The sequence below is a fragment of the Salmo trutta genome, chromosome 4 (genome assembly GCF_901001165.1).
Source record: "Salmo trutta chromosome 4, fSalTru1.1, whole genome shotgun sequence".
Lineage (NCBI taxonomy): Eukaryota > Metazoa > Chordata > Actinopteri > Salmoniformes > Salmonidae > Salmo > Salmo trutta.
This window is the reverse complement of record NC_042960.1, coordinates 42438016-42510104: the sequence shown is the minus strand read 5'-3', so window position 1 is coordinate 42510104 and position 72089 is coordinate 42438016. Positions and strand designations below refer to the sequence as shown.

At 43.3% G+C, this 72089-nt stretch overlaps 2 protein-coding genes and 1 pseudogene across 2 annotated transcripts; all 3 read left to right on the top strand.

Moving 5' to 3' along the window:
* The first annotated feature begins 26750 nt into the window (after positions 1-26750).
* Positions 26751-28272, top strand: LOC115191536 (GS homeobox 2-like). Its single transcript, XM_029749337.1, has 2 exons — positions 26751-27223; positions 27463-28272. Exons 1-2 carry the CDS (start codon positions 26830-26832, stop codon positions 27801-27803), a joined length of 735 nt encoding a protein of 244 aa, XP_029605197.1. The 5' UTR covers positions 26751-26829; the 3' UTR covers positions 27804-28272.
* A 5588-nt stretch (positions 28273-33860) lies between these two features.
* Positions 33861-35452, top strand: LOC115192387 (pancreas/duodenum homeobox protein 1-like; annotated as a pseudogene).
* Positions 35453-47965: 12513 nt separating this feature from the next.
* pdgfra (platelet-derived growth factor receptor, alpha polypeptide) lies at positions 47966-70056 on the top strand. Its single transcript, XM_029750816.1, has 28 exons — positions 47966-48224; positions 51847-51925; positions 52295-52579; positions 52700-52963; positions 53586-53716; positions 54964-55126; positions 55648-55840; positions 55955-56070; positions 56240-56539; positions 56634-57034; positions 57150-57318; positions 57463-57652; positions 58002-58117; positions 58284-58404; positions 58640-58836; positions 59503-59597; positions 59849-59981; positions 60427-60531; positions 60997-61107; positions 61368-61521; positions 63190-63347; positions 63717-63832; positions 64556-64678; positions 64854-64965; positions 65119-65218; positions 65484-65589; positions 67645-67880; positions 68107-70056. Exons 2-28 carry the CDS (start codon positions 51868-51870, stop codon positions 68246-68248), a joined length of 4395 nt encoding a protein of 1464 aa, XP_029606676.1. The 5' UTR covers positions 47966-48224; positions 51847-51867; the 3' UTR covers positions 68249-70056.
* Positions 70057-72089: the final 2033 nt, after the last annotated feature.

Below are 72089 nucleotides of genomic sequence, written 5' to 3'. Positions count from 1 at the left end.
TGCCCAGAAATTAGAATATGCATACTATTAGTAGATTTGGATAGAGAACACTCTGAAGTTTCTAAAACTGTTTGAATGGTGTCTGTGAGTATAACAGAACTCATATGGCAGGCAAAAACCTGAGAATATTCCAAGCAGGAAGTGGCCTGTCTGAGAATTTGTAGTTATTCTTTTGATTCTCTATCGAAACTACAGTATCTGTGGGGTTACGTAGCACTTTCTAAGGCTTCCATTGGCTCTCTAAAGCCTTCAGAAAGCGGATTGAGGCGTCTCCTGTCTCTGGGCAGAGTATAGTAGCTCAGTTTCTCAGTGGTCTGCCTGGTGACAAAGAGATTGGATATGCGCATTCACGCGACCACGCTGTTTTTTCTTTTCCTCTTTGAATGAATACACTATTGTCCGGTTGGAATATTATCGCTATTTTACGAGAAAAATACAATTTAAAATTGATTTTAAACAGCGTTTGACATGCTTCTAAGTAGGGTAATGGAACATTTTTTATTTTTTGGTCTCGAAATGTACTCGCGCGTTACCCTTTGGATAGTGACCTGAACGCATGAACAAAACGGAGGTATGTGGACATAACAATGGATTATTTGGAACAAAAACAACATTTCTTGTGGAAGTAGCAGTCCTGGGAGTGCATTCTGACAAAGATCAGCAAAGGTAATACCATTTTTCTAATACTAATTCTGAGTTTAGTGTGCCCTGAACTTGGCGGGTGTCAAAATAGCTAGCCGTGATGGCTGAGCTATGTACTCAGAATATTGCAAAATGTGCTTTTGCCGAAAAGCTATTTTAAAATCTGACAAAGTGATTGCATAAAGGAGTTCTGTATCTATAGTTCTTAAAATAATATATGTATTTTGTAAATGTTTATGATGAGTAATTTAGTAAATTCACCGGAAGTTTTCGGTGGGAATACATTTTCTGAACATCACAAGCCAATGTAAAAAGCAGTTTTTTGATATAAATATGAACTTGATTGAACAAAACATGCATGTATTGTATAACATAATGTCCTAGGAGTGTCATCTGATTGTCACGTCCTGACCAGTATAAGGGTTATTTGTTATTGTAGTTTGGTCAGGACGTGGCAGAGGGTATTTGTTTTATGTGGTTCGCGGTGGTGGTTTATTTAGTAGGGCATTTGATTTATTATTTCCGGGTTTTGGTTTATGTTCTATGTTTTGTACTTCTATGTTCTTTCTGGGTTGGTGTATTTCTATGTGTAGGTTAATGGGGGGTTGGACTCTCAATTGGAGGCAGGTGCTTTCTCGTTGCCTCTGATTGAGAGTCCTATATATGGGTAATTGTTTGGTTTAGTGTTTGTGGGAGATTGTTTCTTGTTTTGCATGTGTGAGCCTGACAAGACTGTTTTGTTGTTCGTGAGTTCTTCGTTTTTGTTATTTTGGTGTTCACTTTATTTAAAATAAATATCAAGATGAGCATCCACATTCCTGCTGCATTTTGGTCCTCCATTCCCGACGGCAACCGTTACACTGATGAAGATCATCAAAGGTTAGTGCTTCATTTAGCTGTGTTTTGGGTTTTTGTGACATATATGCTTGCTTGGAAAATGGCTGATTATTTTTCGCTATGTACTCTCCTAACATAATCTAATGTTTTGATTTTGCTGTAAAGCCTTTTTGAAATCGGACAATGTGGTTAGATTAATGAGAGTCTTATCTTTAAAATGGTGTAAAATAGTCATATGTTTGAAAAAGTGAAATTATTGCATTTTTGAGGTTTTTGTATTTCGCGCCACGCTGTTCCACTGGCTGTTGAATAGAGTGGGACGGTCACGTTCCACCTAACCCAGAGAGGTTATTAAGAAACGCTGCTCTATAGGCTATATTTCTGTTGAATTTGTGACACTATTGTGGAAGGACCACCAGAGGGCAGGCTGCTCCTGTAGCCCAGCCCGGCATGTGAGTCAAGGTGATCAGAGGCAATTAAGCACAGCTGATGTTACTGATCAGCTATTCTATTTCCCCTAGAAGAGACAGGAGGGAACCGGCAGAGAGGGAAGAAAGAAGAGTGTTTGCTTCTGCAGAGGAGAGGACGTACCTTTCGGAAGGGAGAAGAAGGGGACACACCACCTTTTGGGAATGGTCAACACGGATCCGGATGACCACCCGACGGGAGCTCTCCACAGAAGGATCGTGAAGGCGGTGACACACCCGTGATTTGTTATAGTTTAAAGATACTCACCTTGTGTTCCTTGTTCTTGTGAAGATTTGTGTTTTCCTTGGGATATCATCCTTGATTGTGTTTGAGAAGGAAAAATGACCTCAATAGAGAACTTTGTTCAATTAAGAAAACCTGTTCCTGACTCGCTTATTCCACCTTTCTGCTTTAGAGCAATCTCCAAGTACTTGGACCACTCACATTGGTGGAGAATGCGGGCACTAGGTGGAAATGAAAATCTACCTGAATACACAGAGGAACCATTCAAGAAGCCTGGATAACACTCTACTACAACAGTTCATCAAGGCCCAGCAGACAACCATAGAACTCATGCAACAACAGCTGAGCCGACGAGAAGAACCGAGAGTGAAGCCGAGAGCGGCTGCTCACGCCATCTTACCTCGCCTCTCAAAGGAGGATGATATTGAGGCTTTCATCATGACATTTAAAAGGAGCCATAAAGTTCCATCAAAGGACCTATATGGCCAACCAACCCGTCCGTGCCCAGATCTTCGCACTCCTATGACTAACGAAACAGTGGCTGGAGCCTGGGAAGGGAGTAGGACATGTCGTAGAGATGCTCGTAGTGGACAAGATTTTGAGGGAATTACCCTTAAAGGGTCATGGGGCAAGCAAACCCATCGTCAGCCGACAACATAGCCCAGGCTGTGGAAACGTACTGATTTACATGGGAGTTGGGGAAAGGAGGACCGGAAGGACTCTGCCAAGCCCGTTCCCCGACTAGCCCCGGCACGTCTGCCACTGAAACGACCTAACCCGCTCCGGACGTGGGAGAAGTCATCACCCACACAACAGGGTCAGTACTATGAATGCCAGTCTCCGGACCATTACGCCCCACAATGTCCCAGAAAGGACGAATCCATGCCAACGAGTCAACGCTGCCCGTCCCCACACATCCCGGTCTGAGAGGGCAGGATCACCTCTATTGGTTAGCAGAAAGAGCCCCAGCCCCAGAGATTCCAGTTCAAATAGAAGGACGAGACGTGGTAGCCATTCTCGACTCGGGAAGTATGGTTACGTTAGTGGAGGATCAGATGGTGACCACAGCAACACTGCTACCAGACAAAGTAGCCGTGTCCATGGAGACACCCACTATTACCCCACCGTCAGTCTGTCCATTCTCACCCCGAAAGGAAGGTGTACAGTCAGAGCGGGGGAAAGTACTCCAGCTGAAGGTGCCATTATTGATCGGGAGAGACTGTCCCCTTTATAAAGAGCTTCGGCAGATGATGTTACGCACCGGACAAAGTGGATCAGGTCTCTCTATCACACGCCAAGAGCCGGGCCACCGTAGGGGGGGGGGCAGGAAAGCAGAGGAAGAAAAAGACCAAGCCCAAGGTAGTAGCCCTACAAGGAAACGTAGCCTTGGCCTCATCCTCTGGAGCAGAGGAAGAAATACAGACCCAACGCCTCCGACAGCTATTCCAGGAACCCTCCGATGAAGACACCTGCGACGGGTTATACACGACGGAGGAAGGAAGGAGACACCAGAGGCTAAGGGCTATATTTGAAGCCCCATCAGAGGAGGGAACATGGAAGGTATTCTCCTCGGGCACCCCCGACGGGGATGGGGAAACAACCTCCACACCCCTCTACCGAGGTCAACCTGCCCCAAGAATTAAAGGGACAGTTCGGTACCTCTGAGCATAGAGACCCAGACTTACGGGAAGCCATGCGGAAGGTGAAGGTGATTGACGGGAGGAAGGCCGACGAATCAGGTGAGCCCTCTCTTCCCTACCATGCAATCAGGCGGGTCCTTTTGTATTGGGTCGTGCAACGAAGCGGTGAAAACAGGAATTACTAATGGTGCCTAGACCATACAGGGATACTGTCCTACAGCTATCCCATTCCTATGTCCTAGGACACCTAGCAAGGGACAAAATTATCGACAGAATCATGCAGAAGTTCTATTGGCCCCATGTCACCCGAGATGTGGCCAGGTATTGTAGGACGTGTGATCAATGTCAGCATACAGCCCCATGGCCCCATCTGCGTAATCCTTTGATTTCCTCTTCCCATTATAGAGACTCACTTCGAACGCATAGCTATGGACCTCATGGGACCCTCCTGAAATCCAACAGAGGACACGAGTACATCCTGGTTGTCGTAGATTACGCAACACAATTCCCAGAGGCCATACTCCTTCGCAACATGTGGTCAAAGGGAATCACCAAGGAATTGTTCATGCTGTCCTCCCGGGTGGGCCTTCCCAAGACGATCCTAGCTGACCAGGGAACCCCGTTCATGTCCCGGTTGATGAAGGACTTGTGTGGGTTATATCAGGTTCAACAGATGCACACACACACACACACACACACACACGCATATTCCACCCGCAGACAGACGGTTTGTGCAAACGACTGAACAAAATGATTAAAAGCATGTTGAGAAGAGTGGTGTCCAGAGATGGGAAAAACTGGGACATGCTTCTGCCCCACTTTAATGTTTGCCCTGCGAGAAGTACCCCAGGTGTCCACTGGGTTCTCCCCTTCAAATTGCTCTACGGCAGGCCATGTTGAGGGATCCTCAACTTAGCCAAGGAGACCTGGGAGGCCCAACCATGCCCATTCTGGTTGACGATAGAACATGTTACCCTGATGCGGGACTGCTTGCCGGCAGTCTGGCCCATAGTAAAGGAGCAAATGGTGAAGGCGCAACGGACTCCCAGGGAGTTCACCATGGGAGAGAAAGTGATGGTACTCGTGCTCACGGCTGAACACCGACTGCTGGTGCAGTGGAGGGGGGTCCTATGAGGTAACAGAAAGGGTCTCACCGGTCAATTGCCTCATCAAGCAACCGGACAGGAGGAAGAATGTCCAACTCTATCATATCAACCTGCTGAAGAAAATCCCCAAAAATGCTGCCTGGGTCTGTCCGATGTGGAATACCTAGGATACACTGTGGGGAAAGGAAAAATACACCTACAGGCAGAAAAGTCCAGGACCATTCGGGACAGGCCCCGGCCCTAGACGAAGTGGGACGTCTGAGCCTTCTGGGGATAACGGGATATTATCGCTGTTTCATCCCTGGGTATGCAAACATTGCCAACCCCCTCACAATCCTCAAGAAAAACCTGCCAAACCGTGTAGCGTGGAAGGACGAGATGGAAGACGCCTTCCAGTTGCTAAAAGAGAGCCTGTGCTCTGATCCGGTCCTGCAGGCTCCTGACTTCTCCCAAGAGTTCATTGTGTAGGTAGACGCCTTAGATACAGGGCTTGGAGCCATCCTAGCTCAGGGTGAAGGTGAAGCAGAGAGGCCTATTCTCTTTATGTAGGAAGCTCAGTGATGGAGAACAGAGATGCTACCGTAGAGAAAGAGGCCATTAAGTGGGCCTTCGATTATCTCAGGTACTACCTACTCAATGTAGCTTTTCCCTCGTTACGGACCATGCTCCCTTCATGTGGATGGCCGGTAAGAGAAACAATAACAACAGAATAGCCTGGTGGTTTCTTGCTTTACAACCGTTTTCTTTCCATGTCATCCACAGGGCTGGATCGAGGAACGGGAATGCGGACGCGCTATCCCGATGTGACCAAGACGGCGCGTCTGGCGCCCGGCCATCCGGTCCTGAGGGGGGAGGTATGTGGAAGGACCACCAGAGGGCAGGCTGCTCCCACGGACAGTAGCCCAGCCCGGCATGTGAGTCAAGGTGATCAGAGGCAATTAAGCACAGCTGATGGTACTAATGAGCTATTCTCTTTCCCCTACAAGAGACAGGAGGGAACCGGCAGAGAGGGAAGAAAGAAAAGTGTTTGCTTCTACAGAGGTGAAGACGTAGCTTTCGGAAAGGAGAAGAAGGGGACACACCAGCTTTTCGGAATGGTCACCACGGATCCGGACGACCACTCGACTGGAGCTCTCCACAGAAGGATCGTGAAGGCGGTGACACACCTGTGATTTATGTTATAGTTTATATTTCAAAGATACTCACCTTGTGTTCCTTGTTCTTGTGAAGATTTGTGTTTTCCTTGGGATATCATCCTTGATTGTGTTTGAGAAGGAAAAAGTACTTCAATAGAAAACATTGTTCAATTATGAACCTGATCCTGACTCGTTTATTCCACCTTTCTGCTTTAGAGCAACCTCCAAGTACTTGGACCGCTCACACTATGCAATGAGTAACATACCGTAGGCCAAACTGCCACTTCTCCAGATGCACAATATTTTTTGTCGGAGTTTGTGAAAAGCAAAGTAAATTAAGTGCATATTCTCTATTTTATAGCTGTGAAATTTCCTACATTGCAGTAGCCAATGCGCATTCCGAGCACAACGCACACACATGCTATAGCAAGTTAGTAGCAGGGAAGGGTAAAAAAAGTAGGCTGTTTGTCATTTACATAGTATTGCCATCACTTTACAGTAGCGCACAACCACTGTGTAGACACTAAAGAGGGTCATTGTAGGGTCTGACCTGCAATGACCCCTCGCCCAGTTCCCTGGTCTCAGCCCTTTCTGACTGCGTCTTGATTCTTCACACTTTCCGACGTGTGCACTTGCATGGATTTAGTTAACAAAGATGTAAACTCCAGTCAGCCAATGGCCACCCCAATCCAATACTTTTAAGTCTACGATGGGAAGTGTGAACTTGTACACTTGAAAGGGTGGAGAACCGGGACCTCGGGTACCTTACAGCCAGTTTGTTATTGATCCAAGGGGATGAGGACATGATTGGGACATATTAGTCTCCCTAGCCAGACAGGTTGCCTCCCACAATGTTACCGATGTTCCAGCTGTTGCTGTAGGTCTACGATTTCCTAGACTAATAGGGACATATGAAAACTGGAGGGTGCAGTAATGTTGAGATGATAATAGGGAGAGCTCTGGTTTAGATCACTGGAAACAAAGATACTCCCCTTTCCTCTGTGCTGGAACCTTCAGTAGCACTCGGATGCAGCTGATAAGGAGATGGGTGTGTAAATGGAATGGGTTCTAACTGAATGACATCATGGAACTTTGACCAGTTATATACAGATCTCTCTTTATGTTCTAAATAGTGTAGTCAACACATTGTTTACATTGTTCTGTATGTAGTAGACTGTCAATCACATTGGAAATGGGGCACATTTGGGACACAGGCCTACTCCTCAATTGAAGAAAGGCAAATAGATATGCAGTGTTGCACAATTTCTATTGTAATACAGTAACATCTCTTTTCTGCGTGTTAATGTATTAAATTAAAGAGGAAGGAAAGGTCAGTTCTGCATCAGCTACTTGTGTTCTGACTACTTTTAAAATGTGTCGAGTGCAAAGCTGTCATGGCAAAGGGTGGCTACTTTGAAGAATCTAAAATATATATTTTGATTTGTTTAACACTTTTTTTTTTGGTTACTACATGATTCAATTTGTGTTATTTCATAGTTTAGATGTCTTCACTATTATTCTACAATGTAGAAAATAGTACAAATTAAGACAAACCCTTGAATGAGTAGGTGTGTCCATACTTTTGACTGGTACTGTACAGTGAGGGGAAAAAAGTATTTGATCCCCTGCTGATTTTGTACGTTTGCCCACTGACAAAGAAATGATCAGTCTATAATTTGAACGGTAGGTTTATTTGAACAGTGAGAGACAGAATAACCACAAAAAATCCAGAAAAACGCATGTCAAAAATGTTATAATTTGCATTTTAACATTTACATGTACATTTATGTCATTTAGCAGACGCTCTTATCCAGAGCGACTTACAAATTGGTGCATTCACCTTATGATATCCAGTGGAACAACCACTTTACAATAGTACATCTATCTCTTTTTTGGGGGGGGGTTAGAAGGATTACTTTATCCTATCCCAGGTATTCCTTAAAGAGGTGGGGTTTCAGGTGTCTCCGGAAGGTGGTGATTGACTCCGCTGTCGTGAGGGAGCTTGTTCCACCATTGGGGTGCCAGAGCAGCGAACAGTTTTGACTGGGCTGAGCGGGAACTGTGCTTCCGCAGAGGTAGGGAGGCGAGCAGGCCAGAGGTGGATGAACGCAGTGCCCTTCTTTGGGTGTAGGGACTGATCAGAGCCTGAAGGTATGGAGGTGCCGTTCCCCTCACAGTTCCGTAGGCAAGCACCATGGTCTTGTAGCAGATGCGAGCTTCAACTGGAAGCCAGTGGAGTGTGCGGAGGAGCGGGGTGACGTGAGAGAACTTGGGAAGGTTGAACACCAGACGGGCTGCGGCGTTCTGGATGAGTTGTAGGGGTTTAATGGCACAGGCAGGGAGCCCCGCCAGCAGCGAGTTGCAGTAATCCAGACGGGAGATGACAAGTGCCTGGATTAGGACCTGCGCCGCTTCCTGTGTAAGGCAGGGTCGTATGAACCTACAGGATCGGGTCACCGCCTTGATGTTAGCGGAGAACGACAGGGTGTCGTCCAGGGTCATGCCAAGGCTCTTAGCACTCTGGGAGGAGGACACAATGGAGTTGTCAACCGTGATGGCGAGATCATGGAACGGACAGTCCTTCCCCGGGAGGAAGAGCAGCTCCGTCTTGCCGAGGTTCAGCTTGAGGTGGTGATCCGTCATCCACACTGATATGTCTGCCAGACATGCAGAGAAATAAGTATTTGACCCCCTCTCAATCACAAAGATTTCTAGCTCCCAGGTGTCTTTTATACAGGTAACGAGCTGAGATTAGGAGCACACTCTTAAAGGGAATGCTCCTAATCTCAGCTTGTTACCTGTATAAAAGACACCTGGCCACAGAAGCAATCAATCAATCAGATTCCAAACTCTCCACCATGGCCAAGACCAAAGAGCTCTCCAAGGATGTCAGGGACAAGATTGTAGACCTACACAAGGCTGGAATGGGCTACAAGACCATCGCCAAGCAGCTTGGTGAGAAGGTGACAACAGTTGGTGCGATTATTCGCAAATGGAAGAAACACAAAAGAACTGTCAATATCCCTCGGCCTGTGGCTCCATGCAAGATTTCACCTCGCGGAGTTGTAATGATCATGAGAACGTTGAGGAATCAGCCAATAACTACACGGGAGGATCTTGTCAATGCTCTCAAGGCAGCTGGGACCATAGTCACCAAGAAAACAGTAACACACTACGTCGTGAAGAACTGAAATCCTGCAGCGCCCGCAAGGTCCCCCTGCTCAAGAAATCACATATGCATGCCCGTCTGAAGTTTGCCAATGAACATCTGAATGATTCAGAGGACAACTGGTGAAAGTGTTGTGGTCAGATGAGACCAAAATGGAGCTCTTTGGCATCAACTCAACTCGCCGTGTTTGGAGGAGGAGGAATGCTGCCTATGACCCCAAGAACACCATCCCCACCGTCAAACATGGAGGTGGAAACATTATGCTTTGGGGGTGTTTTTCTGCTAAGGGGACAGGACAACTTCACCGCATCAAAGGGACAATGGACGGGGCCATGTACCGTCAAATCTTGGGTGAGAACCTCCTTCCCTCAGCCAGGGCATTGAAAATGGGTCGTGGATGGGTATTCCAGCATGACAATGACCCAAAACACACGGCCAAGGCAACAAAGGAGTGGCTCAAGAAGAAGCACATTAAGGTCCTGGAGTGGCCTAGCCAGTCTCCAGAACTTAATCCCATAGAAAATCTGTGGAGGGAGCTGAAGGTTCGAGTTGCCAAACGTCAGCCTCGAAACCTTAATGACTTGGAGAAGATCTGCAAAGAGGAGTGGGACAAAATCCCTCCTGAGATGTGTGCAAACCTGGTGGCCAACTACAAGAAACGTCTGACCTCTGTGATTGCCAACAAGGGTTTTGCCACCAAGTACTAAGTCATGTTTTGCAAAGGGGTCAAATGCTTATTTCCCTCATTAAAATGCAAATCATTTTATAACATTTTTGACGTGCGTTTTTCTGGATTTTTTTTAATTCTGTCTCTCACTGTTCAAATAAACCTACCATTTAAAATTATAGACTGATCATTTCTTTGTCAGTGGGCAAACGTACATGTCACGTCCTGACCAGTAAAGGGGTTATTTGTTATTGTAGTTTGGTCAGGACGTGGCAGGGGGTGTTTGTTTTATGTGGTTTGGGGTTTGTTGGGCTATGGTATTATGTAAGAGGGGTGTTTGTTTAGAGTGTTCCGGGAATTTTGGTCTATGTTCTAGGTTAGTGTTTTTCTATGTTCAGTCTCGTTTTCTACTTCTATGTTTAGGGTTTGTTGATTGACCTTCAATTGGAGGCAGCTGTTCCTTGTTGCCTCTGTTTGAAGGTCCTATGTATAGGGGTGTTTTTGTAATGGGATTGGTGGGTAGTTGTCTCCTGTTTTTGTATCTGTGCACCTGACAGGACTGTTTAGTGTCGTTTGTTGTTTTTGTATACGTATTTTGTTTTTCCTTCTTTTAATAAAAATAAAGATGAGTATACACGTTCCCTCTGCACCTTGGTCTAATCCTTACAACGCCCGTTACAGTACAAAATCAGCAGGGGATCAAATACTTTTTACCCTCACTGTATGTTATGCAGAAAAAGGTCAGCTCTAAAGTCCTTTATCTTCGTTAAAAACAGGTTGTCATCCAGTAGGCTTTGTTTACATTTCCAATATCCTCGTCTACCTGGACATTCTGTAAGAGTATTGTGGATGCCAATTATTTGATGGTCCGATTGCATTCTGCCCCCTATTTAAAACATGTTTTACTTTCGGTGGCAGGGCATAGGATACAAGAAAGTAATCAAGACAACTAGCTTGATTTAAGCCTCCTCCATGTATATCTCACTAAGTCTGGATGTTTAAGCCTCCTCCATGTATATCTCACTAAGTCTGGATGTTTAAGCCTCCACATATCAACTAGTTCTAAAGTGTCCATGATATTCGAAATTTCCCTAAATGCATGAGGGTGGTAATATGTAGTGTGATTTCCTTTAACATCCATTGGGGTACTGAAAACTGTATTTTAATCTCCCACCATAATAATAGAGTAATTTGTTGCTTGTGAGTTTGATAGATTAGTGTATATATAATTTCGTTTTGTGGATCATCATTATTTGGATCACATAGATTAATTAGCCAAAATGATCCACCTTCCTTTTGGAGGCATGTTCTTGCTGCGTTCTCATGAAACATGTACAGAACATTAATATATTACATTGTGAGAACATGGCAATCATGTTCTGTGCATGTTTGGTGGGACGTTTATGGAGTATTCCCCTAACCTTCAGAAAACTGGATCTAGGAATGTTTTTGCAACATTCTCATGAAACGTGTCTAGAACATTAATATTTTTATATTCTGAGAACATTGTAACCATGTTCTAGATAAGTTCTGCTTGAAATTAATTATTAAGGGAATGTTCTAACACCAAAACAAGCTAAAAAGGCTCTCAGAAGGTTTTTGCTAACATAGGTTTCCCTAATTAAAGGAGAACTGGACACTCAAACATTAGGTGAACATTATGGGTAACATCACCAAAACATTCTCTCTCCTTAGAATTGTTAACTGGGTGCCTCTGTCTACTGACACTCCAGAATAGGAGCACTACTGGCACCAACTGGATACAGCTAGTGGTGAAGACCATAATATGAGAGGATTGTTACTGGTAAACTGGAGAAAACCTTATCATACAAATATTTAAAAAAGCAATTATATCCAGTCAACGTATGCTACAATATTTCAACATGCATTTATTGTATTAGGCTACTAAAATTGTATCAGCGTGTGAGGGAATTTCAGGGTGCCTGCCTTGCATGTACAGATTCCCCTTATTACAATGACAGGTGATGGATTAAAACACTGAAGAGTAACTGTCCTTGCTCTCAGATGAGTGTAGGCTAGAGGTCGTCAGAGATCCGACCCAGGACCCAAGTTTTGCCATTGGTCTCGGGTATGTGCACTTAAAATTGATTTACCGACTGGATCAGCTTGGACCCGTCCACTGTTAATTTAATGTGTGAGGTGATGAGAACTGCGAGAGTTTGTTATCTGTGTCAGCCAATTGCAACTCAGTAAAATGTAGGCTTATAGCTTAGGCCGGCCAGGTCCAGCTGAAACTGGTTCAGGGCGCTCTCCTTTGTGCCCGTGCTGCTGAGAGCGAGGCAAACTGACAGCTGCAACCAACCGTAGAAATATTGTAGTGAATTCGGGGGGGGGGGTAGCCAGTCGAGAAACAAACCCAGGTCAAGTGACTGTCAAGCCAACACCTTAACCGTTACACCAAGAGGTCTGAACCTCTTGATGAGGTAGTTGGGTTAAGGTCACTACAATATAATCCATAGATGGCAGTTCCCATTCAAGTCAGGACGGACAGCCATTGCTTTCATACCCATGAGTTTAACAGTCAATTTGCTTCCAAAACCCTTCCAAATTGCTGTTTTATATTTGGCATGTGTGCTGCCAAAGTTGTGGCCTTCCCGACTGTAGGCCTATGCGCTTGTGATAAAACTGAATCCACAGCAATTTTTTAGAAGCTGCCTGAGTGGCGCAGCGGTCTAAGGCATTGCATCTCAGTGCTAGAGGTGTCACTACAGACCCTGGGCCGTCCAGTCTTAATCAGTGGGTTCACTGATGGAGAGCAGGAGTGGGGGGGGGGCATCAGGACCTTACAATTTGTGAGGTTACAATATCATCTGGGTGGCATTATGCCTTGTATCATTGTACATAATATGTACTGTATGTATTAAGCATATCCTTATAAAACACTCTAATCCACTAACTTTTCCTTGAGATCACACTTTAATCTATACCACTCTGTTCATTCAAAGACTACTTATAGGGCAATTCCACCACTTTTCAACCTCTTTTTCATTATCTCCAGCACAATACCAGTATCTATGTGAAAACGGTGCACTTCTACATTTTGTAGAAAACAATATAAAGTTAATTTCTACCCGACGACGTCATCAAAAGTTAAAACATTTAAAAATCTGAGATTTTCAAACACTATGAGATTCACGGTGAGCAAGAAAAGCAAGAAAATACCTTCCCTCCGGCTAGAACCTTTTTACAGGGTTTGAAAATCAGTGTTTTTCTTACTTTTAATCCTACCCTGTGATGTCACAGAGAAGTGTTTTTTAGGACCTTTCTTCTTATCTTTGTAACCACAGATCATATATAGAAACGTGCTGTTTTCACATATGTAGACACTGGTATGGTGCTGAAGACAATGAATATGAGGTTGAAAAGTGGCAGAATTGCTCTTTTTAACGAAACTCAAGATATTTTTCAAAGGGGAGCATGGGAACACACAAGGAGCATACAATGGCTGAAATGTATGTAAATATATAAAACCTCAGATGACTTGAGGAACAATAAGACCTGATTATGTACCTCTAGGTCTGGGAACACACCCTCAGCTACTGTAACCTACCAACTCAGGAATTAACTTTACTGTAAATTGTGTAAGTTGAGGGTTCGATTAGAGGCGGATGAATTACTTTCTGTAACAACAATGACTAGATGGAGACGGATAACTATTTAGCAGCTTTAACGGTCAAATAACATTGATCACCATCAGCCACAACTCTAGAACTCTGTCATTTCCTGTATCACTAAAGCTTGTCCAACACAATTTAAGCACTGGCCAATTTTTAAAAAAACGGATCATTAGTTACCATGGAAAGAATTAAGTAAACACAGTTATTTCCTTGAACACAGATTCACCATGTATTAGCAATGTGTATAAATGCAATATAAAACAGGTTCAGTTCACAGAAAATAAATGCTCATGAAATAGTATTACAGTTGTAACAAAACTATATTATTCACAGGTAGTGATGATAAACAAAACACATGTCCTGTATTTTAAAGACTGTACTTTCTTTTTTACAGAACACTCTAACAAAAATCACATGGCAGTTTGATTCTTATAACTGCTTGATTTATTCTCATAAGTAAAGTATTATTATATAGGAATGGTCCTATCAAATGTTCTTTGGCATTTATAAGCTGTTAAATCTCACTTAAAAGCAGAAAGTACTGTAATGAACTTTCAGACCTCAAATTGGCCCATAAAATGACTTGATTTTAAAATATGGCAACGGATGTAAATTAATCATTGGAGATGAGCTTGGCTGATGATAGTCATCTCTTACAGACAGGGAGAGAATCATTTCTCTCTGAGTTCTACATGGCAGAAAACCCCTTTCTAGATGTAACAGAAGAACTGTGCTTCGTTTTATATAAAACACAGACGATTTCAATTATGCCTGCTTGAAAAAAGCAGCTCTGAAAAATGAATACACACAAGCAGTGAAATGCCAACAGCTTAAAGGAAGATGGAAACAAAAAACAAATTGATGCACTCATCATTGTCAAAATGAGCACAGTATGGCGTAGGCCCAGTGTGGGGCTGAATCTTGACAGCTAACCCCCCTCCTCCTCCCAAACAACACTGTTCTCCTCAGCACATCTTGCTTAGCGTCACATTAGAAGAACACAGTGGAAAATGGGTGTAAAAATGCAGACATAGTCTCAGTTAAGAGATGTGTGACTTTTCTCATCCAGAGGGGTGAAGGGTCGTTAGGAGACTAAGGATGTAGGGCCTCTCCTTTCCACAGATATAGTAGTGTTGCCTGCCTGTGTGAAGGCCTGGGATGAAGGAACATGGCAGGGGACACTAACTGGCAATGATGAACATCAACATAATGACAAACACTTCTTTGGATGAGGGGCTGACATGTTATCCAATCAATAGTTTGCCTGAGGACGCACTGAGAGAGAAATAAATCATAAAGATTCATTATTTATTTAGAAAGAAATAAATAAAACGTCCTCCTCATATAAAGTCTGCTGTGTCAATTTGCTAACTGTCACAAGATCCTCACTTACCAGATCATTCACCTGCCCTTGAAAACATCCTCTAAATCCCAGTAATGGGCGTTTTATTCCCTACGATAAACTATAGGGGATGAAAATCTGTTTTTAGGTGGCAGTACATGAGCTACAATCTTTAATAAACGGAAGATATGATATTCCCATCAATGATTTTGTACTTTTATTTGTAAAATACCCCTGCCTAATAATAATAATAATAACTGACTGATGATCAAGGAAACCTTTTGTATATGACCGGACTAAATTCTTCACCTCAGGTCTGGTGACAAAAGACATGGCCTGGCCACACATTCCAGGCTGCTTGCGCTCCAGCACACATGCTCAATCCTGGGATTTCCCCTTTCAGAAGGAGAAAACGGTTACAATATCACCTCTTTTATGTCCTGGGAGAGATGAGTGGGGTAACTAGTTGGATAGAAGGAGAGCTAGCACTCACTCGGGTCGTCACTAGTTTCCACAGCCACAAAGTCAGAATTATGTGTAAACCCCGCCTATTTCTTCAATTGATCTTCTTAAAATCTATTTTTAAACATAACCCTAACCTTAACCACAATGCTAACCTTATGCCTATCCCTCAATTAAGACCAAAAAGCAAATGTTAGTTTTCATACATTTTTTCTACCAGTATCATCCTCTTTTTGTGGGGGTTTCACTAAATGGCATACAGTTTATGTCAGAATTTACCAGTATTTACTTTTCATAGCAGGTTAGGAGATCTTACGCGGCATGTTAGAAAGATTAACATAGCAGGTTAAGAGAATTAGGTTAAGGTTAGGAAAAAAGTTAGCATTAGGGTTAGCTAAAATGCAAAACAATTCAACTTCGGGATGAGAAACTTTAAGGGTGAAATTCATACATCAGAGGAGGCTGGTGGGAGGAGCTATAGGAGGATGGGCTCATTGTAATGGCTGGAATGGAATAGATAGAATGGTGTCAAACGTGGTTTGATACAGTTCCATATATTCCATTCCAGCCATTACAATGAGCCCATCCTCCTATAGCTCCTCCCACCAGCCTCCTCTGTCAGACCCACTGTATAATATTATGATGGCACAATAATACTAGCCCGCTAGGCATAGCCGATGGAAGAACGGGTGCTGCAGCCCCCCTAAAAAAAATGTGACTGACCGCCTCGATTCGGTCTTATGTAGCAAAATTTGAAATTCTGTTTTTTACATTGAATAAAAGTAGACTCAGAGCTAGAAAATGATATATCACCCACTACAGTTGAGGAACAATGGGAAAGTAATTCTGCTTTGAAAGCTGATCAACTTGTGACCTCACTGTTGAGAAAATGTCCCTTGAATGTTTTGGTACCTAATGGAGAGCTCTTCTTTGTTTACACCCATTCAACATCATTCACATCCTCTTAAGCTTTAGCCCCACCCATATCTTTAAGGATTCACATGCGAGGCTATGTACTGAACAATCAAAGATTTCAAGACTAAAGGCTGGTTTATACTATGGGTGTGTTCGTAAATTTAATCTGGAGTGCCAGAGCGCACTGGGCGTTCGTAAACTCAGAGCGTTGTCAGATTGGCCGTTCATAAATGCAGAGCGTTTCGCTCTCGGAGCGTTCAGAGCGCACACTGGATGCTCTGCTGAAAAGTAGGGTTGATCCGAGCGTTCTTAACTAACATCAGTCAATCACCCAAGCTAACTGGCTAACATTGGCTAGTTTGCTAGCTACTTCAAGACACAAATGAGAGAACAGTTCACTCTGACCATTTTACTCACCCAAGCAGAGCTGGTTAGGCTGTTTTTATGTTATCCAGAGTGTTGGTGACTGCAACTGTGCTGCTGGCAACAATTGAATTTTTATTTTTTGCAAACAGTTACTGACACCAGCCAAATTCAACGAGTGTTGAGTGTTTGTACATTTGTCAGTTCTTTTGCGCTCTGGAACACTCAGACGAGAGTGCTCTGGAATCGGAGTAGATAGCCAGAGCAGATTTACCAGCTACGTCTATGTACAGTTGTCACAGTGACATCATAAAGGTTCTATTGAAATAGTTACTTGCATAGTGGAGTCTTTTGTTTATCTAGCTAAACAATGAACCATAATCCCAACTCATAACGTTACTACACTGCATGAATCTGCAGGTAGCTAATCAAACAGGTTCAACGTTAGCTAGCTAACATTATGCTATAACTAGCAATGCAAATGAATCTGAGATAAGAATAATATTACTACACAGATCATACACATAATGTTAGCTAGCTAGCCAGCCAGCTAACATTAGCTAGCTAGCTAACAGTAAACTCTCACTTGATATGAAAACAAATTTCTGACAAAATTAGAAATGTGTAATATCTGAAAATGTAGCTAGCTAGACTCTCTTACCCGTATACATGGATGGGCGCTTCTACCTCTCTGTCACGGATGCCATGGTTACCCTTAGTTTGAAGAAGTTATCCGGAGACAGGTGTTTTATACAACAGGCTTCTGTGTTCTCTTTTCGACAGAGTCAAAAAGAGACAATTATCTCAGCCAATCATGGCTAGCTGGGAAGGTTGCTCCTTTTTCTGTGGCTAAACAAATTTTGTTCATATTTACCGATGGCATACACGTTTGTTAATAAGACACATGAAAGTTCACATGTTCCAGAAGGCATTTCTGCCAAAACAACGCATTTTGATAATAGAAAATGGCGCTCCTGTGAAGTAGTGATGTGCGACATATGCCTAGTTTCCTGAAACGAGTCACAAATATGAATAAAAAAAATGTTTTATTAAGAAATACAACATTTGGGGGGGAAATAACAATTTTTCACAAAGATCGTGCACTGGGCCTTTACTAGTCCTGTATTAGTGGACCGATATAGCCGTCTGTAGCGAGGGGAGACCAGGACCTAAAATGAAATGTTTGGTGTATGGTGAACAATAATGCAATTATTATGGTAATATACCACCCATTAAAAAACAGGGTATTGATGTCCAGAGTGACTAGAAAGAGAGTGCATGACCCCAATATTGTCCCTAACAACAATAACCATTAATACACTGAGGACAGAACAGAGATGCGTCACAGGGCATCTTCTGAAATATCTTCTTATTACAGTGAGGACGGATATTTTCTTTGGCAACTCAAGCAAGAGGAGATTGCTATAAGGGTTATTTTATTTTCTGTAGCTCATTTTGGCTCAGTAATGACTATTTGCTTAGTCTTTTGGAAGGAAGAAAAGAGGCAGAAAGGGGAGACCAGGGCCCGTCCAGACACTTCTTGCTGGACGGACACACTTCAGTCTCGAGTGCCTTGGCTGAGCAGCTCGCTGAGGTCCAGAAACGTCACTCTAATTAGTGGGAGCTGAGCGCATCTCTCCCAACAATGGAGGCCTGTAAGTGGCTTTGTTCACCAGACTCCACCAGTGTTGTGGGTGTCACTGTCCTGAGGATTGTCTGGAATGGTGTTTTCTATTCAAATTTAGGGCAAAATAATATTATTTTATTTAATTATATTGAATAAAGCCTTATAGGGCCTATCAAAAATGGTTTGCCAGAGTATCAAGTTCCAAGTTTGACAATTCCAAACGAAGAGCGAAACCCTTACTTTGAAATCTTGATTTTGCTTAATGACTGTATATAAATGCACAAAGCCATTGATCATGTGACACCATTCATTCATAGGTGAAGACTCAATAGCACACTGAAGCCAATTGAAGTCAGTTAAGATGTTGTCTCATGGAGACATACGATGTACAATTTGAGCTACTTCAGGAAGTGATGTTGTAGACTAGCTTAGTGCCTGAGTAACTCAAGTTGACAGCCATTAGCAGCTAAATGATCCTTATAACTTCTTCTGTGTGCGATTTAAAAACAAATAATAGGTTCAAGGACATAAAGTTGAAGTCGGAAGTTTACATGCGCTTAGGTTGGAATCATTAAAACTCATTTTCAACCACTCCACAAATGTATTGTTAACAAACTATAGTTTTGGCAAGTCGGTTAGGATATCTACTTGTGCATGACACAAGTAATTTTCCAACAATTGTTTACAGACAGATTGTTTCACTTATAATTCACTGTATCACAATTCCAGTGGGTTAGAAGTTTCCATACACTAAGTTGACTGTGCCTTTAAACAGCTTGGAAAATTCCAGAAAATGATGTCATGGCTTTAGAAGCTTCTGATAGGCTAATTGACATCATTTGAGTCAATTGGAGGTGTACCTGTGGATGTATTTCAAGGCCTACCTTCAAACACAGTGCCTCTTTGCTTGACATCATGGGAAAATCATAAGAAATCAGCCAAGACCTCAGAAAAAAATGGTAGACCTCCACAAGTCTGGTTCATCCTTGGGAGCAATTTCCAAACGCCTGAAGGTCCCACGTTCATCTGTACAAACAACAGTACGCAAGTATAAACACCATCGGACCCCACAGCTGTCACACCGCTCAAGAAGGAGATGTGTTCTGTCTCCTAGAGATGAACGTACTTTGGTGCGAAATGTGCAAATCAATCCCAAAACAACAGCAAAGGACCTTGTGAAGATGCTGGAAGAAACAGGTACAAAAGTATCTATATCCACAGCAAAACAAGTCCTACATCGACATAGCCTGAAAGGCCGCTCAGCAAGGAAGAAGCCACTGCTCCAAAAACACCATAAAAAAGCCAGACTACGGTTTGCAACTGCACATGGGGACAAAGATCATACTTTTTGGAGGATGTCCTCTGGTCTGATGAAACAAAAAGAGAACTGTTTGGCCATAATGACCATCGTTATGTTTGGAGGAAAAAGGGGGAGGCTTGCAAGCCGAAGAACACCATCCCAACCATGAAGCACAGAGGTGGCAGCATCACATTGTGAGTGTGCTTTGCTGCAGGAGGGACTGGTGCACTTCACAAAATAGATGGCATCATGACGAGGGACAATTTTGTGGATATATTGAAGCAACATCTCAAGACATCAGTCAGGAAGTTAAAGCTTGGTCGCAAACAGGTCTTCCAAATGGACAATGACCCCAAGCATACTTCCAAAGTTGTGGCAAAATGGCTTAAGGACAACAAAGTCAAGGTATTAGAGTGGCCATCACAAAGCCCTGACCTCAATCCTATAGAACATTTCTGGGCAGAACTGAAAAAGCTTGTGCGAGCAAGGAGGCCTGCAAATCTGACTCAGTTACACCAGCTCTGTCAGGAGGAATGGGCCAAAATTCACCCAACTTATTGTGGGAAGCTTGTGGAAGGCTACCCAAAACGTTTGACCCAAGTTAAACAATTTAAAGGCAATGCTACCAAATACTAATTGAGTGTATGTAAACTTCTAACCCACTGGGAATGTGATGAATGAAATAAAAGCTGAAATAAATTATTCTCTCTACTATTACTCTGACATTTCACATTCTTAAAATAAAGTGGTGATCCTAACTGACCCATAACAGGGAATTTTTACTAGGATTAAATGTCAGGAATTGCGAAAAACTGAGTTTAAATGTATTTGGCTAAGGTGTATGTAAACTTCTGACTTCAGCTGTACATCTGAGGGGTATACTACATACCTGGTTTGAGGAGTTAGCAGGTAACTTTGGTCAACTTTGAGTTCAGAAAGTGGCTCACCCTTTAGCCAGGTACATTTCTATGGCAAGGAATACTTGAGAACTAACCTGCTCTGGGGCAGGCTAACTCAGGGCTAACTCCATTTATCCTGAATGAAGTGTCTGAGTTGTGAGCTGAAGACCAGTTAGATCAGATTCCCTACCTCTAGCAAACATTGCGTCATCATCCCCTTCATTTGAGGAAGACAACTAACATTATTAATCAAATGTTTTTTTTAAAATAGTCATTAAAATACCTAACACCTTACATATTTAGTAATAACAGGATGCATTTGAAAGTTCACCCACAGTAAAACTGTTGTAGGCTATGACATCAAAGCACATCATGGATGGAATTAACAATATGTATTGATATAAAGAAGACACATCTAATAGCCTATTTCACATCATAACCTGCTGAATTTGCAATATAACTTTTCTTTCATGTTGATTTATCCAAAAATGAAAATGTGGCACTGACTCGCCAATGGATTGATATTTCAGTATTGTCTCAATTAAGATTTTGCTGTTTGACTAGCCATGTCCGACATGCATTAGCGGCAGGCGGACCCGCAATATCCACCATTATAGTAGGCAACTGATGAAGCCTGAGCTGGAATGTGAAGCTCGTTAATTGAATTATGAAAAGCCTGCCCACTGGGCACATAGTCAGTTCAACATCTAGTTTTGATTAACATTTAAATAAGTTGTCATCTAATGTGAATTGAACTTGAAATTAACAAAACATGCCACCATGTCATTGGATATACAGTTGAAGTCAGAAGTTTGCATACACTTTGGCCAAATACATTTAAATTCCGTTTTTCACCATTCCTGACATTTAATCCTATCTTAGGTCTTTGTGATGGCCACTCTAATACCTTGACTTTGTTGTCCTTAAGCCATTTTGCCACAATTTGGAAGTATGCTTGGGGTCATTATCCATTTGGAAGACCCGTTTGCGACCAAGCTTTAACTTCCTGATTGATGTCTTGAGATGTTGCTTCAATATATCCACATAATATTCCTTCCTCATGAAGCCATCTATTTTGTGAAGTGCACCAGTCCCTCCTGCAGCAAAGCACCCCCACAACGTGATGCTGCCACCCCTGTGCTTCACGGTTGGGATGGTGTTCTTCGGCTTGCAAGCCTCCCCCTTTTCCTCCAAAAATAATGGCCAAACAGTTCTATTTTTGTTTCATCAAACGAGAGGGCATTTCTCCAAAAAGTACGATCTTTGTCCACATGTGCAGTTGCAAACCGTAGTCTGGCTTTTTTATGGTGGTTTTGGAGCAGTGGCTTCTTCCTTGCTGAGCAGCCTTTCAGGTTATGTCGATATAGGACTCGTTTTACTGTGGATATAGATACTTTTGTACCTGTTTCCTCCAGCATCTTCACAAGGTCCTTTGCTGTTGTTCTGGGATTGATTTGCAATTTTTGCACCAAAGTACGTTCATCTCTAGGAGACAGAACACATCTCCTTCCTGAGCGGTATGACGGCTGCGTGGTCCCATGGTGTTTATACTTGCGTACTATTGTTTGTACAGATGAACGTGGTACCTTCAGGTGTTTGGAAATTGCTCCCAAGGATGAACCAGACTTGTGGAGGTCTACCGTTTTCTTTCTGAGGTCTTCGCTGATTTCTTTTGATTTTCCCATGATGTCAAGCAAAGAGGCACTGTGTTTGAAGGTAGGCTTTGAAATACATCCACAGGTACACCTCCAATTGACTCAAATGATGTCAATTAGTCTATCAGAAGCTTCTAAAGCCATGACATCATTTTCTGGAATTTTCCAAGCTGTTTAAAGTCACAGTCAATTTAGTGTATGTAAACTTCTGACCCACTGGAATTGTGATACAGTGAATTATAAGTGAAATAATCTGTCTGCAAACAATTGTTGGAAAAATTACTTGTGTCATGCACAAAGTAGATGTCCTAACCGACTTGCCAAAACTATAGTTTGTAACAAGACATTTGTGGAGTGGTTGAAAAACGAGTTTTAATGACTCCAACCTAAATGTATGTAAACTTCCGACTTCAACTGTATGTTATTAACAGTTGGGTGAAAAAAATACCAAATTCCCTTCATGACTTTTAAAAATCCAATCAGTTTTCCAAGTTGATTCAACGTCATCGCATTTAATTTGTTTGATAAAATTACATGGAAAAAACATTGATTCCACCCGTTTTTGCCCAGTACATCTAGCTACTTGAAAAGTGTAGGCTACCCCTCTGGTGTATTGTGTAACGTCTGCTTCCAACTCACTCTCAAACACGTAGATCCCCTGAACGCAGCTCACTCTCCAGATCCCAATCACCTGAATTCTGATCACCTGTTCACACACTTGTATGTCTTTATCACACACTATTTAGTTCAGTTCTTTGCACCCCATCATTGGGTGGTGGTGGTTTTGTTTGTGTCACACTTCTATTCGGAGCTCTGGTTTTCTCGTAATTTAAACCTCCCGTGTATGATAGTTTAAGCCTGCCTCACTAACGACGCCTTTTGCCTATTCCCTTCCTGTACTTTAGCCTATCGTTATCAACCTATTGCCTGATCTCCCGGACGACGTTACTAGCATTTTCCCTGCCTGTACTGTTGCCTTTTTGGACCCCCTGTGTATGACCTTCTACCTGCCCCTGGACCCAGCTACATGCCGCCTCCTGTGGTCCTTTACAAACACCTGCTGCGCCCTGCGCTTGAAATCAGCTCTCTGTCTCCCATCATGCTCATTACATATTGGAAGCAATTATTGTTAGGCTACCATGATTGTCCTCGAAACACTTTTTTATTCACATGAAGATTGACCACGAAGATTGCACTTTTTCTATTCACTATAATGGGGGATCCTGTTTTCTGCTAACAATGCCTTAAGTTACCCACTAAAAAATATATTTAATAATAAAATATTGCCTGCAATACCGCGGTCGGCCTTGACCGCCCATCGCTTACATGCGAGGGGGCAGTTGTTCTCCCTGGTTTTGCTCCACATTTAGGCCTAATAACGTTTATCCAATGTTCTGTGCACAAAAAATATCCCAAATTCTCTCTCGTGGCATAAACTGATGGATGGTCTGATGCGCTCAAAGAAAAGTTTTTATTTAATCTTGGTTGTCACGCTATTTGTGTAATTATGTATAACTCATTTTTGCATAGAAATCGAATTATTAATTGAGATATAAATTAGATTCCACATTCAGTGCGACCGGACTCCTGCAGAATCCTATTGAATTTCCTGCTACTGGCTCTTTCGCTCACTCTCTCTTTTCTCGGAAACCCATGAGATCGAGAGTAGCCACTGCAGCTGCTATTCACATTTACGAGGTAATTGTTAATGAAAAGTCACTGCGCGCCATTATGTTGTCCGCAGGATCATTGTTCATTTTCCCATCGCCATTGAAAACTATATTGAGGACCCGAGTGTTGCTATTCAGGATCTGTTGCCTGGTTACTAATAAAGGGGGAAATCACCCACTGTATTGGCCAAGATGGGCCGCAAGCCGGCCCTGTGTAACAATGCAACTTTTGTAAAAAGGCGTTAATACAAGTTAATGACGCTTGTTCAACAAAACATTAATGGACTTCTTCACGGTGTAAGACTGCGAATGAGAGGGGACTGCCTCAGCACTGCACTTTAACGTGTGTGTTTTTGTCCCTGAGAAACTCAAAAGCGCCGTGTCCACTCCACAGACACACGCAAATACGTGGTCCATCTTCCCACTGAGAGGAAAATATCAACAGCTAATCTGTGTAGGACTAAGCAGTGTAAATTAATTCCTGAAGTGTGATTTATTAATACTCATTTGATATTCATTATAATGAATGGGTACATGATTAATTGCCACATCAACATGACTTGAATGGGGCTGTCTGCAATAACTGCTGCTGGATTATGTATATAGTTTCCTCACAACATGGGAGAGGGAACTCATTGCAGTGGGGCTCTTGGAGCTTTGTGGATTTATGACATTCTTTTCACTCTGACGTTTTTAAGCGGGCAATTTGGTAACGGTCCCATTTGTTGCACACGTTTTTTAACTGAAGCGGACAAAGCTGTAGGTAGTCCTGTCACCCCGAGCAGAATAAAAAGAATCAAAGGATTTTTCCCTTAAATGGACTAATTTTCTCCTTGAATTATGAAAGTAATGGCAAGGTAACAGCCTGTGCTCTGTACCTAACGGCTTAATGCCTGCTAAACCCTTCCACGTGGCTCGACGAGTCGTGGCAATTAGAGGTCATTATAGACTCATGAAGGGTCTCATTTGTGGGATTACTTAACAGACAATGACATTTTATCTTGCAGAATTCTGGGAAAATAATATTGGAGCTAAAATGGTGTGATGAGGGCGCGCGCCACACATCATTCCGGCTGGTTTGTTCTCTCTCTCTCTTTCTTTCTTATCTTTCTTTCATCTCTTTCTGTCTGTCTATCTTTCTTTCTTTATTCTCTCTCTATATATATCTCTCACTCTCACTCTCTCATTTGAAACCGTTCTCCGTACCATAACAACCCAGAGCGCCTCTCGTGTCATACGCTGTGTTCACTTTATTATAGCAATTACAGTCTGCGTGACAGACGTGTTTGTTTTCTGTCATTTATTCCATCTTAAAGTCATATTCTAATTCGTTTAAAGACGCCAATTCAATTCGTATCAGCACTGGTCACCCACTGGTTGCTCCCCCAAATTAGCAGAAAAACACAGACAACGAATTTACCATGTTCCCTTCCCCTATAAAGCTAATTTACACATAGAACAAAACTGTTATAAACCCCACAAAAATATAAGTGTATGATCTTGGAGATATAGTTCCATTGGAAAATGTGTAGCCAACGTGGTGCTGTTTATAGTCAGTCCAGTTTGACCTCAATATTGCAATCCTTAAACTGAACTCTTGTAGCTTGTAGGCCTACTTATCCTTTGTTTGATCAAAAGGCTTAATGGATGTTTGCGCCTGTAATGTTTGCGCCATGAAAACTCGCAAAGGGCGCGCGGCTCGCCTTCCTGCGCTCTGTCTGGAGGTTCGAGGCGTTTGTCCGCAGATGAAAGTAGAAGTTAAATCCACTGGTGACTCACCCGCCTGGAGATCAAACTCGATAATTATTGTCACAAGATAAGGGATTAACATATTTCTGAAATAGCTGCCTGTTTACCCGGCAGAAACCCACCATAACAAACACTTTCTAATTGAATCCTAATAACTTTCATATAGGCACCACCCAGACGGCAGGCATCCATAATTCTTAAACGTTGGACCCGAAATCTTTACCAAAAGGACGCATGCAGTGTATGATTATACTGCAATTATTAGTCCGCGTAGTCACGAGATTTACAACCTTAAATAGCATTTCCACAAATAAACTTTCACATATAAAGTAGACGTACGCTTATTGTCACCATATACAAGGCTTGGGCAATACAATTATGTTAATTATACAGTAAATATCTAAGCATAATTTGCTCAATAATGGGAATTTTGTAACAAAACGAATAACCGATACTAGAGGCGTTAAGATGGTTTGGATCCCTGCTAAAAGAGAGCTCATTGTTATGGACGATCAAGTCTGTGGTTATACAGTACCAGAATTATAATTCGTTTGGAAATTTCACCCATAGCCACCAAGGCAACTGCTCACATCCTAGAAGATAATGCGGTTTTTTTTTGTATCTCAGTTTGCTGAGAGCTATATTTAGAGGCTGTCGATTGATATGATGATAAAGGTTGATATGGTGGTTGTGGCTTTTCAACTCTAATAGGCTACTGCAGATGTTTGTAAATCAGTTTTATCTATAGACCTACTCGTATATGAATAGATGTAGCCTATCGGTCAAGTTCACATTTGAATCGAGCATGAACAGGTGTAGGCCCTACAGCCATTTTTTTGGGGGGGAAACATTGCAGAAGATGTGCGCACTATTCAAATCAAATCAACATGTATTTTATCACATACACATGATTAGCAGATGTTATTGGGAGTGTAGCGAAATGGGTCACCCACGCGTCACCAAGGCAGCTGATGATACTAGAGAAATATTACTTTGCTAAGTAACTTTGCTCAATCACGTTATGTTTTTGTGTGACTTGTTATTAACATGGCTTTTCATTTGTGGTAAAATTAGCGAATGTGGAGATTTTGATTGGAAGTTCTCTGAGGCATCACGTGGTTTTGCAGGAGAGCATACTGAGCCGGGTGCGCACGTGGGTGACGCTAGGGCCAGCCCTCTCCGGGGTCCCTTTTGTTTAACTATCAAACATAAGCACCTTCCGAGATCCCGAGGGCTTCAGATGACAAAACGGCCAACATCTTGTGCAAGGATCAATACTGACCGCGTATCGTTCTGCAGCCATGTCTAGATCATTTTATGTCGACTCTTTGATTATCAAGGACACGGTGCGACCCATACCTCTTAACGAGCATCCCCGACAAGACTTCCTCTTCCCCATCAGCATGCACTCACCCACCATGATGACGGTCACCGCGCCAGTGTGCCCCTCCAGGAAAAGCGGCACTTTCTGCGTCTGCACGCTTTGCGTCACGTCCCACCACCACTCTCCCCGCAGCGGCATTTCGATGCTGAAGAGTCAGTTCCCGAGAGCGGAGCCCCAGTATTGTCAGAGGATATCACACCACCAACAGTCTCTGCCAGTTGCGCACCCGTCTGCACGCCCTGTCTGCACGCCTGTCTACAAGCCCATGTACAGCGTCACAGACCCCACGAGTTACCACTGTCTCTCCATAGGTAAGACTATGTGCCCTCTGACCACCTGTATCTGCAATACAACAACCTGTCAATTCAACCTTTGAAGTTAGAGCGACATATTTTAATTGAACCACTACATAATGTTTGTTAGTTCGTTAGTCTATCCAATTACGCACAGTAAAACCAATGCAATGTATTCCATAAAACATGTACTGCGGTGTTAGAAATTTGGAATAGAACTATAATGGTTGGCTAAATTGTTGTCCTGTCTCCATCAGGCGCCTCTGAGAGCAGTCACATCCAGAATGGCAAGAGAATGCGCACGGCTTTCACCAGCACACAACTTCTGGAACTGGAGAGGGAGTTCTCCTCCAACATGTATCTTTCCAGGCTCAGAAGAATTGAAATAGCAACTTATCTAAACCTCTCGGAGAAACAGGTGAAAATCTGGTTCCAGAACCGGAGGGTGAAACACAAGAAGGAGGGCAAGGGCACACAGAGGAGCGCGCACAACGGTTGTAAGTGCGCAAGCGGTCACATGGATTACCCAAGGTCTGAGGACGAGGAATCTCTATCCCCTGCATCAGCGTCAGAGGAGAAACATATCTCCCCGATCTGAGGGTATCTCAGACTGCCACTGCACAGACTTCCATTACACTACTGGCACTTAGTCTACCATGGTTCTTCACGAATTCTGCAACACCAGACGACTTCCGGGCCATGAGATACTACTTTCAGTCTGAGAAGAAGTATTGGAAATATCCTTGGTTTCCCCTGGTTAAATGATGTAGGCCTATTTGTACGTTCATTTTATGCTAACTGTGAATACATGTTTTATTTGTTGAAACATAAAAAAATTAAATAAGTGACGTTAAATCCTTCAGGGTTCAAACCAACGTCAAAGTTGTACATCCTCAGTGGTTGTCATACAATGCTTGATATCATTCTTATCAGTGTAAATATGATGGCCGTTGATCCACTCTGTTTCATTTCTTATTTTTCCACGTGAAATTGTATGTACATAGTAGACTATTATGTGTATATAATATGTATATTTGTATTTATTCTAATAAAACATTGGTGAGTTGTATCTCAGACAAAACATTTTTATTTTAAGGGTTGGCATGGTGGATCTTTGATGCAGTCCTTACAGGCCATCGTCATAGCATATTTGTTGAGCTTTTGTGTTTGATATATTTGTCAAGAAATCGATGTTTAGTCTGTATATTGACTAAAATGTTAATTGAATATAATAATTACACACATTTTATCATGAGACTATTTCAAAGAGCATATTGGACGTCATCACACGCAGGTGACCAGAGACGCTATGAAGAACAGTATCAGATTCCCATTCACGTTAACCTTAATTTACTCCATGAGGAAGATAGTCTAGTACAGGGATCATCAACTATTCAGTCGCGGGCTGATTACCTTTCTTCAGTGGATGGTCGTGGGAACATAATTACAAATGTGTAGATTGCGAATTGACCGCAAGAAACGCAAACAGAATGTTTGATTAAAACATAACCATTGTTTACATTTGTATGTGATCACGTCTCTCTATTAAGCGTGGGAATACTTGGGAACAGATTTCCAAAATTAAAATCGATTGGAGCTGATTTCCTGTTATTTTTAGTCTTTATATTCTATTTCGTTGCTCAGAAAACTTGGGGTGACAAATAAAACTACCCGCGGGCTGCCAGTTGGGAAACCCTTCTACTATGTACACTGAGTTTACAAAACATTATGAACACCTGCTCTTTCCATCTCATAGACTGACCAGGTGAATCCAGGTGAAAGCTATGATCCCTTAATGATGTCACTTGTTAAATCCACTTCAATCAGTGTAGATGAAGGGGAGGAGCCAGGTTAAAGAAGGATTTTTAACCCTTGAGACAATTGAGGCATGTATGTGTACCATTCAGAGGGTGAATGGGAAAGACAAAACATTTCGGGTATGGTAGTAGGTGCCAGGTGCACCGGTTTGTGTCAAGAACTGTTTTGTACACTCGGTGTAATCTATACTCATTTTAAGAAGATCAAGAATAGATGGTTTAAAATTCTTAAAAATGTCAGTATGTTCCTTCGACTAGGGTATGCAGTGTCCATCCCACAGAGGGGTGCTCCTACTCGGGTTAACCATGTTATTGTGTCCCTCTCTGAGGAGGTAGATAAAGAGTTCATTCACTGTTAATGAACTATACTGGCACTTAATGAGAGTTCACTTGTTGTCTATACTTAACAACTCTCTCTCACTCACTCACTCACTCACTCACACACACAGATTCTCATCAACCCCCTCCCATTATAAAAACATAAGACACATTTTAAAAATGTCAAATTATGATATAAAGCATTAGAGAAAACTAACATGTAACCTAAACTGACCTATTTCAACTCAGACTCAAATGCATAGGCAGGCTTAAGCCTAATATAATTTAAAATTGGTCATCTGAAATTGAACAAAAGCCTAAATAAATATGTTTGTTATATTTCCATTTAAGTAGACCTACATTCGTTATTAATTATTTTGTATTATTATTATTATTTTTAACACCACCATTATTATTACGTTATTATTGATATCTGGCCTTTATTTGAACAGTAGCTATATAAAGTACTAGGCCTATAATTGGTCCTGCCCACAACGCCCTTTCCGGTTAAGCCCCGGGATAATAGACATTTCATTTACATTTTTGTCATTTAAGAGACAGTCTTATCCAGAGCGACGTAGAGTTAGTGCATTCATCTTAAACTAGCTAGGCCTCTATCGTCCATGTTATGTTGCTTGTCCAAACGGAGTTTAATTGCTGTTTCAGTCCCACGTTGGCTGATTATGCTGCAATTCCTTCGAAACCACAGAACAAGGATACATAGAACTGGGCAAAGGCTTTGACAGGTTAGATTGTCCTGGGACTCGCATTTAGCAGTGGACCCCCGACGGCTGCAGACTCTGAGGGCTTTGAAGAGACAGCTACAGGGTTCCTCGGAGGGCGAGTGAACGATTTGGTCACTGTTTCATTAAGCACTATTTGAACCTTTCAGTTTATGGTAAATTGAGGGGGCACGCTGTAAATGGAAGGATTACGTAGGAAAGGCGATAGGAAATTATCTAACGGTTAATTTAACTCGTTTGAGTCGACGTTTGGGATACATTCCTAATTGAGAAGGGAAGCAGGTGAAGTTTTGGTCCCACGCAGGTCCATTCAGACCAGGAATAAATGGTCTCTTTTCACATCCCGCCGGTGATCATATATTATTGAGGGAAAGCCACCTAATGAATATATATTGAAGTTCCTATTAATCGAATTAGAGTTCACCCCTTGCAGGTGTGAGAGTGAAAGACCACCGGCCCATTAAAACGGATTAACAAAGGAACTGCAGTTTTGGGAAAGTCTCCCCCTTTTCAGACCGACGGCCCTGACCTCGAACTGTCAGTCCACTATAATAGCCTAAAGCTCATGTTTATTCTACCTTCAGGCCATGGCAAGACTATCTGGGGAGACAAACGAAACTCTCAAAAACACCATCACAGTCGTGTAGGCCAGTCAAGTTATTGGCTACAGTCAAAGAAAAGGAATAGCATGAAACAGTTGTGTAAATTCCTGTGGCATGACTTGAAAAAAATTGCATATTGGCCTAAATCATAAACCGTGATAAACCGTTTTCTCTTTGCCCGTGGAAACCTCTGCTTTGGTCATGAATCTGCAAGTAAACTTCGAATTGATTTGGATTTTTGATTTGAAGTACAATTCTGGCACTCGATAAATGTGACAACCCTCTCTTCTGTGTCCAAGGCCTTCGAGTGACCACGAATCATCCTGCCCTGCGTAGCCTATAGGGGCCAGGGGCGAGGAGCTTGATTGTTTTAAATGGTGATGAAACTGTGCATTCTGGACACGTGTCCCATCAATGCTGTCATTGGTGACTTAGTCTAGTGGTATCCCTGTCACCACACAATATGTGCCAGTAACTTTTACCATGCTCTTCATAATATGCCTTTTCTAAAGTGTCCATTCATTTGTAGGATTAGAGTTGCCTCATCATTTAGTGGCTGAATTAATTGATATAGCTCTCCAAAACAGAGGACAATGAACTGAATATGATGATATCGATTAAATACATTTCAGAAAGCCCAAATTGCAGACCACTGCAACATAATAATGATAACACCTTATTTTGATGCAGAGTGATGTACTTTAGCTCAAGTGACTTATGAATAACTATACCAGCAGAATAGAGATGTTATAGGCCAATTGTTATATTCAGTTGTATTATGATCATAATGGCACATTTCTTTGTGTGTGTGTGTGTGTGTGTGTGTGTGTGTGTGTGTGTGTGTGTGTGTGTGTGTGTGTGTGTGTGTGTGTGTGTGTGTGTGTGTGTGTGTGTGTGTGTGTGTGTGTGTGTGTGACATAATTACTAATCACTGCCCTACACTGAAAAAAGTAAAAGTTCTTCAATGGTTTTTCCTTGACTGATAAAGAACCTTTGAGTTAAGTGTGGGGTTCTTGACATGGCATATAAGGTTCTTATGAATTCTAAAAGGTTCTTGAAATATATGTAAGCCTGCAGATGTGTCCCTTTCATAGCACACAGCAAATTGGCCAGTGTTAACTTAATTAAATTAACACATAGTGGTGTAAAATAACCCCAGTTATTAACCAGAGTTGAACCAAAATCGCACCCATCATTACCATACAGGTAACTGCCAAAATAATGCAATCACTTGAGTAAATAACGGATACAAAGTGTAATGAAAGCAGGTGCTTCTACATAGGTGTGGATCCTAAGTTAATTAAACAATTAATATTCCATCATGCTTAGGGTCATGTATAAAAATGCTGAGCAGGCCATTATTTTGGCTACCATGGCTATGCCCTATAAGATGACAATGCCCCCATCCACAGGGCATGAGTAGTCACTGAATGGTTTGATGAGAATGAAAACGATGTAAATCATATGCCATGGCTGTCTCAGTCATCAGCTCTCAACCCAATTGAACACTTATAGGAGATTTTGGAGCGTGCCTGAAGCAGATTTTTCCACCATCATCAACAAAACCTACCAGCTCTCACAGTCTCACGTCAGAATTAGACGTTCATCCATGTTTCTCAAACATCAATATTCAAAGTGTTTAAGGTTAAGGTTAGGCATTAACTCTGAATGGTTAAGGTAAGGGTTAAGGTTTGGGATAGACTTTAAACTTTTTTAAATAAAAAACACATTTCTATCTCTGGACTCAAACTTTGGAACGCTTATGGCTATCGCCATCGCTGTCAACTCCCTAGCAAAACCAAAACGTACTTGAAGATAACAGCGCTCACTGTTGCCCCTAGTGGCCAGTTTCCACGCCCTCTCCCGACATTCTCAGACATGGATGGACGTGACCTGGCTGAACAAAACACCAAATTATGGAATTCCTCATGGAAGAATGATGTCGCATCCCTCCGATAGAGTTCCAGACACTTGTAGAATCTATGCCAAGGTGCAGTGAAGCTGTTCTGGCTCGTGGTGGCCCAACGCCCTATTAAGACGCTTTATGTTGGTGTTTCCTTTATTTTGGCAGTTACCTGTATTTCCCAGCATGCTCTATTGCAGGTTGATTTTTAGAATTCTTTGTTTCAATATCTTTGTTTTTGCATGCACATTGATTGATTACTTAATCTTATGCTACTGAAATATAAATAACATTATTATTTTTTAAACTATTCCAATCTGTTACATGGATTTATTGCACCCGCTACTGAAATGGTTGCTCCAGTTTATATGTTTAAGGTAGTCTCATGACTCATTATTGTCAACCCTAGCAATTATTAAGAAAACAGGTTGCGGGTGAATAAACATTCCAAACGCTGTTTGTCCCCACTCTGGCTGGATCCAAATAGGAATTACAGACATCGCATTACAAGAGAGCATAATGCGACTTGCAGAACTGATATGTCCTGTGAACTGAGATTCAGCCCACTGTGTTTAGGTAAAACTAGTTCCATCAAAATAAAGCCTTACGAAATATGTATTCTAATGAAGAACTTAATTTTCATGGCAACATGATCACCTCGGAGCTTAACTTTTTTTTTTCACCTTAATTTAACAAGGCAACATCTCACTTACTGAAAGTCCTGAATGAATTCAACACTCATGTGTCTGTCACACTGTACTTGTAACTCAAATATTCTCTTGTAAGGCACCCAGGGAAATATGCAAACAAGGCCTAAAACCCTAAAGCAGGGCTATTAAATAACGGTGTTTGGAGGTCCAAAACATTCCTGGGGTGGGATTGTTGTAGTGCTTGAAAGAGACATCCCATTTATGGTTCTTCAGAGATCCTAAAATGGTTCCCCTATCACTCTCAATAACCTTATTTGGTTCCAACTTGCAACTTTATTTTTAAGAGTGTACTTACAAATGTTCCCAGTTGTTCCATAAATGTCGCTGGTGTTATTTTATCAGCTAAACCAGTCATGGTGAATGACAGCTTTACATACAGTATTTACAAAGGAAATAAATTAAACACCCCTTTGATTACGAAAGGTGGATGAATTAGCCCTACATTTCATGCAACAAGTCATAGTGAATGTATGCAATTGAATACGGTTCTGTAAGACTACATATTGGCCTCCAAGAATCTGTCCTTGTCGAAGTAATTTTTATGATGTGAATATATTATTCCATTTAGTAAATATCAAGCATGTCGGATTTAGGTATAACATTTTGTAGTTGTTAAAAATGTGCACCTTTTACCAAACAAATAGGCTAAAAGGTAGAGAAAAGGTTTCGTGTTTCAGGTCAAAAAAAATAAAAAAAAACGTAAGTTAACATGGCTGTAAGTTTCATGTTGGGACTTATGGTTTGTGATTCATTCCCCTCTGGAAATAACAGGTTACATTTTGCATCAGCGTAAACCTTGGTAAATCTGGCCGATAGCCCAGTTATTCGTTTAGTGTCAGTCACGTGACTTGGGTCAGGTATGCACTCATAAACGCACTCCAGGTTGTGGCCTCACTTGAAGGATATATTGCAGGGACGTACATAAACGTCCTAAACATTATCGCTGGGGAAATTAGCTCAATAATGGATACCTTGGGTATTTATGATGGTGGGCGCTTCCAACTGCCGTCACCGGAGGAGTATGACTACAACCCACCCTCCTGCCGCTACAGCTGTGACACCGAGCAGGTACGGATCCCCATTCCCGCTTGTGCCTCTGCCGAACACCAGAGTAAGGGGACTTTACTGCCCTACGATCTATCTCCCTATCAGTACTCGAGCCCTGTTCAGACACAGACCCAGGACCAGGAATACCTGACAGGCCAGGGTCGTGTACCGGACGACTACCATCCAGGAGACAGCCCAGTAGTGGAGGGAGGGTCCCTGGGACACTTACCTTTCTCCTGGATGAGGAGCTCCAGAGTTCACTCGTATCAATCAGGTGAGCAGGCTACTTTGGGGCTACTGCATTATTACAATATTTTTTCATTTGCATGTCATAATTGTGAAATTGATCTCTATCGATTTTTTAATATGCCTACACTTATGTTTTGAATCGATTTAGTGTCTGACAGGTGAAATTAAATGAGAGACGAGGGAGTAGAGCAAAGGTTTCACAAGGCATCAAAACTAGGCCTAACCTAGAATAAATAGGGTTATAGTATAAGAGTAAAAATGCATAAAAATCGAGATAAATTAACAGAGAAAAATAGCTACACTCCTTGTAACCTTGTATAGTCTTTTTTGAAGGTGGTCATTCTGAGAACCCAGACCAACACAAGCGGAGCCGCACCGCGTACAGCCGGGCTCAGTTATTGGAGCTGGAGAAGGAGTTCCTCTTTAACAAGTATATCTCCAGGCCTCGCAGATATGAACTGGCCACCACACTCAACCTGACGGAGAGACATATTAAAATCTGGTTCCAGAACCGGCGGATGAAGTGGAAAAAAGAAGAAACGAAAAAAAATCATCTGAACACCACGAACCGGAGAGTTCCAATAACAATTGCTAAAACGTTTGGAGCAACATGTGACCCTGGGTTTGAAAACCATGCCGGATAATATTTTGCCCTTGCCTATTTAATCATATACAGTATGTCCTTAAACTTTATAGCCTACGTTAGGCCTATTCCGAGGTTCAATGAACATTTACAATTTGAAGTTGCGAGCTATTAAGTTATTTATACAGTTAATGTGCATATCTAAGTAATATGTTAAGTAGTTGCCACATTGATTTAAAATATCTAACATTTTAATTAAAATGGATAAAATCACCCATTTGTTTCACTCGGAATTTCTTGTCTAATTTATTTTAGACAAACAACAGTTTACATAAATTAATCACTTGTTTACTGGGTTCTAAACTTGCATGTTATGATAAAAGCATGATAGGCCTACATTAATTAATTATCCATGTATGAATCAATGAATGATTGTGTTGAATAGATTGAAGTCGAAATTGGAAGAATATCCATATTCTGAGGCAACCTGGTCTCAAAGCATTTCGTATTATTCTGTACATAAATCAGACACCCCATTTGGTATATGTTACATTTTATATGGTATGTTTTAATTTGTGGATGTCCATCACCCATTTCTTATGATATGTTACGAATTGCAATTCCTATTATATGTTACGAATTTTCAAAACATACTATATGTTATGCATTTGCAAAATCTATGATATGTTAAGCATTCTAGGTAGGTGGCTAACATTAGCTCACTGGCTAATGTTAGCTAGGCTAGGGGTTAGGGTTAAAGTTAAGGTTGTTTAGGAGTTAGATTAAAGGGTTAAGTTTAGGGTTAGGTGAAGGGTTAGCTAAAAGGGTTAAGGTTAGGGGTAGGGGTAGCTAATAGACTAAGTAGTTGCAAAGTAGATAAAAAGTAGTAAGTAGTTGAAAAGTTGCTAATTAGCGAAAATGTTAAAGTTGTCCGTGATGAGATTCGAACTGGCAACCTTTGGGTTGCTAGATGTTTGCGTTATACGTTGGGAAATGCCTTCAAAACTAGCCACTAGGGGTAGCAATGAGTACCATTACCGTCAAGTGGGCAGGGGTGGTAGAAGGGTGCTATCCCAGGACTCTGGTTCAGAAGGTTGTGTGATCTATCCCCAGGCAGGTTACCCATGATACAATTCAGTATTCGATGTCCATCCATGTTTAAAGGACATTGTGAGATGAAATGCAAACCAGACACTTGGGTCAACAGTGAGTGCTGTTACCTTCAAGTAGGCATGGTGGATGGGTGCAAGCATCTGCCTCTGATTGCATATTTGAATCCAGCAATAGACAGTTATTTTTGTTTAAAGCCTATCCCAAACCCTTACCGTAGTCATTCAGAGTTAATGCCTAACCTTAAGAATTCAGAGTTAATGCCTAAACTTAACCCTTGAACGATTCAGAGAAGAAGCCAAACACTTCGACATTTGACATTTGGAATTTGATGTTTGAGAAACATGGATGAATGTCAAAATCTGACATGAGACTGTGATAGCTCGTTGCACTCCTAGTCGTGGACACTGGTTTGTTATTTTTGGTTTTAACCCAAACCTTAACCCTTACATGCTGACCAGACTGCCCAAGTTGTGTGTGCGAGCGTTGCAAAACAAATGTACACATACATGTTATTCAATCATTTAATCCAAACTGCTTGTGCGTGTCAACGGGTGTCTTCGTAGTCAGGTGCTAAAATCGAACTTGGAATAGAACTTAGTGTTATTTTAGACACTTGACACGCTCCAAGTCCCCCCTCTCACATCTACTCATTGGTTTTTACGAGCATATACCCAAGTGGGTGATTGAAAGGGGCGGCAGGTAGCCTAGTGGTTAGAGCATTGGACTAGTAACTGAAAGGTTGCAAGCTCAAATCCCCGAGGTAAAAATATGTTGTTCTGCCCCTGAACAAGGCAGTTAACCCACTGTTCCTAGGCTGTCATTGAAAATAAGAATTTGTTCTTAACTGACTTGCCTAGTTAAAAAAAGATGAATGAGGTCCACACTCCGGTCCAGTTGGTGGCCAAAATGTATCTTTAAGTTGGTTGCCAAGGTAAAATAACCCAATGTTTATCTCCCATGACAAATTAGCTAAAAACAGCAAGCTTGCTAAATGTCCATGAATGTTTCATATGTGTTTTGACCTCTCCCCATATTAATATAGTTGTTTCACATTTGGTTTTGTTATTTTAACCTATGTGTTATGAACGCGTCTGCAGGGGATAGACAAAATCAACCTGAGCAAGATGGCACACTCATGTCACCTTAATCATTCGGAATGAGTGACTAAACATAACCTTAACCTCGAAATTTGACATTTGGAGAAATGGAACAATACAGAGCATCAGGAGGAACAAAAACACTTCGGGAATTTGACGTTTAGAGTAACATCGGAATTTGCCGTTTGGAGAACGTGGATGAACGTCTAATTCTGCACTGATACTGAGAGCTTCTTGTTCCACATAGCTTTAGCCAGCAGAATGGTTGGTCTCATAAGTCTAAAAGGCATCTGCAAAGGGTTTACCTTAAGGGTGTCAAGACCTGTAATTTGTGGACAAATTATTTTATGAGCGGTTTAAGATATGATTTCCGTTTTCGATTGTAGGCCAATTTTTATAAACCTGCGGCTAAAGATAACAAAGTACCTTTTCAAAGTGAAGAACAATGCATATCGCAACATTTTCTCTTTCAGGGCCCTGTCATAGCCTAACTCAGAGAAATTGAAAAGAAGAAAAAGGGACCAGCAGGACGATGGCAAATACCCAGAACAAGTATGACTCCCCCCCGAGTTTGAACAAACAATTAAGTCACTGTGTCACCTCCACTGTTTGTGCAAATGCAGGTTGCTCAGCAACACTCATCAACACAAATCAACACAACCGAGCGACTTACTTTCAGCCTATAGGGGTTGGATTAAAAACATGGTGTTTTTGTCAAATCCTGGGCTATTTGTAGAACATCAATGTTGGCTGATATGAAAATGTAATTCTTTGACGTTTTGAGGTCGATTTTGCATCAGGACTATATTCGTTTTTAGCAGGTTCCCTTGTAAATTGAAGTTCAGTTATTCAAATCTCTATTTGACTCATTCATTGTGTACTCTGAGGTCATCTGGACCAACCTTTTAGGCTAAATATGACGTATGCACAAGTCATTTTCATGTTGTTAAAATACTAAGATAAGGATATTTGTGTTTGAATGGGAGTGGAGTGGAATGGGCTGCACCTTTTGGGTGCGTACCACTGTGTGAAACGATGAGAAAGCCCCTACAGCGGCAAGGGCGCGTTTCAGCAAGCTAGACAGCGCTCGAGGGGACAGATAACCCTGTACCATGCAATGACCACTGAATATGCTCTAGAGAGTAAACTATGCCTAATCTTACGTAAAAGCCATGTGTTTGAATGTCTGAAAGTGAATGTTACATTGCTGATTGAAACAGCCTAAGATTAGACGAGTTTTGTTAGTCTATCTACGAATTACCTTACAAAAAACTTAACAGAGAGAGGTCCCCGCCCCTGTATCGGTAAAAATCTGAGGGACGGGGTCGAAGAAATGTTACAACTCTCAAATTCATAGACAGAGCTATGGATGCAAGGACTGACCAACCATGATATCAAAATGATAGTTTAAACCATGTTTTTAAGTTATGTAGTATCTGTTTAAATGGAGTAAAACTAACGTATATGTTCGTTTCTGTTGGAGTGCGACAGTTGAACTAAGCTAATGAGGAATTTCTAAGTTATATTCTTCAATAATCAATGGGTAGGCAACTACATATCATTCATTTCCAAGAATGGATGTAGCAACTGCAGATTGCTCCTCTGACATGACATTTTACGACGGCAATATCGATTTCAACAGGGTGTGTATCTTCACATTTCTGTGGTGATTGAGATGGCCTATCCTAATTCAAAATGTGCAGATTTATGCCTTCGTTGATGTCAAAGGGAGATTTGCGCGTTGATTCAAATGGACAGATTGACATATTCTGCCCAGAGGCAACACAAATATCCATATGACCTTATATATCACTGACCTTTCGTATAGCTCTATATAACAATGTGTTTGTCTTCATATAGCCTAAGTAGTGCAATCTCTTTGGAACTTAGAGGGCTCTCCTAAGCTGCTGTTTAGAAGTCTCACATGGCACATCCATAGATAGCTTATTCCAATTCATTTCTATGGGTTTACAGTATTATAGGCTATTGAAGCTGTCATTTTGACTGATGCTGGGTTCAGACACTAAAACGGGTCTGGAAAAACAGTTTGGGGTCAATTATTGACCAAAAAGCCTCCAGTTGAAACCAAAAACATTTGAATGCCCCCTTGTGGATGCTTGCTTCTCAGTGGAAGTAGGCTACAGGTAACTGACCAAATAAAGGAAACACGAGTAAATGAGGGGTACAAAGTATATTGAAAGCAGCTGCTTCCACACCGGTGTGGTTCCTGGTTACATAAGCAATTAACATTCCATCATTCTTAGGGTCATGTATGAAAATGCCCAGTTGCCCATTATTTTGGCTACCATGGCTAGAAGAGAGCTCAGTGACTTTGAAAGTGGGGTCTCAAAGGAGCATTGGGGGTTTAAAGGGTGCGTGTGTGTGTGTGTGTTTCTGTGTGTCAGTCACCAGATCTCAAGAGATTCTGGAGCGGTGCCTGAGACAGCATTTTCCATCACCATAAAAAACAAAAACAAATTCTGGAATTTCTCATGGAAGAATGGTTTCGCATCCATCCAAAAGAGTTCCAGACACTTGTAGAATCTATGCCAAGGCATATTGAAGCTGTCTGGCTCGTGGTGCCCCAACGCCCTATAAAGACACTTTATGTTGGTGTTTCCTTTATTTCGCAGTATGCAATCTTTTCTTGTTGGCAGTCAATAAATGTTATCATCCTGATCCCCAGTTGGTTATTGGGCTACACAATTCATGAATTACATTTCCAAATTATTACTATAGACCAGGGGTTCACAAACCTTTTCACTTAGGCCCCATCATTGGGGAACATCTGTAATTTTTCAGGTTTAATAAAGCTCATATCCTCTAATTCCATAGGCCTACATTTTGCCATGGCATGGATTTTTTTTCTTCAGTTTTAAAGCTCATTCCCTGCAATTCTACACACTTGCCATGGGTTGGAGAGACGATTTTGCAGTTTTAAAGGTTATTTCCTGCAATTGTACACTTTTGCCATGTCTTATGTGTGTCCGGTGTGATATCTGAGTAACTCAAACATTACAACAAAATCAATAAAACACCTAGCTCAAAAACATTAGCTTACATAGGCTAGTTGATCTGGACATTTCAGAAAAGTTATAAATAGCTCTCTAAGGTCTGCAATGACTGACATGACAAGAGGAAAACTGCTGATGCACTACTCAATTTTGAAATGGCACCTTATGCATTGTACTATTACAACTGTCCAGAGTAAGTTGAAAGTCCGATTGAGTTCCTTAAATAAAATAAAAACGTGTATTATTTATTTTAACTCCGGGCCCCGTTCTGACCGCGCCCCACAGTTTGGGAAACACTGCTACAGTATACACTGAGTATACAAAACATTAAGAACACTTTCTCTTTCCATGACAGATGGACCAGGTGAATCCAGATGAAAACTATGATCCTTTATTGATGTCACTTGTTAAATCTACTTCATTCAGTGTAGATGAAGTGGAGGAGACAGGTTATTAAAGAAGGATGTTTAACCCTTGAGACAATTGAGACATGGATCGTGTATGTGTGCCATTCAGAGGCTGAATGGGCAAGACAAAATACACTGCTCAAAAAAATAAAGGGAACACTTAAACAACACAATGTAACTCCAAGTCAATCACACTTCTGTGAAATCAAACTGTCCACTTAGGAAGCAACACTGATTGACAATAAATTTCACATGCTGTTGTGCAAATGGAATAGACAACAGGTGGAAATTATAGGCAATTAGCAAGACACCCCCAATAAAGGAGTGGTTCTGCAGGTGGTGACCACAGACCACTTCTCAGTTCCTATGCTTCCTGGCTGATGTTTTGGTCACTTTTGAATGCTGGCGGTGCTTTCACTCTAGTGGTAGCATGAGACGGAGTCTACAACCCACACAAGTGGCTCAGGTAGTGCAGCTCATCCAGGATGGCACATCAATGCGAGCTGTGGCAAGAAGGTTTGCTGTGTCTGTCAGCGTAGTGTCCAGAGCATGGAGGCGCTACCAGGATACAGGCCAGTACATCAGGAGATGTGGAGGAGGCCGTAGGAGGGCAACAACCCAGCAGCAGGACCGCTACCTCCGCCTTTGTGCAAGGAGGAGCAGAAGGAGCACTGCCAGAGCCCTGTAAAATGACCTCCAGCAGGCCACAAATGTGCATGTGTCTCCTCAAACGGTCAGAAACAGACTCCATGAGGGTGGTATGAGGGCCCGACGTCCACAGGTGGGGGTTGTGCTTACAGCCCAACACCGTGCAGGACGTTTGGCATTTGCCAGAGAACACCAAGATTGTCAAATTCGGCACTGGCGCCCTGTGCTCTTCACAGATGAAAGCAGGTTCACACTGAGCACGTGACAGAGTCTGGAGACGCCGTGGAGAACATTCTGCTGCCTGCAACATCCTCCAGCATGACCGGTTTGGCGGTGGGTCAGTCATGGTGTGGGGTGGCATTTCTTTGGGGGGCCACACAGCCCTCCATGTGCTCGCCAGAGGTAGCCTGACTGCCATTAGGTACTGAGATGAGATCCTCAGACCCCTTGTGAGACCATATGCTGGTGCGGTTGGCCCTGGGTTCCTCCTAATGCAAGACAATGCTAGTCCTCATGTGGCTGGAGTGTGTCAGCAGTTCCTGCAAGAGGAAGGCATTGATGCTATGGACTGGCCCGCCCGTTCCCCAGACCTGAATCCAATTGAGCACATCTGGGACGTCATGTTTCGCTCCATCCACCAACGCCACGTTGCACCACAGACTGTCCAGGAGTTGGCGGATGCTTTAGTCCAGGTCTGGGAGGAGATCCCTCAGGAGACCATCCGCCACCTCATCAGGAGCATGCCCAGGCGTTGTAGGGAGGTCATACAGGCACGTGGAGGCCACACACACTACTGGGTCTCATTTTGACTTGTTTTAAGGACATTACATCAAAGTTGGATCAGCCTGTAGTGTGGTTTTCCACTTCCACTTTAATTTTGAGTGTGACTCCAAATCCAGACCTCCATGGGTTGATAAATTGGATTTCCATTGATTATTTTTGTGTGATTTTGTTGTCAGCACATTCAACTATGTAAAGAAAAAAGTATTTAATAAGATTATTTCTTTCATTCAGATCTAGGATGTGTTGTTTAAGTGTTCCCTTTATTTTTTTGAGCAGTATATGTAAGTGCCTTTGAACATGGTATGGTAGCAGAGGTGTAAAGTACTTAAGTAAAAAATAGTTGAAAGTACTACTTAAGTAGTTTTTTGGGGTATCTGTACTTTACTCTAGTATTTATATTTTGGCCTACTTTTACTTCACTACATTCCTAAACAAAATTATGTACTTTTTAGTCCTTACATTTTCCCTGACACCCAAAAGTACTTGTTACATTTTGAACGCTTAGCAGGACAGGTCAAATGGTCCAATTCACAATCTTATCAAGAGAACATCCCTGGTCTTCCCTACTGCCTCTGATCTGGCAGACTCACTAAACACATGCTTTATTTGTAAATTATGTCAAGTGTTGGAACATGCCCCTGGCTATCCGTAAATGTAAAAAAAACAAGAAGGTTCTGTCTGGTTTGCTTAATATAAGGAATTTGAAATGACTCATACTTTTGATTCTTAAGTATATTTTATCAATTACATTTTATTTTTATATTTAAGTATATTGAAAACCAAATACTTTTAGACTTTTACTCAAGTAGGATTTTACTGGGTGACTTTCACATTTACTTTTGAGAATTTCAATAAGCATTTTTCTAAGGCTGGCCACGCTTTCCACCTGGCTACCCCTACCCCGGTCAACAGCCCTGCACCCCCCACAGCAACTTGCCCAAGCCTCCCCCATTTCTCTTTCCCCCAAATCCAGATAGCTGATGTTCTGAAAGTGCTGCAAAATCTGGACCCCTACAAATCAGCCGGGCTAGACAATCTGGAACCTCTCTAAAATTATCCAACGAAATTGTTGCAACCCCTATTACTAGCCTGTTCAACCTCTCTTTCGTATCATCTGAGATCCCCAAAGATTGGAAAGCTGCCGCGGTCATCCCCCTCTTCAAAGGGTGAGACACTCTAGACCCAAACTGCTACAGACCTATATCTATCCTACCCTGCCTTTCTAAGGTCTTCGAAAGCCAAGTTAACAAACAGATAACCGACCATTTTGAATCCCACCGTACCTTCTCCACTACGCAATCTGGTTTCTGAGCTGGTCATGGGTAAACCTCAGCCATGCTCAAGGTCCTAAATGATATCATAACCACCATCGATAAGAGACAATACTGTGCAGCTGTATTCATCGACCTGGCCAAGGATTTCGACTCTGTCAATCACCAGATTCTTATCAGCAGACTCAACAGCCTTGGTTTCTCAAATGACTGCCTCGCCTGGTTCACCAACTACTTCTCAGACAGAGTTCAGTGTGTCAAATCGGAGGGCCTGTTGCCACAGGGTTCAATTCTCGGGCCGACTCTTTTCTCTGTATACATCAATGATGTCGCTCTTGCTGCTGGTGATTCTCTGATCCACCTCTACGCAGACGACACCATTTTGTATACTTCTGGCCCTTCTTTGGACACTGTGTTAACTAACCTCCAGACGAGCTTCCATGGCCTCCAACTGCTCTTAAATGCAAGTAAAACTAAATGCATGCTCTTCAACCGATCACTGCACACACCTGCCCACCAGTCCAGCATCACCCATCATCCCACCTCCGCTGGACTGAAGAGCGTCGCTGGAGGCTCCGGACTGAAGAGCGTCGCTGGATGCTCCGGACTGAAGAGCGTCGCTGGAGGCTCCGGACTGAAGAGCGTTGCTGGAGGCTCCGGACGGAAAAGCGTCGCCGGAGGCTCCGGACTGGGAGGCGTCATAATAGGTTCCGGACTAATGACTGTTGCTGCTGGCTCCATGCCATGGATCATCTCTACAGGTTCCGCGCCAAGGATCATCACTGGAGGCTTCTTACCATGGATTATCTCTACAGGTGCCGGGCCATGGATTATTCCTACAGGCTTCGTGCCATGGTTTATCCCTACAGGCTCCGGACCATTTATAATCCCTCCAGGCTTTTTGCCAAGGATTATTTCTTCAGGTTCCGGGCCATGGATTACCTCTTCAGGCTTCGTGCCATGGAATACCCCTACAGGCTCCGGGCCATGGATCATCACTAGAGGCTGAGTGCCATGGATCATCAGTAGAGGCTTAGTGCCATGGATCATCTCTACAGGCGTCGGACCATCGATTATCACTGGAGGCTTTGTACGTGGAGCAGGAACAGGTCTCACCGGACTGGGGAGACGCTCTGAGGACCGAGTGCTCAAAGCAGGCACCGGCCGTACTGTGCTATGGAGGCGCACTGGAGAGAGAGTGCGAAGAGCAGGCACAGGACGTACTGGATTCTGGAGGCGCACTGGAGGGAGAGCGCGAGGAGCAGGCACAGGACGCACTGTGCTATGGAGGCGCACTGGAGAGAGAGTGCGAGAGGCAGGCACATGCTCACCACAAAAAGCACGGGTAGTTGACTCAGGCCTCACCCCTGGCCCAGCCAAACTACCCGTGTTCCCCCCCCCCCCCAAAAAAAATGTGGGGGCTGCCTCTCGTTTTTCCCAGGTAGGGTCCGATATCTATCGATTACCTGGCCCCAAGTCCAGTTCCTCCTCTCCATCCACTCCATATGTGACCAGGTGTCCATTTCTGCCCGGGCATGCCGCTTGATCCAGTCATGGTGGGTAGTTCTGTATCGCGGGTCGTCTAAAGGGGACCAAGGCGCAGCGTGTAGAGTGCTCATATTTACTTTATTAATGAAACACTTAACAAAAACAACAAAACGACCACCAACAGTTCCGTCAGGTAACACATACAAAACGGAAAACAACTACCCACACCTGAATAACAGGCTGCCTAAGTATGGCTTCCAATCAGAGACAACGTTAGACAGCTGCCTCTGATTGGAAACCATACCTGGCCAAAACATAGAAAACAAAAACATAGAAATCTAGAAAAAACCCACATAGAAACAGAAAACCAAAACCACCCAAAACATCCCCCTGTCACGCCCTGACCACTCTACTATGGAAAATGACCTCTTACAAGGGTTCAGGACGTGACAGCTCCTGTACATAGCCCATCTGTAAATAGCCTATCCAAGTACCTCATCCCCCATACTGTTATTTATTTTGCTCCTTTGCACCCCAGTATCTCTACTTGCAAACTCGTCTTCTGCAGATCTATCACTCCAGTGTTTAATTGCTATATTGTAATTATTTCGCCACTATGGCCTATTTATTCCCTTACCTCCCTTATCCTACCTCATTTGCACTCACTGTATATAGACCTTTTCTATTGTATTATTGACTGCATGTTTGTTTATTTCATGTGTAACTCTGTGTTGTTGTTTGTGTCGCACTGCTTTGCTTTATCTTGGCCAGGTCGCAGTTGTAAATGAGAACTTGTTCTCAACTAGCTTACCTGGTTAAATAAAGGTGAAATATTATTTTTTTTTTTAAACTTGAGTAATTTTCTATTAAGGTATCTTTACTTTTACTGAAGTATAACAATTGTGTACTTTTTCCACCACTGTATGGTAGTAGGTGCCAAGCGCACCGGAACTGCAACACTGCTGAGTTTTTCACACTCAACTGTTTCCTGTGTGTATCAAGAATGGTCCACCACCCAAAGGACATCCAGCCAACTTGAGACAACTGTGGGAAGCATTGGAGTCAACATGGGCCAGCATCCCTGTGGAACACTTTCGACACCGTGTAGAGTCCATGACCCAACAAATTGAGGCTGTTCAGAGAGCAAAAGAGGTTGGGGGTGCAACTCCATATTAGGAAGGCGTTCCTAATGTTTGGTATACTAAGTGTAGACTTAAATGATTATGTATTCGGTAATGCTGGGAAGTGAGTGAGTGAGTGAGTGAGTGTGTGTGTGTGTGTGTGTGTGTGTGTGTGTGTGTGTGTGTGTGTGTGTGTGTGTGTGTGTGTGTGTGTGTGTGTGTGTGTGTGTGTGAAGTGATGAACTATACTGGGCTGTGCATTAGTGCCATATAGGACATTTCACTCCTGTTTAAAAATGTGGAATGTTGAATCAACATCCAAATGTAATCATACCATATCCATAGAACACCCTTATACTTGTTTGCAAACACAACGTGATAGATATGAGTTGATGCAAGAAACAGTTATCACAAACGGCATCCTCAAGGGCCAGCTAACCATTTACAGAGTTGGAAAAAGCAACACTGGTTATAGCCACTATACTGTCTCTGAATCTTGATCAAAGAAATGAATAACTTAGACCAGAGATTGTCAGAAAGTGAGCTCTAGCTGGCCCATATAGGCTACACATGAAAATGTCTGAAAGCAATTGGCTACTAATACATGTATGTATCCAACTGATTTGTACAGCAATGCATTGGTTCAGTTTTTTAGTATAGCCAACTGTAATGCTTACAACAAATCACAATTCCGAAAATCCGAATGAACTTACTATTTTAATGGACTGACGTTTTGAATGTGTTGTTGAAGAGTGTGAAAGAAAATGAGAGCCAACAGTAAGGATCTCCACACGTTTTAGGCACAACATATTGACTTCTTTGTTTGGAGAAAAAGATACACTGTTTTTTTGTTGTTGCAATTCTTCGTCTAAGCCAGGAACATGTGGAAGTCATCGTGCCTAGCGGCTGGAGAGATGTGTTTCTCTGCAAGGGAAGCGTTGCGGTACGGGCCGGGCACCGCTGGAAGTGCCGCTGAGAGAGAAGCCAGGTCAGCCGTCCTGGTCGTCTGACCTGGCTCCGTTTCGCTGAGTGCAGTGAGATATAAATTCATAATGACTCTTTATCCTGTGTGTCTGTTAGGAGAGCTTCATGTTCGGGGGTGAGGCAGGGAGGCACATATCACCTTCACAGAGTCCGTAAACAGAGGCAATGGTGTGCCAAATCTGCCAACAAAGCAACTATCATTTTGTTGTTTTTCTTTATAAGAAATTGCCCAAAAAATAAGAATGACTGGAAGTTATTCTATCTGAGAGTTAAATGAAGCAAATATGTGGTTGAGAGAGAGAGAGGGAAAGAGAGAGATTTGAGTTGTGTAGTTCATGGTGTTGGAGCGCCCCCTATGCGCTATGGAGGCTTGGACGCTCATGTTTCCAAGTTTTGGGTTTTGAAAAGTGCCGATGCTAGGCTACACTAATGTTAGACCAAAACTCTCCAAATACAACCTATTAGTATACTATTGTTACTATTTAATTAGATGTGTAAGACAATCACATTTATTTGACTTATTTTAAACATAGGCCATCTTAATAATTAATAAAACAACCCTGGTCACATTTGTACATTTGACAGTGTTCCCTTTGCGTCTTTGCGAAAACATCCATAAATGTCGCTTGATAACTCAATTGTATATTGCGTGCTTTCCTTCTATAATAGTCTCTATACCGGATTCTTATTTCTCCCCCTTTCCCACATCACTACATAGCAGAGAAATCTGACTCCCGCTCCAGTCTCACTGAGAAAACAGCTAGGACTCTTATTTTGAAAGGCACCCCATGCTGGAGCGGAGTAGAGGGGGTCATTTCCTGAGAGTTATTTACGTTGAGCCAGATGATTAGTTTTTTTTGGGAAGGATGGACTGTAACGTTGAATCAATTACAGGTCGCTGTAGCTCAAGCGCATTTGTGAGCGCGGTCGTGGACGCAGACGGAGGGGTGCACATATGCTAGCTCTCAGAGTGAAGGATCGTGGCCATAGGATCACTACCACTACACACTTGAGGAGAGGAGCCTTCACTGAGAGGAGCCCTCACCGGAGTGATTTTATGCTCCTGATTTAATTCTACTGGGATTTATCATCGATACGCAAAATCCAAGGGAATTTAAAAGGTTTGTATTTTAGACAAATTAGCTAATCTCTTTCATTTTTTTGCAAACTTTAATTTTCTCAAGAATTCTATTAATTCAGACCATTTTTATCTGAAAAAATGAAAAAGTTACTAAACCGGACCACTTTTAGGCGAGTTGAATATGTCCTTCTTTGTGAAAATTCACAAAATAGCCTAGCTTTTTATTATGGCACAACATTGTGAAGAAAAAAATCCTGATAAGAAATGATTCATCTGACCGGATCCATCCATCACACTTTGGGGGTTTTCATTATCCTAATTTCGCTACGAGGAAACGTTTCACAAAACTTGTTTAAACTTTGAAGATGCATTCGCTTGCAGGCTATGTGTTAACTTCTGCATTGAACGGGATTCAGTTGTCCATGCACCATATGGTCTCACCTCCGGATGCCGAGCGGAGAAATGTTGCTAACTCGACTGGATAAAAAGCGCTCAATTTCGGCCTTACTGCTGGAGGTGTCATCTCGAGAACTGAGCCTCTATTGTGGGATAGCGCTGTCTGCACTCTCATCTAATGGGAAACACATTGGAAATTGGATTTCAAGTTGTTTTCGTTTCTGCGCTTGGAATGTGTGGAATTAAATGGAACATTGTGCATTGGGATTTGCTTGCTGAGCTGGGAAGCAGGCTGTAGCCGATCGGATTTTAAGTTAGACACAAGAGTCATTTTGAGACCAGCTACAAAAAAGTAGGGTAAGGGGGACCCCATTCCTGGTTGGATGTAATTTCAGTGCGCCAGACAACAAAATGCAAATAGCCTACACGCATATTGCCACCAAGAAAAGTATTCATAATTAGATTACAACTGAATGATGCACTATATTTCTTAAGATTTACATAATTGAGTTGAGCTCTGCACGAAAGTCAAATTAGATAGAACAGTTAAAGTTTTTCCATCAGTGAAACTCACTGCCTTGCTTGCCTCAATGCCCCAACCACCCTCTTTATTTCGAAATGCTATCTTTATAAATATCTCTGCTATATTCCCATGGAAATCAATTCTGCACATGTGGGATTGAATTTAACAGTTTAAGTGTCTGTGGAGGACAGCGAGCTGAACAACCCTCCCTCAGCTGTTGCTCCAAAGTGTCAAGCCCAGAACGGCGCGTTTGGTAGGCTGCACATTGGTTGGGACTGTACTGTTGGTGGGGGTGAGGGAAATAGGGAGAGGAGAACCAGCGGACAAGCGGTACATTTGCACAACAGGCTGGATAGGAAATGTCCTACACCAACGATGTGCGCAAAAGTGTCAAAGTATATTAGTCAGGATTCCCACGCTAATGTTTGTCTTACAGACTTCTCTTCAGAGAGGGCTCTTAATTATAGGCCCTCTAACCCTGGGTTTGATTTGCCAGTCATAATTAGCCAGTCCGGGGATGAGACAGAGCGGATTCGCACAAACAACTCTCTTACAGTCAAAGTAGCAGCAAACTGTTATAAAACAAAAGGGATTTTGATAACGGATAAAAAATAATGTAGACTATTTTAATCGCCCCAATGGGAGATTAGAACAATTAGTAGATCATTTAAAATAATTATCCTATAGTCACAAATTTGTTTAAAACAAAGAATAGATTAGAGTAAAACTGGTAGACTGCATTCATGTTTCCAATGTTTTCAGCGTTGAGCGCCTCTGTTTGGAGTTGCGTCTGTCTCTGATAATTTGTTGATGGAATTCAGGGTCCGAACATCACAGACAGACAGACAGACAGACAGACAGACAGACAGATAACACACAGACCAGGAAAATGCCTGTTGACCAGGACATGACCAAACGGCAAACTAGATTAAACCTAGATTAGTTGTTTAACAGCTCAAAAACGTATATTGGTCGAGTTCCTTGGTTTACAAGCCAACACTGAAAAAAATAAAGGTTCTTATTAAATGGTTCTTCCTCAGGTCTTAACGTTCCTTGGATAACTCTTGCACGATAAATAACCTTTTAACACTGTAAAGGGTTAAATTAACATTCAGTGGCGTAAAATAAACCCAGTGTTGGTGTTAACAATACAGAGTTGAACCAAAACCACACACATCATTATCATATTTCCCAGCATACTCTATTGCAGGTTGATTTTTTCAAATAGTTTGCTTCAATATCTATGTTTTTGCATGTACATTCATTGATTTATTAATCTTATTTTACTAAAATATAAATAATATACATTTTTCTAAACTATTCTAATCTGTTACTTGGATTTATTACGCCCATTACTGAAATGGTTGTTCCAGTTTAGATGTAGTAGTAGTGGTCTCATAATCTGATCTATCCAACTCTAGCAGTTATATAAATGAAAAATGTTGAATATCACCGTTCTGTCTGTAATCTAATATGTATTACACATCTCTTTGCAAGGCATCATGATGTAACATGCAGGCCTGACACAGCCTCTAAACTAAGAGTGTCAGGCTACTGTGTTAGGGTAAAACTAGGCCCTCTAAAGAAGTCCTTATGAATATTAATTGTCTTAAATATAACATTTTTAATGATAACATAGTTACTTAGAATCTCAATTAGTGAAAGCCACAGTACTGAAGTTGAATGAATGCAAAAACCATATCTCTGTCACTAGCAAACACATCCATGGGTGGTACTGGTAACTCTAAAATTCACTTGAAAGGCACCCTGGGAAATATGCAAATAAGGCTTAAACCCCGACAGGAATTCCAGTTCTGGAGAGCTGAAACATTTCTGGTTTTAGATTTTTCTATGGTTTCATTTATGATTCTTCAGAGACCCTAAAATTGTTCTCCTATGGCGTCGCTCTCAATAACCTTATTTAGGTCCCACTTGCATCTTTGTTTTTAAGAGTGTATGGTGGTAACCGTGTCTAGATTTTCAGTTGCAGTGAATAAATCAAGCCTATTTCTAGATGCAAACAAATATAGGCCTATTTGAAAACTTTTGTAGTGCTTTCAATGTGTTGATTAAGGGTGCTAGATTAGGCAGGTAAATCAATCAAATGGAAAATAGAGAAGGCCAGATTTAAAACTTCAAAGCAATAAGAAGAGAAGCAGCAGACCATTTCTGTAGTTCTGTATTGCCTAATGCACATCCAACTCATGTTGCTGCTACTAATACGCATTGTATGGAGAAGACAAATACAGTCTGCAAGTTTGTAGCCTACCTAGCCACAGAAATATAATATTCCTTTTGAGGGGACTAGATGACATGGAACAAAGGAACTTTCCTGCTGGAGAAAGGATTTACAGCCAGAAGATGCCTGATGCAAGCAAAACGTGTACTATGTCGCCCCCTAGCGACTTCAGTGCCTGAATTTATTTTTAACCCTGGCCCCTATGCTATTCAACCATATCCAACGTTTTTAGAAACATCTCCCAAAAACAAACCAGCGTAATCATTGACTCATTGTGCCCTTTACAAGACCTGGCAAGGAGAAAGACAGTCAGTCTAAATGCTGTGCTGGAGCAATAAAAGTCCACCTATTGATTTTAATTGATCAAATTGCAATGTTTTCCAAAAAGACAGAGGTATCTTTTACCATAAGTCAATGTATTTTCTCTTCGCTTAGGCTGATAGTTTTGTTTTTGCAACATCTGGTGGAACCATGTTTGACCTGCCTGTGTTTCTACTCTTCCAGCTGAATTAACCATCCGTGACCATGGATGAAATGAAGACATGTCTCATCATTGGGGTGGTCTTGTTTGGGTCGTTATCGGGTAAGAAGCTAATTTAAATAAGTAAAAACCTTTCTATCACCTGGGGGGGCGGGGGTATTCATTAAAACATTTACTCCAAACGGAAAATGTTTTGCAACGAAAACTAGAGTTTACATTGGACAAATTCTGGTAGGTCCCTCCTCATTTTGTTTTCCGTTTGATCTGTTTGCTTCCGTTTGGTTCTTAAACAGTAAACACTTTCTGTTCCAAGATGTAATGAATATACCCCTGGGTGTGTTCATTAGTCAGATTCCGTTGCAAAACAAAACAACCTGCCTTTTAGTTTTAGTTTTATCACTGTTAAAAACCTGTATTGTTTTGTGTTGATTACCCTGTGGACGTTCAGTGAACTGTTGCGCTTTCCTTTAGTTACCTGCGGACTGACGCCACCGACCATTGTATCAACTGAGGATGAGTTTGTTCTCGAGCCGCTCTCCGTTTTCAACATCAGCTGCACTAGTGAAAGGAACGTTGCTTGGGTCGAGCCCTTACCGGACAGCACATTTGTTTTGCCTGGATATTACACGGCCACGCTCTTCATCTATAACGCTTCTGTGACACACACCGGATATTACACTTGCAAATACCAAGACAAAGAGGGCGAGGAAGAGGATGATGAAGACAATGAGGCCGTCATATACGTTTTTGTCCCAGGTAAATCTGGTGGGAATGGTTGTCATTTCCATGCACCATCACTTTATCCTATTCTATTCTACTCTACTTCCCATAGCTTGCAGTGTTTTTGACCGAACAACCTTGTTTTGCCTTGTGCAGATCCCAAGGTTCCGTTCGTGCCTGAGGAGCCAGGTAGCATGGTAGTTCTAGTCTATCCTGGTGAAACCATCATCCCATGCAGGGTTTCAGACCCCCACTCCCCGGTGGTCCTAAAGAGTGCTCCCAGTGGAGTAGAGGTGGACGCTGCTTATGACAACAAGATCGGCTTCATTGGCAACTTGGACGCTGGACTCTACGTCTGTGAGACCACCGTCAACGGCGTGACAATGACCAGTGACATCTACACCGTGAAGGACAACAAACGTAAGTCCAGATGTGGGTGATTTGGCTGCGCTGCTTAGTTGTCATATCACATTGGTTGTATGTACACATGGCTATAAGCCGCTTTGGATAAAAACATCTGCTAAATTGCATATATTTGATTATTTAAAAAACTTACTTTGTTTACCAAAGAGAGAGAAATAGAGGGAGGGAGAGAGAGAGAGCGAGATGTGAGGTGATCTGACTGCATTAAAGAAATGACATCATGTCATTGGTACCAGGGGAGATGACTTCACAGGGTTGTTGTCAGACAGACGGAGAGAGTGTGATGGCATCAGCCTGCAGTGAACTCTGAGAGGGAGATGACCTCATGGCTGTCAGGGGGAGCAGTTGACCATGCAGGGACCTGTAGATGACCATATTGTCCCTGTTGACCGTATTGTTCCTGTTGACCATATTGACCATAGGTCCTGTGTGGCTCAGTTGGTAGAGCATGGTGTTTGCAACGCCAGGGTTGTGGGTTTGATTCCCACGGGGGACCAGTATGGAAAAAGAAGAAAAAAAAAGAAAATGTATACATTCACTACTGTAAGTCGCTCTGGATAAGAGCGTCTGCTAAATGACTGAAATGAAATGTTCCTCCCTCCTGTGATGGTCTGTACAGTGATGGAGGACTTCCATGTGGAGGTGAAGGCCAGCGAGGAGGCAGTGAGACTGGGGCAGCCCTTCAACATCACCTGTGTGGCACCTCCAGGACTGCCTTACCAGCAGCAGTGGCTTCACCCCAGGAAACAGGCAAGGGCCTTGTCGCACTCTTTCTCTCTGTCTGTCGGTGTTTGTCTCTACTTCCTCTCCCGTGTTAGCCTCCTCCCTTTTAATAATATCTATATGTCCTTGTCGTCCGTTCGCCATAGCTCACTTCTCTTCCCTCCTTAGTATGTCTCCTTGTGTCTCTCGATCCAGCTCTCTTTCTCTCTTTCCATCCTTTATCCCTCTTGGTGTCACTACGTCTGATTCATGTGCCCAGTCTTCTTGTAGTGATGAATGGCTTGGGCTCAGGCACAGTGTGGGTCCGCGTAACATAACTCTGAGGATGGATGGGCCTTAGTTGTTAAAGGTATGTGTCACTAAGTACAGCTGTATCTCAGCGCCGTGTCCATTACCAGGGCTGGAGCCAAATGGTGCATCATGGTACTATAACCCCAGCTCTCTCTCAGTCAGACAGAGGGAAGGAGTGAGACAGTTGTTTGTTAAAAAACAGGGCAAATGGGTAGAAGGAAGAAGGAAGTTCAAAGGAGAGGTGAAACAGTGAATCACGTGACCTCTGTGACCTCTGGATGTGTAGAACAGATATGCGCCCCACCTCCTCGCAACCCCAGTGAACTTAGGATATGTGTGGATGTGTTTGAGCATTGCGTGTGTGTTAAGTCAATGGCATGTTTATATGAGGTAATGAGAGTGTGTCCATTCGTGTGTATAGTCATGCGTCATTTAGTTCATTTAAGTTTGTGTGCCAGTGTATATGATAGTAGTATGGGTAGTGGATAGAGACTTTGTCTGAAGTGTCTATGTGGATTGAAATGTACGTGTGCACCACTGTCTTTGTGTGCACTGTGCGGTAATCCCTGCATCACATTGTGACAGAGCGTCTGTTTTAGTGGTGGGAGTACTCTAAACCCTTTTCCAGAGACAGTTAAGGTAACTAGAACTCAGGACTTCTGACTCCTGGCTTTAGTCTCAGTTGCAATTACAGGCTTTTAAAAGCCTTGGATCCTGATTTATCTCCTGTGGACCAGCACGTGTTTTAACCATCAGCTCACAGACAGATAGAGAGACATGCTGCTCTGACATATAGAATTAAACACTAAACCTGTAAAAAGGTGGAGTATAGAGACAAGATATTTTATTTCCTAGAGATTGGGATAGACGGTGTGTGTGTGTGTGTGTGTGTGTGTGTGTGCATATATTTGTTTGTGTGTGTGTGTGTGTGTGTTTGTGTCTACAGTGGTTTTAATCTCCTGTCCTCTTGTTCCTCTATCTAGGCTGTGGATGCAGTCCAGATGAAGCAGACTCTTCCTGATAGAGTGGTCTACACCCTCAGTATCCCAGCAGCCTCCTCTCAGGACAGTGGGGTGTATGAGTGCTCAATCACCAACAACTTCAATGGAGAGATCAGAGCCAACATGGTGGCTGTCACTGTCTTCGGTACGCTCGCTCATCCTTATGGCCAATCCAAAATTCTTATTGGAAAAATATGAGTGATGTTTATCACCAGTCAAACCGTGCATTGTAGACATTTTGTCTTAAGACATTGCCTATCCTTCAAAAACATGTATATTTATTACCAATACCACTGAGTTGTAGATGTATTAAACAGAAACGACTTGGGATTTTTTAAGATGTATTTGAATCCAGCTGGTACATCTTGGTTGGAGTCTTTAAAAGTAGTCTCGTTGAATTCACATTAATGCGTAGAGTTAATTCATCCTGCCTGTCAGTGTCAGTATGAGGTGCTAGAGGGAAGGGGCTCTGCAGTCTCCCTACAGTAGAGTCCAGGCATACCTCTGCTTTCATCATCAGCCCCAATGCTTTATGGGATGGCTTCAACAGATGTGTGCCAGACTTTCATTTCTCTTTTTCGGTTTCTCTTGTCCTTCCTTGGGGGTGTCCACCCTCTATCCCTCTCTCTTTCTTCTACGTCCTCTCTTTTGCACCCCTCTCTGTAGAGGAGAACTCCTTTGTGATGTTGGACCACAGTGGGATCGGAGCGGTGGAGTTTGTCGGTATGATGGAGGAGACGGAGTTCACCATAAGTATTGAAGCCTTCCCTGCTCCTAAAGTCACCTGGCTGAAAGACGGTATCGCCATCACTGAGAACAGCTACTTCCTCACCAAGACCAGACGTCTGGAGGGCAACCAGTAAGATCATAACATCTGTATATAGCAACGCCGGTGTTTGTGTGTCTGTGTGTCTCTGGAGCTCTGTGTGGTGTGTGCTGCACTAAGCTATGTGGTTCTCTGCCCATCTCTCAGCTATCAGAGCACTCTGACTCTTCGGCAGCCACTCGAGAAGGACAGTGGGAATTACACCATCGTGGTCCTCAGCAGCGCTCACATTGCCCAGTTCTCCTTCACCCTCAAAGTGAAAGGTGAGAATAACCTCAAGCCAAGTGAAAATGCACTTCTACATGGGTGTGAACATGCATTTATGTTTCTACGTTTTCAAATGTGTTAGCAACTGAATGCGTCAGTGTGTGTGTATTATCTCAGTATCGTCCTAAATCTGACAATATGTCTGCCTGTGTGTGTGTCTTCCAGAATCAGGCCCAGTACTGTTCCAGCCGGCCTCAGCGCCAGTGCTGTTCCCCCAGAGAGAGGAGTGGATTGTTCCCCTCCACACCCCCTTCACCCTGACCTGCAGGGGCGAGGCAGAGCTGGCCTGGGACACGCCCTTCTACCTATCAGAGCAGACCGAGGAGGACAACAGCGGCCTGTTCATCACCACGGTTACCGTAGAGAACGCGACAGCAGGGCACACTGGCTTCTACACCTGCTTCTACAAAGGAGGGAACTCCACTGAGGAGGGAGAGGACAGCAGCATCTACATATATGTGCCAGGTATAGGGAAGACAGCACTGTGGTGCCGGATTTAAATCTGTGCTAACAATTTGTATTATAGGAAACTTACCATGCCCTCTTCTCACTTCCTCAGATCCAGAGGAGCCCTTCGTGCCCTCGCTGGTGCCCTTTAGCAACCACGTCCTGAATGGTCACGATGAGATGGAGATCCAGTGCCGTGTGTCGGACCCCAGTGCCAATGTGACCCTGGTCAACACTGATACCCAGCAGGCCGTGCCCATGACGGTCTACGACAGCAAGAGGGGTGCCGTGGGCTTCTTCAGCGCAGGAACCTACGTCTGTAAGGCCCTCGTCAACGGAGAGGAACACCTCAGTGAGGAGTACATCGTCCATGGCTGGGCAGGGGGGTTGGAGCTGCGTGTGGAGCTGAAGGCCCAGAAGACAGCCCTCTTTGTGGGAGACACCATCACTGTCATTTGTGTGGCCCGGGGTTCTGAGATACTGGAAGACCACTGGAAGTACCCTGGAAAACTGGTAAACAAAAGCACATACATAATTATTATTCTCTTATTGGAGAGGAAATTCATTGATTCATTTTAAAATGCATTTGTTTGTTCGATTGTAAATGGGTCTAACTTGTGTGTGTCAGGCGGACCGGGGCTTGAAGTCGGTGCACGAGAATAAGAGGGACCAGGAGATCCAATACACATTGACTGTCCCCCAGGCCTCAGCCAAAGACAGCGGCATCTATGTCTGCTCCATCACTGACATCGTCAGCAACGAGAGCCAGACCAAGGAGCTGGCCATCACTGTCTATGGTACGTTTGAGTCACTGTTTATTTACCTAATAACGAGGCAATAATCTTGGTTTATCATCTTGCTTGACCTGGTAGATTGCTCTAACTACCTGTAACCTTTGCATCATGTATTAATGGTTCTGTCTCCATTTGCTGTCCTGATAGAGAGGCCATTCGTGTCGCTGTGCCCGGCGTTCAGTTCACAGGAGTCAGCAGATTTGGATGAGGTCAGACAGTTCCAGGCTGACATTGACTCCTTTCCCAGCGCTCAGGTCACATGGCTCAAAGATGGCCTCCCTCTCAACGACGTGGCGGCTGAAATAACCACCAGCCTCCGGCAGGTCAGCGAGACCAGGTGAGAAAGACTTCCTCTGACACCACTCAACAACACCTAAATACTCGCACACTACACTCATTGGCTAATAACATGTTCAGGTCAGCAAGATCAGGTGAGACTTCCTCGGACATTATTCAACACTGACCGAAGAGATAGGATATACCACCGTCCTGCACACTACACTCTGTGGCCAATGACAGGTTTCCAGTTCACCTAGGATGTTCAGATCGCTATTATTAAGGTCTGGTGTTGTTGTGCGATGTTAGTGGAACTAGTCTCTCGTGACAGACTTAACAGCGTGCTCATGAGATTTGGTTCTGGTTGCCATGATTAGAGTGTAATCATACATGTTGTTTGGACTCTGTAGGTACCAGAGTGTTCTGACCCTGATTCGGGCCAAAGAGGAGGACAGTGGGAACTACACCATCAGAGTGCAGAATGGGAACCAGACCTACAGCCACAACTTCAGCCTGCAGGTCAAAGGTGAAGCAGAGGAATGCTCCAACCACTTAATTTGGATTTACCTTTATTTTACTGACTAACAGGCCTCCCATACTCCCTGACACTCTTTCTTTTACCCACCTCTCTCTCTCACCCCCCCCGTGTTTGTATTGTGGTCTGACCCCCTGTTCCCTCTGTCTGTGTCCAGTGCCTGCAGTCATCGTGGACCTGATGGACCTCCACCATGGCTCAGGCCAGTCTGTAGTGTGTATCGCTGGAGGCATGCCCACTCCTAAGGTGGAGTGGTTCATCTGCAAGAACATCAAACTGTAAGGGCACACTCTCACGACCCCGCCTTCTTCCTCTTCATCTCTCCATTCCGTCTCTTTCAGTCCAACAATAGCCCGTTTTCTTTCTTAGAATTCACATACACCTACTGTACATTGTTCACCTCTACCTGACCACTTCATATGCTACTATGACCAATGTGACAATGTCATGGTATCACTTGGTCTCATGTCTTTACCCTCCCTCCCTTCCTTCCTTCTTTCCTACCCTGTCCAGCTGTGCCAACGACTCGTCTCAGTGGGTGCCCCTGCCTACCAACAACACAGAGATCACTGTGGAAGCGCACATCGACCAGGACAACCAGCTGGAGAGTCAGGTGATCTTTGGTCATCTGGAGAACACCTTGGCCGTTCGCTGCCTGGCCAGGAACGAGATGGCCGCCGTCAGCAGGGAGGTGAAACTGGTGTCACAAGGTGAGACGTACACTCACAAAGTCACACTTACCTCCTCCTTCAGTTAAACAACAAACATGGTTGGCAGAGTGTGGTGAATAGATTTACAGTATCTTAGATTGCCATTTTGCCTGCGGTATATTTTCTCCCTCCTGTAGTCTCCTTTTTTACTGGCTAGTTTCTTCCTGTAGTTGCTTCCCTTTGTGACACTTGAAATGTGATCGGCATTGAAGAGACTTTGCTGGGCTGTCAGTGTTGAGGCAGCTGTCTGGTAAAGCTATCTGTGGTGGGGCAGCGTGTCCCACACTGTCATTGTGCAGCTGTGTGTTAGCCTGGGAGACTTTTACTGTGAAAGTGAATCCCCAGTAGTTTAAGCCATTTGGCCCCTCCAGCTGTGCCCCCCCCCAACCCTGCCCATCTCCTTAATCCCTTCAACACACCTTTTGAGGCCCCACTGGCTTGGCTGATTGGGTGTGAGACTGCATGCTGAACTATACAATTTAAGTAGGTTATTTGGATTGCCATGTCGAAGTATATTTGACCTCATTTGGGGTTTTTCAGTTCATCAAACTAACATTCCCATGTTGACTTACATTGATTCCTCCATGTTATTTTTGTTCTCTGTGGCATTCTCCATGTTGTGCTCTCCATCTCACGTGTGTGTGTGGTGGTTCTCTTCCTGAACAGACCCTCACTCAGAGCTGACTGTAGCTGCTGCTTCCCTGGTGCTGCTGGTCTTTGTCATCATCTCACTCATTGTCCTGGTCATTATCTGGAAACAGGTACAGCAGAGGATCAATGCCCCTCACACACAAGCACAAACTCACTCACTCACTCACTCACTCACTCACTCACTCACTCACTCACTCACCCACTCACCCACTCTCCCACTCTCCCACTCACCCACTCACTCACTCACTCACTCACTCACTCACTCACTCACTCACTCACCGACTCATTAAATCACTCATCTACACTTTAAGTGTCCTAAAGCCTTAGGTACATCTGTTTTGCTGTGTCCTCTGTCCTACAGAAGCCTCGCTATGAGATCCGCTGGAGGGTGATAGAGTCAGTGAGCCCTGATGGCCATGAGTACATCTACGTGGACCCCATGCAGCTGCCCTATGACTCCAGATGGGAGTTCTCTCGCGATGGGCTCGTATTGGGTGAGCCGACTGCACTGCTTCCTCTCTCTGTGATCTTACTGTGGTCATGTTCTTGTCAGAGTGTCACAGCACCATGTTAGGGTGGTCAGAGTGTCACAGCACCATGGTCTGATGGTCGTGTTCTGGTCAGGCTGTGGTCTGGATGTCTCCCTCTGGTCTTTGAAGTGAAGATGTGATAAGGCCATCTGGCCGGGCAGACAGGGGAGGCTGGGACGTGCTGCCTAGGGTTTGGGTTGTGACTCACTGATCAAAGAGAATCTCAACCACTGGGGACCTGGGGAAGTCACTGATGAGAGGGCAGAGGCAGATGTGTGTACGTGTGTTTTTGTGTGTGTATGTGTGTGTGCGCGCGTGTGTGTGTGTTTGTTTGCTTGCCTGTCTAGTTTTGTGTATTTGTTTACACTCCATGATAACTGATCGTGTGCCATGTTTGGTGTGTCCGCAGGACGTATCCTGGGCTCTGGGGCATTTGGGAAGGTGGTGGAGGGAACTGCATACGGACTCAGCCGCTCCCAGCCCGTCATGAAGGTGGCCGTGAAGATGCTGAAACGTGAGTTGACCACAGACAGCTATACAGACAGCTATAGAGAGGATCATTAAGGCCTGCGGAGATTGCCTGGAGAGAGCTGTGTCCTTGAACACCATCAGTCAGTCACAACAATACCTTTAGGCTCAGACACACCGGTAGCCTTTGCCGGCCGAGAGTACTTAGCACCTCTGAATGGAGTGCCGGCCGTAATTTGTAAACTGAGTGCAAACCGGTTCTACACGTAGAACCACGTGAAAATGTTGTCAGTCAGACGTCCATCAGCGGGTGGTCCATAAAACACACACATCTGCACGGCAGATCCACATTCGGTGCGGTGGGTGCGCTCCCTTACGTTGTGATGGATGAAACAATTGCAGGCATTGATGGGTGTTGTTGATGTTGATGAGTTGATTGATTGTGTGTGATGGACCGATAGGTGTGATTGATTTGAAGGTTGAGCGATTGTTTGTCTGTTTTGCGTTGCAGCCACGGCCCGCTCCAGTGAGAAACAGGCCCTGATGTCAGAGCTGAAGATCATGACTCACCTGGGCCCTCACCTCAACATCGTCAACCTGCTTGGGGCCTGTACCAAGTCAGGTGACTACACACGCACAAACATATGCTTATAGGCACGCACGCACATGCACACGCACACTCACACGCACACACCCACACAGTTTTGATAGCCAAGAAGGGAAGTTGCCATTTCTCTCTGAGCCAATGGTGGATGTGGTATTTTAATAGGATTTTTATGAGTGTAAAAGCTTGCCCTCTTGACGTTGCTTTTAGCCTTTACGAGCCTCTGATAAGACTAGCCAGCAGACTGATCTCTATCTCTTTGTTCTGTTCCCATGCAGGCCCCACCTACATCATCACTGAGTACTGCTTCTATGGAGACCTTGTCAACTACTTGCACAAGAACAGAGAAAACTTCATCAGCGTGCACCCAGAGAAGACCAAGAAAGACCTGGACATCTTTGGCATCAACCCTGCAGACGAGAGCAGCAGGAGGTAAAGAGACATCCCAGCTAGCACATTTGGTTCCTTGGAAGTTGTGACAACCTACTTTTTTGGTTTCGCATTGGTTCTGGGAACGAACCCATACGTTTCCTGACTGGTAAAACGGAATGTTTTTTAAACGTTCTGAGAAAGGAAAGTGAACATTTAGCCAGTTCTGGGAATGTAGATTTTTAACTTGCAGGGAGGTTCTGAGAACATTTTACTGTGATTCCCTGAAAGTTTTCCTGGGAGATTTTATTAACGTTCTGAGAACATAAATTATAGGTTATTTGAAGGTAATTAAATCATGTTCTGAGAACATGTTTCAATAAGAATTAATAACCCTGCTAGCTTAGGTTAACGGTTTTGAACAAATAAGACACATGGAAATTAATTTGCTTACGTATTAATCATGGAAACACATTTTAAAGAAAATATTGTGGCACGGCATCAGTGAGATTCAAACCTATGATCTTGTGTGTTTTATCCATGGAATTAGTCACTGCACCACCAGGATGGAGCAAACATGCCATGTTTTTTTTTACTCATACAAAGCTGTTCATTTTAGTCTATTCAAACAGATCCCATTTCAAAGGAAACAAGCACTCATTAAGATTAGGTGTGGCCAATTAGTGGGCGGGCCAACACTCCTGAACACAGAGGATAGAGAGAGTCTTGCTGACGCTGAGATTGGAATGTATATGTTTTAAATAACACTCTTAGAATGTTCTTTGAACGATACTAATGTTTTCTTGTGTTTTTTATGGAACATTTTCTTAATGTTCAGAGAACATGACTTTAAATATAATCATGAGGAAACCTGCAGAAAACATTATGCTGACTAACTGAAATTCTCACAGAAGAACATTGTTTCTTAACATTCTCTGAACAATTTCAGAACTTCACTTTAAATAGAACCATGATGAAACCTGTAGGAAATATTATGCTGAGGAACTGAAATTCCCACTTAAGAAATATATGGTTCTCAGAACGTTATGTGCTAGCTGGGTATCCTGCACCATTCCCAGAAGGTTGTATGCAACTTAACGATAGGACAACCACGCTCTCAAACAAGCTCTAAGAATCATATGGTTCTCAGAACATTGTGTGTTAGCTGGGCTATAGGATCAGCTCCGAAAACATACACAGGAGCGCACACTCACACACAGGCCAGGAAACACAGACACTCACACCCACCCCTCTGTCGTGTGTCCCCCTCTTCAGTTGCCCCTCCTTTACCCCACTCAGTCATTCTGTCTCATTGACGCAGCACTTTACTACACTCGCTCAGTAACATAACGTAACCCTACCTCAGGCTTCCTCATGGCTGAGGGGGTTGTCTGGCGTCTTCCACTAATCAAATCTGTGTCTGAAGTGGTACTCGGCTTTCAGGCTAATCACATTACTCTTGTTTGGTACCTGTTAATGGTCTCTGTCCAGCTCCTCTCTGTTTGCTGATCTGTGTTGACGGATGACTCACAATGACCACATTTCAGAGTGTGACCACACCATGATTTAATCTCAACCACCCTGACCATCAACCACACCCTCTACATCGGGAACCTCACAACATACAGTACACTGGGCCTTCTTAGAGAACCAATGGCGACTCTAACATTGCTGTTGTTGGTCTCTTCCCAACCTCCCCTTCTCCCTCTCTCCCTCCCTGTCGCCATGCAGCTATGTGATCTTGTCCTTTGAGAGTGGTAAAGGGGACTACATGGATATGAAGCAGGCAGACACCACGCAGTATGTGCCCATGCTGGAGATGAGTGACGCCTCCAAGTACTCCGACATCCAGAGGTCCGAATACAACCACCCGCCATCACAGAAGGGTGGTGAGTACACGGTCTGACAGCCTCCTTCTCTTCCCTTTTGCTCTTCCTCTCTTAATCTAACTCTCCTTGCCCTCTCGCTGTGTGGCTTGGCTGCGTTGGCTGAAGTGCAGGGTTTAAGTTAGTGCTGGTTGCGTTGAGGGGTCCACCCTTCTCAGTATGTAGGCCTGCCTGGGCCGGCCTGTAATCATACAGAGCAGGTAATTGTAGCACACATAATAATGAATCGTTCCCCCTGCCATTAGGAATAAACTGGTTACAGCAACCAGTTCTATATTTACATGCACATAAACATACAAACACTTTATTCACTCACTCATAGACCGACTGAAGCTAAATGGGTTTGTGTGTCTGTGTGTTTTCCTGATCCAGATAGTGAGATGGACAACATGCTGTCAGGGGATGATAACGAGGGCCTCAGCACCACAGACCTGCTCAGCTTCACCTACCAGGTGGCCAGAGGCATGGAGTTTCTATCCTCTAAGAACGTGAGTGACCAAGGGCTGGGAATGATTGTAAATCAGAGGGACTGGTAACATGATGTTGGTTCAGTGCGGTGGGCTGGGGATGATGTCATACAATAGAAGAGCTACCCAACAGACAGGTGACGATATCAGCTAGAGACACAGAGGTGAGCCTAGGAAACCATATCCATCTTTTAACGGTCTGACTTAGCAACTAAAGAAGGAAGTGGCGGCGACATGATTCCATTGGCTTAGCAGAAGCTGGTGCCACTGGCAAGCTGGTTCTGTCCTCTCTGTTGGTACACAGCAGGGAGTGGGTCGGTTGCCACGTCAACCCTGTACATTTCGGGGGTAACCACGGTAATGATGGCAGGCAGGTTGTGGGCTGCTGTTGTGCTTGATGACAGCTGTGAAAGCCAAGAGGTTGGCTAAATCAGGGGTTGTGTGATAAGCGGCCCTGTGAAGGCTGAGCTCACTGCTCAGGAGACAGGCCAGTTCTTTATATAGAACACCCAGTAGGCTGGAATTACACTGGGTACAAAGTAGCTATAAGCTCCTCATAACAGCCTCCTAGTTATTATCCTTGAATATACTCTGGGCCGGAGTGGTCAGTCAAGGCCGTGTCTTAGGCTGGCGTGTTGACATAAAGCCGCCCTGTAAAACACAAGGAGCTAAGGGAGAATAAAAGGAAAGGATGTGTGTTTTGATTGAATTGAGATGAATGAAATGCTGAATTTTGCGGTGTAGTGTGTGCATCGGGACCTGGCTGCCAGGAACGTCCTGCTCTCTCAGGGGAAGATAGTGAAGATCTGTGACTTTGGCCTGGCCAGAGACATCATGCACGACAACAACTACGTCTCCAAAGGCAGCGTGAGTATTCCCCTAGGACGATACTGGCACTGGCTGTTTGTGTACCCTGATGAGCTTAGACATGTATCTGTGAAGGTGGCTTGTCCATGTTAGCACTCCATTATGGTCCACTTTTGTATTGTCCGTTATACGAGTGCAGTGTGTTTGATCCATCTGCGCTCTGTGTTGACCATAGACCTTCCTGCCAGTGAAGTGGATGGCTCCCGAGAGTATCTTTGACAACATGTACACCACCCTCAGTGACGTCTGGTCCTACGGCATCCTCCTCTGGGAGATCTTCTCTCTAGGTGAAGCTCAGCTGACCCCTGACCTTTTTCAGTGACACGTTAACAGCAGCATGTTAGGGAGACGGCTGACTCCAGATCAGTGTGTAGATACAGTGTGTTGACAGTGATACTGGTGTTTGCTGGTGTACTGATGGCAGTGTGTTTGTGTTAAAGGTGGCACCCCATACCCAGGGATGGTAGTGGACTCCAGCTTCTACAACAAGATCAAGAGTGGCTACAGGATGGCCAAACCTGAGCATGCCCCCGCTGATGTGTATGTACATATATTTTTTTATATAATAATGATATGTTGTGTTGTGTACATTATTATGCCAAAACACTTTTTGAAACACTGGATTAGATAACATGAAAATACTACGGAAGGCTATGTACTACTGCTGTAAAAGTCGAACGCACAGTACTAAACTGTGATGTACAATGCCATGGCATGACTCGAACACTAAATGATACCATGCTGTTCCTCCCTGCACTGTTTGTCCTGTTCTATCTGTTTAACTAGTGTGTTTTCCCTCCTCCAGGTATGAGATGATGATGAAGTGTTGGAATAGTGAGCCTGAGAAGAGGCCTTCCTTCTTCAGCCTGAGTGAGAGCGTGGCCTCGCTGCTGCCTTCTGGCTACAAGAGGGTGGGTGTCTCTACTGTATGACCTCTGACCTAACGGCCTCTCCCGGGGTTCCTCACACCTGCTTTCTAATCTCCCTCTCCCTTTCATTTCTCACCCTGACCTACGACGTTTGGACCTACTCTTCACTCTTATCATTTATTTTCCTTTCTATCAGTCTCATCCCCCTTTTACCTTACCTGACCGATCCTATTGTTCACCAGGAGCCGAGTAAGTGCTTCAACCATCCTCTTTCTCTTCCCACTACCCTTGGGTCATGTTACAGTTCTACATTACTAATAAAGTGTAGAAGTTCATCTAAAACCAGGCTCACAAACTCCAACCACTTCCCTCCAACTCAGCCAGTTGAGTGTGTTTCTGTGGGCTCTGCCAGTTGAGTGTGTTTCTGTGGGCTCTGCCAGTTGAGTGTGTTTCTGTGGGTTCTGCCAGTTGAGTGTGTTTCTGTGGGCTCTGCCAGTTGAGTGTGTTTCTGTGGGCTCTGCCAGTTGAGTGTGTTTCTGTGGGCTCTGCCAGTTGAGTGTGTTTCTGTGGGCTCTGCCAGTTGAGTGTGTTTCTGTGGGCTCTGCCAGTTGAGTGTGTTTCTGTGGGCTCTGCCAGTTGAGTGGGTTTCTGTGGGCTCTGCCAGTTGAGTGTGTTTCTGTGGGCTCTACCAGTTGAGTGGGTTTCTGTGGGCTCTGCCAGTTGAGTGTGTTTCTGTGGGCTCTGCCAGTTGAGTGTGTTTCTGTGGGCTCTGCCAGTTGAGTGTGTTTCTGTGGGCTCTGCCAGTTGAGTGTGTTTCTGTGGGCTCTGCCAGTTGAGTGGGTTTCTGTGGGCTCTGCCAGTTGAGTGGGTTTCTGTGGGCTCTGCCAGTTGAGTGTGTTTCTGTGGGCTCTACCAGTTGAGTGGGTTTCTGTGGGCTCTGCCAGTTGAGTGTGTTTCTGTGGGCTCTGCCAGTTGAGTGTGTTTCTGTGGGCTCTGCCAGTTGAGTGTGTTTCTGTGGGCTCTGCCAGTTGAGTGTGTTTCTGTGGGCTCTGCCAGTTGAGTGGGTTTCTGTGGGCTCTGCCAGTTGAGTGTGTTTCTGTGGGCTCTGCCAGTTGAGTGTGTTTCTGTGGGCTCTGCCAGTTGAGTGTGTTTCTGTGGGCTCTGCCAGTTGAGTGTGTTTCTGTGGGCTCTGCCAGTTGAGTGGGTTTCTGTGGGCTCTGCCAGTTGAGTGTGTTTCTGTGGGCTCTGCCAGTTGAGTGTGTTTCTGTGGGCTCTGCCAGTTGAGTGTGTTTCTGTGGGCTCTGCCAGTCGAGTGGGTTTCTGTGGGCTCTGCCAGTTGAGTGTGTTTCTGTGGGCTCTGCCAGTTGAGTGTGTTTCTGTGGGCTCTGCCAGTCGAGTGTGTTTCTGAGTGCTTTTCTGTGGGCGCTGTGCATTTCCGTTGTGTTAAAGCCCAGCCCGGGCGGTGATTAGAATGCTAACGCTCCAGCTGGCGGTCAGTGGCCAGCCCCAACCACTGTAGTGACGCAGCAACAGCAGCCCCAGCTCCCAGGTCTCGCCTCCGTCCACCGGCTAGGCTAACCATAACGAGCCTATTAAACAGCACGCCACACATGGCACATCAAACCTCCTCCTCTCCCCACTACTCTGCTTTAATGGCCCAGGAGAGTGGAGGAGCTGGCTCCCATTTTAGCACCTCGGATTGGGGTTGGCTGGGCTAGGGTGGAGTGGGAAATGTGGTTCCCTGTATGGGTCTCACCACCAGGCTAACAGACTGACTGAGTGAGAACACACCTACCAATTACAGCTGGTTGAACTGGTTCACGTGTTATATCAGTTTTAGGATTCATCAGATTTCTGAGTTTTGTCATTTATGAAGCCGATGCAGCTGTTTTGGAGGTAGTGTATGGGAGTTACCAGAGCACTAAATAACTCTGACTAGTACAGTCCAAAAGTATTTCCTTTATATGCACAGTGCTCTTGGCTTTAGAAACAGCTAGCCATATAGCAGCGTTGTCTGCGTGCTACTGTAGACATTCTGCTCCTATGTTACTAGATAAGTTGATGTTCATTGTGCCCTCTCTTTCTCTGATTGTGCAGTGCTTCGAAAGGGTGAACCATGAGTTCCTGAAGAGTGACCACCCGGCAGTGACCAGGGTCCAGGTGGAGAATGACGACGCCTACGTTGGGATCACCTATAAGAACCAGGGCAAGTCGAAAGACAGGGAGAGTGGCTTCGACGAGCAGCGCCTCAGCTCTGACAGCGGTTACATCATCCCCCTCCCTGACCTGGACCCCCTGTCTGATGACGAGTACTGCAAGAGGAATCGCCACAGGTAGGCTACCACCTCAGTGTCAGACATGTCTATCTTCATTTCAGACCTTTATAAGTGGTACAGATTGATAACACTGTTTTACACCAAAACATGTGCTAGTCCTGTCTAGCAAATCCAGCAAGTGAGATACCTGTCTTATTTAACTCATGGTCACTCCTGTATACTATACTATCCACTCCCATTAGCTGTTCAGTAACACTAACCTGCTCCTCTCTATCCTGTGTAGCTCTCAGACGTCTGAGGAGAGTGCCATAGAGACGGGCTCCAGCTCCACGCTGGCCAAGAGAGAAGGAGAGACCCTGGAGGACATCACCCTGTTGGATGAGATGTGTCTGGACTCAGAGCTGGTGGAGGACAGCTTTCTGTGACAGGCCTGGAGAAACCTAAAGCCTGCCAAAGAGAGGGGGATATTGGGGGGAAAGACACCTGAACATAGACCCTTAAACCACCCACTCGTCCTCTCCACCCCCTATCTCAAACCCACCTCATCCCCCGCCCCACACACCTCCAGTCCTCTTAGGAGGACAGTGCAAAACCACTTCACTGCTTGGATGAGTCTGTGGCCAGATCATGGTATGCCTTCTGTTCCCTCCTCAGAAAGCGCCCCTTGTGGGGCTGGAGGGACGTGCATGGATAGATGGATAGATGGATAGTTGAGACACTGAGGACTCGCCACAATCCTGTGGTTACTGAGTCTCTATGGAAGGTCAGTTTTGGATGGGACTAAGAGCACACGAGGAGAACATGGAGGAAGATAGTTTTTTATATAAATGTATAGAACCTTATTGTAATGGGCATTCCGAACAGCAACATAAGCAAGGATGGATGGAGGGATCAGAATGGATCAGGCGTGAAAATCAAAGACCCAGAATGAACAGCAGTTTATCTCAGCCATGCAGAACCACTACAGACAGACCCACTATTTAAACCACATCACACCAGTGCCAGCAAACAGACCAGTACGAGGCCAGCTACACAACAGACAGCTTTACTTCACAACTCACCTACCTACAGCATATGTTCTATAACTACAATATATCTGATGTTGGCACAATCAGTAGTAATACTTTGATTAAAAAGCACAACATCTGGACTATGTATATGTTTGTATATGCAATTATATGTTGTCAATAGCTAAATAAGTGCAGGAGTTCAATTTTTTTTGTTTACTTTTTATCACGCATATAAATATGTATATTTTTTTTAATACTGCGTCGAGGAAGGTGATGATATGGGTTTTAAATTAAGAATACAACTTACTTCCAAAACTAGACTCCATAGAACATAATCCATTACATAATGTAAATTATGAAATGGGAATTTCCTTATTCAAATTGTAAGATGAACTCATGCTAAGTATGAGTGACTTTGAACCTGGGCCAAAGTACATTTATGTGCATTTGAACAACATGCAAGAATATTTGTTGTTTTCAAGCTTTGAGCTTATGCCATTGTAATAATAGTAATGAATTTATGTTAATAAAAAACACGGACCATTATTCACTGCAGGTAAAGGAAGAGAACAAGTGAGAAAAACACCACAGTCGTCTGATTTGACAGTTTGACAAATCTCATGCTTCTCAAAGCCAAGGAGCTGGTACATCTTCCAAATCAGAGAGGACGTTATGCATGTGCTGTTCTGATTGGTAGCAGTGATTTAGCTGATGTTGTATGTACAGCCCTTTTGCTGTCCTGTACAGAGACAAAAGTACAGGTGTTGTATCAATGTTAAATACACTAGTTTACTACACATTATGTGATGTCAGCATCATACGTCATTATGTCTTTGTTTAATGTTTAATCCTGCAGTACTTCCTACCAGCTGTCCTCACTGCTTTCGTCTGTCTCTACCGTCGACTGTGATGTTCTCTGTGATCACATTAAAACTGTAGCACTTTTTTTGTATTTTCCTTGTATTTGATGTGTGAAATGATTGGGCTTTTTGCTGAGAGAAGGGCTTGGTTTGGCTCTGGAAGGTTTCCTCTCTATGGCAACAGCGTTGTGAATGTAGAGTGGAGGAAGTGGGGGAAAGAGAGGTATGAAGTATAATCCACGGTACAGTATCTGTAATTATAGGTAGTTATCACCAATACCCGGAAGTTATCCTCATGTTTCATTATGCATTATGTACATTCAGATGATTTATATTTCAATAAATGATTTAATAGTGTCCCTTGTTTGGAAATCTGTTTCCCTTTCTTGCTTTCTTTCTTTTTGTATATGTTTGACACACACACACACACACACACACACACACACACACACACACACACACACACACACACACACACACACACACACACACACACACACACACACACACCATTCTCCATGATAAAAACGGGTAAAACTAAACGATACCTTTTTATAGAGGCGGTTTATAATTATGGTTTGGTAGGTAAGAGAAGGGGTCAAGGGTTAGTTTACCTGGCTGACGTCACTTCCGATTTTCTAACGGCTTGCCACCAGTTGTGCTTGTTCTTTCTAACTCAGAAACCGATAAGTGGTGAAGTGGTCGAGGAGAGGGTCAATTCGTTAGTAGGTGGAGGAGTATGCTTGCCTCATTACCTACTATGAGAGAGGATGCACAAGAGTATGTTGTTTTCTCGATTGGAGAAAGCATGCACACATTTAAAAACAGTACGTTACTTATTCTTTTATCTATAAAATGTCTTGCACGACTAGCTAACTTTGTTTTTATCACTTTACACATTTCATTGGGATTCCACCCCAGTAAACGTAATTTTCCTAATGATGCACGGCTGGAGGAGTCTCATTTCATACAAACACATTTGTCTCCACGTTTCCTCTCCTCGCCTCCTATACTTTGGCTAGGCTACACACACAACAACCAACACACAATTCTGGTGCAACTGACATTGATAATTAATTAGCCCTGTAGTGTTGTCGTCTCCACCCCATAATAAACCCCCATGGCACAATTTCATAAACAGAATACCGACACTGAATGCAGTCTCAGAGAAGGCCACTAGGTTGCATGATAATCCCACCATAGAGTGCAGGGATAAATCCATAGTTATAGACATGCAGATTATGTATAATCATAAATGCATGATTTATGGAGAAAAAAAATGGTGTGGGATTTCTTATATATTTTTTTAATATTGTTTATTTATCAAAATAATATTTCCAACAATCGGTATTAATACCAAGGATTTTTTTTTATAACTAACCAAATATTAACCACAGCCTGTTGTTTCCAATGGGAGCAAATGAATAGGCAGTTGCATCAAAACTCTAAGCACATTTTCAACTGACTAAGTACAACAAACAAAATCATACAATCCCCCTGTGGGCAGAACAAGCGAAGAGGTGGGCAGAGCCAAGCATGAGCTAGTGAGATCCTATTGGCGCATTCTAGTTTATATTTGCATTTCTGTGACGTGCATGTGTGCAATAACTCAATTCGCCCTTGCACTGCTAGACAACGCACTTTTAAAACACTTTGGTAAAGGGTAAAGTCTACAAAACGTAGTCCACTCTGTTCGTAACATATTCTAGTTTTGGGAACAGAAAACTGTATTGAGATCAAATATTCAATCGTTGAGACAATTTGCAGAATGTCGGCCAAAATCCATCTATCTCCATCTTCTCCCACTGCCGGCCACTGGGCGTCCTCACATCACCATATTTGGTGGTGAGTGGAAACGCCAACCAGATGGCTACATCCGGTAAAACATCTGGCTTATTGTTTTATCTGTGTCAATACTATATTTAATGTGTGAATGTCAAGTAACTCCACCAGAGGGAGATATTCAATAAGTCATTCTTAGATACAAAAAGCATCTCCAGTTTTATGCTTGAGAACCAGGGGTATCAGTTAAAAATATGTTTTTAAATGAACTGTCAGTGAATGGTCAGTTCTTGGAAAGGAGAAACCTAATTCAGAAAATGTATGTTGTGTGTCTGATGTGTGTGTGCATATATTGTTTTGCCCCCCCAAAAGTATTGTTTTGAACTTTTGAACTTCTCAAATTGACTTTGGTCAAATGTACTTTTCTCCATAATGTTTATGTTTATGTTGTGAAGATTCCTCAGGTGCAAAAGCTGATTTGCTTAGAGCAATAAAAAAAATATGGTATCGCTTTGGTGCAATTTTCATAAGTATGTGTTTAATTTTCCAAACCCAAAACATCATCAAAAAGGCAGTTGCATCAAAACTCTAAGCACATTTTCAACTGACTAAGT

What these genes read in the sequence shown, in the direction of transcription:
- LOC115191536 (XM_029749337.1), top strand. Translation starts at nt 26,830, where the DNA reads ATGTCTAGATCATTTTATGTCGACTCTTTGATTATCAAGGACACGGTG. An exon ending in TTACCACTGTCTCTCCATAG is followed by an intron (nt 27,224 to 27,462) that starts GTAAGACTATGT and finishes TGTCTCCATCAG; the next exon opens with GCGCCTCTGAGAGCAGTCAC.
- pdgfra (XM_029750816.1), top strand. Translation starts at nt 51,868, where the DNA reads ATGGATGAAATGAAGACATGTCTCATCATTGGGGTGGTCTTGTTTGGG. An exon ending in CACCGTGAAGGACAACAAAC is followed by an intron (nt 52,964 to 53,585) that starts GTAAGTCCAGAT and finishes TGGTCTGTACAG; the next exon opens with TGATGGAGGACTTCCATGTG. An exon ending in GGCCGTGAAGATGCTGAAAC is followed by an intron (nt 60,532 to 60,996) that starts GTGAGTTGACCA and finishes TTTGCGTTGCAG; the next exon opens with CCACGGCCCGCTCCAGTGAG.